Source organism: Pelmatolapia mariae, linkage group LG10_11 (genome assembly GCF_036321145.2).
Source record: "Pelmatolapia mariae isolate MD_Pm_ZW linkage group LG10_11, Pm_UMD_F_2, whole genome shotgun sequence".
Classification (NCBI taxonomy): Eukaryota; Metazoa; Chordata; class Actinopteri; order Cichliformes; family Cichlidae; genus Pelmatolapia; species Pelmatolapia mariae.
The window spans coordinates 22,471,209-22,543,138 of NC_086236.1; the positions used below are offsets into that span (position 1 = coordinate 22,471,209).

At 40.5% G+C, this 71,930-nt stretch overlaps 3 protein-coding genes across 3 annotated transcripts; 2 read left to right on the plus strand and 1 right to left on the minus strand.

The window, feature by feature from the left end:
• Window positions 1-5,572: 5,572 nt before the first annotated feature.
• Window positions 5,573-10,435, plus strand: atf5a (activating transcription factor 5a). The gene is made up of 4 exons (XM_063486934.1): window positions 5,573-5,784; window positions 6,698-6,946; window positions 7,281-8,469; window positions 8,556-10,435. Exons 2-4 carry the CDS (start codon window positions 6,805-6,807, stop codon window positions 8,740-8,742), a joined length of 1,518 nt encoding a protein of 505 aa, XP_063343004.1. The 5' UTR covers window positions 5,573-5,784; window positions 6,698-6,804; the 3' UTR covers window positions 8,743-10,435.
• An 835-nt stretch (window positions 10,436-11,270) lies between these two features.
• On the minus strand, window positions 11,271-17,170 carry stk36 (serine/threonine kinase 36 (fused homolog, Drosophila)). The gene is made up of 20 exons (XM_063486827.1): window positions 16,950-17,170; window positions 16,725-16,865; window positions 16,545-16,622; window positions 16,330-16,460; window positions 16,004-16,253; window positions 15,692-15,785; window positions 15,401-15,588; window positions 15,132-15,304; window positions 14,951-15,056; window positions 14,673-14,804; window positions 14,409-14,585; window positions 14,225-14,316; window positions 14,045-14,108; window positions 13,799-13,909; window positions 13,637-13,711; window positions 13,426-13,543; window positions 13,209-13,335; window positions 12,933-13,113; window positions 11,785-12,711; window positions 11,271-11,458 (listed from the first exon to the last, which is right to left on the minus strand). Exons 1-20 carry the CDS (start codon window positions 17,031-17,033, stop codon window positions 11,339-11,341), a joined length of 3,369 nt encoding a protein of 1,122 aa, XP_063342897.1. The 5' UTR covers window positions 17,034-17,170; the 3' UTR covers window positions 11,271-11,338.
• Window positions 17,171-18,860: 1,690 nt separating this feature from the next.
• Window positions 18,861-30,684, plus strand: LOC134636295 (A disintegrin and metalloproteinase with thrombospondin motifs 15-like). Its single transcript, XM_063486218.1, has 8 exons — window positions 18,861-19,869; window positions 24,580-24,712; window positions 24,840-25,007; window positions 26,761-27,044; window positions 27,145-27,322; window positions 27,422-27,594; window positions 28,284-28,459; window positions 28,605-30,684. The coding sequence occupies exons 1-8, from the start codon at window positions 18,940-18,942 to the stop codon at window positions 29,395-29,397; spliced, it is 2,835 nt and encodes a 944-aa protein (XP_063342288.1). The 5' UTR covers window positions 18,861-18,939; the 3' UTR covers window positions 29,398-30,684.
• The last annotated feature ends 41,246 nt before the right edge of the window (window positions 30,685-71,930 follow it).

Below are 71,930 nucleotides of genomic sequence, written 5' to 3' on the forward strand. Positions count from 1 at the left end.
AAAAATAGGTAAAAAAAATCTTTGTTTTTACATTCATCAGATCCCAATCAGCCCAAATATCAAAGAGAAATTAAGAATGCATGCCGTGGAAGAGTTCGGGTCTTAGGAGGTTAAAACAGGCTCTTTAGTGCTGTTGCAGGTATGAAAAAAATTATTTTTAGAAAGCCAAGCTATTACATCACTCTTCATCAACAGGAAAATATCAGCACATACCTGGAACATGACATAAATTAAATATGCTGCTGCTCCGATTTTTAGATGCAGAATTAAACTCGCTGGTCACTTGTTCTTCTTTAAAGGTTCATTTGCTCAACTAAATGTTAACCCACATATTTAACCAGCCAGTTACATGCAACTCATCGTGGTATGATTATTGATGCCTGATGGGCTGGTGTCAGTATTTCAAAAACTGCTGATTTACTGGAATTTTCCAAAATCTCTCTAACCATCTCTAGGGTTTACAGAGAATCATCTGAAAAAGAGAAAACATCCAGTGAGCCTCAGTTCTCTGGGTAAAAATGACTGGTTGAAGCAAGAAGGCAGAGGAGCATAATCTGACTGCTTCGAGCTATTAGAAAGACAAGAATCACTCAAATAACCACTTGTTACAACTGAGATACGCAGAAGAATATCTCTGAATTAACATGCCAAATCTTGAAGCAAAGGGGCTATAGCAGCAGAAGACCACACCAGGTGTCAGTCAAAAAACTGAAGTTACAATTTGCACTGGTTTGACAAAATCAGACAACAGCAGATTGGAAATGTGTTGCCTGGTCTGAGGAGTCGTAATTTCTGCTGCCACATTTAGAGGGTAGGGTCATAATTTGGTGTAAACAATGTGATAGCATGGATCCATTATGTCCTGTTTCAACAGTTTAAGCTGCCTCTAGTGGTGTAATGAGGAAAACGGTTTCTTGGCACACTTTGGACAACTTAGTACCAAGTAAGCATGATTTAAACTCGACAGCTTACTAGAGGTATTGCTGCTGACCATGGCCATCCTTTTGGGACCACAGCATACCCATCTTCTGATGGATGCTTCGAATGGGAAAACACACCATGAAAAATCTCAAACTGGTTTCTTGGACATGAAAATTAGTTCACTGTACGCAAATGGCCTTCACAGCCACCAGATCTCAGTTCAGTAGAGTGCCTTTGGGACGTGAAGAATAACATTGTGGTTGTGCAGCCTTAAAACTGCTAAACTGTGTGATGCTGTCATGTCAATATGTTTGGAGCACCTTGTGGAATCTATGCCACAAATAATTTAAAAAAATGGGGGTTCCAACCCAGTACTAGCAAAGTGCATCTAATAAAGTGGTCAGTGAGTGTATGCATTTCTTTTGTCTTTATGTTGCTCTAACTTAACACTTTCTTATGCTCCACATCAAAGTAAAGGACTGTTTGCTTGCAAATATACTGTTAAAATAAGTGACTTTGCAGAAAGCAGAGACCCCATGACTAAAATGTACAGTCAAACAATGGAAGATAACATTGTAAACTAGTTTTAACATGCCTTACCAAATTAACAATTAGAATTCAAAGTTCAGCACGAGTTAACTCAGACCTTCCCAAAGTGTGGGGCCCGCCCCCTATGGGGGCCCAGAGCCATTACAGGGGGGGCGCCGTATGAAAAGGGGGGAAAAAAAACAAAACGTTTGGACACTGCTAGCACGGGGCGGCCACAGAAACGCAAAGCAGGAGATGAAGCATCGCTGAATATGTTTCCAAACCAACTTCATTATAAGCCAAAGACTAGAAAATATGGTGAAGCATATCTGCCCTTTGGTTTCACCTGCACAAGTGCCAAGGTAGGTCTCCCCTGCAGAATTAGTTTCCCCTTGGTCGGGAGCACGCGCTGGGCTGTTCAAATCACGGACAAACAGTATCCCACATTCTTGATTTTTAGTTCACAAACACTTGTTGTAATGACTAACTACTCCTGACATTTTGGAGATGTTAGCTCTTTATACAGTAAAGTTACAGTGGGATACAAATAATATCAGGCTGATCCTGCCACGATTTTTCCCCCTGTCTAAATCACGGACAAACAGTATCCCACAGCTGTTTATGTTTTTGAACCCATTTTGCACAGAGAGGCATTTTTTGAAAAATGTATTGATAGCAATGTTGAATATTATTACACAGGAAAAAAAAACAACTACACTACACTACAACATTTTTCTTGTAAAACAAAGGGGGGCCCAGCAAAAAAAGTTTGGGAACCACTGAGTTAATTTAAGCTCTGATGAGTGAACAGTTTAAGTTTTTTCATGAGCACGAAGCATATGGCCTGGATGGTTATCGGCTGTGTAAAACTCATAGGTGACAGACGCTGAGCCTCAGGGGTTTTAAATGTTTCTGCAGCGCAGCATCACACAGCCTGAGTGCTGTAAATGACACAGAGGAACCACTTGGGACCCATTTGCTTAAAGAGCTGAAATTCTGGAGAACACAAGTGATGCACGGACAATAAGTATGAATAAAAAGCTGTGATATGCAACAATTCGTTTACTTTCTTAGTTGTCCTGCTGTTATTGTAGCACTGTTTTCTATTACAGACCTTACACTGTATGCCACGCACGGCTTCATTCAACATGCTTTCAGAAGTTGGAGTTAGGTATGAGTGATCTACTAAAAGCTGTGAGATCCCACAGGAAGACAAAGCAGATGCTGTAGTCCTTTACATCAAACACCTCTAATATACCACGAAGTCCTTGAGGAATAGCAAATAAACAGAACCCTATGACTGACTGGCTCCTATCTGTCACAGCTGAATGCAAATGAAGTTGCTTTAAACATCCGTGAATGAAAAATGATATTATGCTTGTCACTTTCCTGAGACTTGATTACATGTTTTCACGGCAAACCGAAAAACAAATTCAAGTGATCAGCAGGCTGAACACACACAGAAACGTCCACAAATCCCCTCTGAGAGGCTTCCATTCACAAGTCGTAACTGAATTCCATGTTTTCTTCGTATGTTCAAAGAGGGGCAAAAGTTGAGGACAATAAATTCTGAGAGAGATGATGATGAAATGATGGTGTAACCCTTACTAACGTGCCATACATGCACTTGGCATGCAGCATTGACTTTTCTGACTTCTCTGCTCATCCACAATATTCAGACAATGAATTTGAGTATCGAGTGATGGACTTCCAACTCCCGCTATAGAAAAACCGACAATAAATATTTCAAGAGTATCTGAAGTCTAGTTTGATCCAGAGTTGTTTACTTTGGCTCATTTTCCTGTGTTGTTTTAACAAGTCGGAAAGTTTATCTATTCCAGTTTTTGCAAATGGATACTGAGCTTGTTAAGATTTTCCAGAGGAAGGAGGGGGAGACATGAAGGTGTTTTGCTGCGCAAATAACACATTTTACATGTCTTCCTAAATAGTGACAGAGGAAACTGTACTTAATAGTGGAGACTGCAGGGAAATCCAGCCATGCTGTCATAAGGAGCACCTTAGATTTCTCTCATGATGCGCAAACAGGAATCCCTCAGTGGACCAATTAATACAGACAGAGAGAGCAGTCAGCGATTTTCCCGGGAGACCTGCCAACTTCACCAGCTACTAGGATCTCAATCTGGTCTCCATTACGACCACATTTATCTCGATTGCATCAGGCTGCCTTTCTACAAATCTCTCAGAGCTCCACTCCTATGGTAACAACCACATGGTGGGCGTTTTGCTGAATAGCGCCGCTGTAACAGGGCCATCCTTTTAAAGGCATCAGATCGACACAGACGGACAGCGTATATTAGACTTGGGACATTTCACTCAAATTCAATTTCATCTGGTCTTTTTCAAAGAACATGTTTCACTTGGTGTGAAAACAACTTCCCCTGGAGCCATCCTGGATAATGTGATTCTGTGCGATCGATTCGACTTTCAGATGTTCACTCAATGCACAGACAAGCTTCTCTGTGGACAAATCTATTAGAGGCTAAATCCTAGTGCCTAATCAATTTATTAATTCAGCAAAGCTGGAAATAAACCTGTTGGTTTTGGCAAAATGATAGAGTAACAGAAATGCAACTCAGCAAATAGGATGGAGAATGGCTGGGTAGTTAGGAGTGCCAAAACAAAGGTGAGGTAAAAGGAAAACAGTAGGGGGAGAGAGAGAGAGGGAGAGAGAGAGAGAAAGGGAAAGGGAAAAAGAGAGAGATGCAAATCCCATGGCAACAGCAACCAGACAACAAGTCTAAAATAGGGGGCAGTGTCCGCTATTACTATAGCAACAGGAGAACAGCACACTTGCTCAGCTTCGGGATTTGCTGAAAGGAGAAAAACAAAGCTTTATTCCTCACATAAATGTCATTGACAGTCATTACCAGTAACTTCATTTAGTTCCACCAGCTGTGTCTCACCAAATTAGTCACAAAAATAAGGATTCGCAAAGTGTATTAGGCTGACAGCCAACCACAAGGGATGAATAATTTATCTTCCATTATTTACTGACTTAGTGTAATTTTGCACCTGGGAAGCTTTGGGTAGACAGGTGAACAAGTCAACAAAATAAAAGTGAAATGAGACATAATCACAATAGAGTAGTTGCAAGCTAAATTAAAATAAACGAATAAAACAGAGATGTTACATCCACAACGGTGATTAGCAATTATGTAATTCTAAGCAATTTCTAATTTAAATTATGTAATAAATGATATATACTGCATGTTCATTAGTTATCGCGACATAATCGGCCAGATTCAGTCATTACAAGCTGAATGCTGTATCGGCATCAGTGTCTGAGTTTGTTTAAACTGTATCACAAAGTGTCAACGATATTCTCTGCTTTCAAAACTGCAGCACCGACCTCCACGCCCGGTTTGTTGACATGAAACATGTGCACAGTCTGCACTGCAGACAGAGGGAGAGAGAAAAAAAGATGACAACACGGTGGTGCTTTGCCTTGCCTACCACCGACCAATCATATTTCAGAAGTAGCCGTTTTGAGCCAATCACAGAACGACAGTCTGAGCCCGTGCAGCCAATGGTACTGTTCGTGGACCACTGATGCAACGGAGATGCAACAGACTTCTTCTAAACAACAAAGTGTGTTATGAGCCATATAGCGCTTTAAACAAAACAGCGGCACGCCTTATTGTAAAGTACAGTGTCTGAACTGTAGTTTTCTCGAAAGATCGCGTTTGCGTAAACCAAATCCTCTCAGTACGTTATTTAATTTAAAGACGAGGTTATACCCTTTAGAGCTTAAAAATTAGCACAATGTCTAGCTAAAATGCTACTTTTCAGATTCCCTTTTTAAACCAGTTGTTACTTGTATCTTGAATTGCACAGTTTGAATTTAGTATTTTCTTTTTTATTAGTATATTTATTATCTATATATTTATTACTATAAATAATACTATTACTCACCTAGTGGAATGAGCAGCTGTGTTACTTTTACAGAAACAACAACAAAAAAGTAGCTCAATACTTTTATAAAAGTGTGGGCAGCGAGAGTGTGGGACGTCCTTCGGTGAGCCGCGGAGGGAGGGGGCGGAGGGATCTGCACGCGCGGAGGAGCCTGGTTTACCCCGGTGACGCAGTCGGTTGCTAGGTGTGAATGAAGTGATGCTTTGTCACAATTAAGCTGCTCCTCAGTTTACAGGTCGACCACAACAAAGCAGCACCTCTCTCTGTTTGCCTTGTCCAGGATATTCCGAGCTGAAATATGGCTCTTTAATCTTTTGCTAAGTTGTTGGACCCGAAAAGTCATCGTGCTTTGCTTTAGCAACGCACCCCCAAGTGCTCTACAATTTTTTCTGCAAGAATGGAGTAAGTGAAAGTCTCTCTACTGGCTGTACATAGAGCTATTTTGTTGTTGCTGTTGTTGTTGTTATCATTTTGGTGTAAAGTGGCTACATTGGTTTCGTCGCTTTAAATGAACCTTTTTGACAAATTCAAACATCTTTTTTCTTCTTTTTAAATTTTTTTTTAAACTCATGGAGTTTGACTGATTGTGGTTGCTTTGTGGTCAGTTTTAGTTTGATTTTAATTGATTTTTCCTCTACTCTAAATGTATTGCCTTCAGTCTGTGCACTAACTGGAGATACATCACGTCTGTCACTTCCAGCGTTTAATCTTTCAATGTTTAATTTAGCTCTCATTGCTGTAATCGAGTCCAATCTGTTTAAGTGATTAAAAAAAAGAATTGGTAATTAATTTTAAAAGGAACATGCGATTGGAAGCAGCTCATCAGCATTAATCCTCTTTGACCAGCAGGGCAGCTCACCTACAGAGAGGAGAGGTAGCTCTTGTGGTGCTTCTTGTCAACAGTTGGGCCCTTGACAGCGTCACTGGGTCCCACGTGTTTTGAGGACGTCAGGTTAATTTTGCTTTGAGCCAGATTAAAGCCCACAGGACACTGCTCCCACTTTTCTGTCACCCACTGTGTCACATCTGAGGCTTGGTTTTGGGAATAATGTACTTTTCTGCTTTTCAGTATTTGGTATTTACTGTAAAGCCTTTTTGTTTAAAAGATGAAAAAGTGTATTTGTGTGAAAATGAGTTAAGTGAGGACCAGAAAGTGATTTTTTCTTTGTTGCCTATCATTAAAACCATGCAGAGAAACTTGCAGAGGGCAGCATAGACAGACTCCCATCTGATGATCCCCATTAGTCGACTGAGTATGCCGTATCTTTCTCAGACATATCTGATCCCCCTTTTTTTCTTTCTGCTTACCCTCTAGGTTTCATTATGCTCACCCAGACCTGCTCACTGTGGCCCATCTCTCAGACCCTGCTTGCTCTCAGCATATGCTTGGACTTGGACTGAATCAAAGCACCAACAGACAAAATGATGGCAACATCAGCGCCTGTTTGGAAGACTCTTCGTGTCTGCCCGGCAGACCCCCTCGCTCTCTCTCACCCACAGGCTAACCACAGCCAATCACAGGGGTGCAGGGGGGAGGTGTCAGAGGAGAGTCAGCACTTAATTGGTGAGTTGCAGCGTGTACGCTTTTTTATATTTTTCCCCATTTCAGGTGGGCTCGGCACTGCAGCACATTCGTCCTTCTTGAGCAGTAAGTAATAAACTAGCTACGTCTGTTATATTAAAACGCTGCAACTTTATTGGCAAAAAACCCCAATCTGATTGCCTTTATTATTATTATTATAAATCTGATTGTTATTTTGGGAAACTGCTACGTGCACTGGTGGATTTTTTTTTTTTTTGCATGAACGTTATTTTTTTATTTTATTTTTTTTAGCAGCATTATTTCCTTCCGACAAACAGCTTGTAACCGATGCAATTTTTTCCCCCCTCCTCAATAGGTGATGGTAACACTGACTGGATGACGGAAGAAGTGGATTTCTCCTCGTACCTCCCAAACCCTCCTTCCCCTCCCTCCTCTACTAATGCCTCCCTTCCCCCTTCACCCCTTCAGAATGATATCCAGGTGCCCTCTGACTTGGAGGTCATGACCTCTCTGCTGCAAGAGGAACTCGCCCAACTAGAGGACTACTTCCTGTCTGAGCCACTGCCCGAGAAAGGGCCGAGGCTGGGAAAATGCGACAGGGGTCCACTGCCTGCGGGTCCTCCGCCATTCACTCAGCTGCCATACGCATCATACGCTACATCCAACCAATCGGAATCCAGCCCACTTCTTGTTACCTTGGCAACCGGAGAACTGGACCTGCTCAGCATCTGTGGCGGGCCCATTGGGCGCTCCAAAATTCCAAGACACGCCCCATATAGCTGCAGTCGACCCAGTGGGTGTGGTAGGAAAAGAGTTCCTGATGGTTCGAGGTTCAGCGAAGGCTATGACAGCAGTTTGTTGAGTTCCAAAGGAAGTAACTCAGGTAACTCAGCTGTGACCCTTACAGGTAATTATGGCTGTGTAGAGGACGACCAGGTGGTAGGGAAAAGCTACTGCTTGGGTAGTGCGGTTGAGCTCAGACGATGTGCCGTTATACCAAAAGAAGAGAAAAATTGCTGTTTCACTCAAGATGTGATAGGTGGTGGGAAGATTGTTGGTGGTGGATTTGGCTTTGGTGGATCACTGGAGGTCCCCCATAAGAAAGAGGATCTGTTGATGTATAGCATGAGGGAAGTCAGCGGAGGTGCTGGTAACAGTGATGTGCTGAACAGTATCAAAACTAGTGTGGAGGTGACAAAAGCCACTGTTTCTTGGAAAGCCGAGAGCAGCGAAGCTAGTTATCTTCCAACAACAGCACAGTCTGAGGCCTACCATAGCTTCTTGGGCAACATCAACGAGCAGGTGAAAACAGAGAGTCTACAGATAGCTCAGCATGATCTACACTGTAATTTCCTTGAGGATCAGGGCCCAGAGTGTCTTTTAATGGCTAGGGATAGTTTGAACCTGGAATCTTCGGGGCACAGACAAGCATGTCGGCTGAAGGAAGACCACTGTGCAATGAAATACGAAGTGGACATCATTCCAGGCGAAGGTGGGGAGCGCAAACAAAAGAAAAGAGATCAGAACAAAACTGCCGCTCACAGGTGAGATTCTTCTCGATGAAATGTCAATGTTATAAAAATTTCACGAGTTTACATTTTCACAGAGTCTTCGTTTTTGGTCGATGCAGGTATCGCCAGCGAAAAAGGGCGGAGCTCGATTCTTTGGAGGAACAACTGCACTGCCTTGAAGGGAGGAACCGGGAGCTCCGGGACAAAGCAGAGTCCGTAGAACGTGAAATCCAGTACGTTAAAGACCTGCTGATTGAAGTTTACAAGGCCCGTAGCCAAAGGCTTAAGCAGGACACAACAGCGTAACACCAAGCTTCTGCGAGTACACTTAGAGAGAGCGTAACAGGGAGAATCAGCAGCTCTTTCTGTCTTTGAGTTTGTCCTGAATCAAATGTTAATTTTTTCTTTTTTTTCTGTAGCGAGGGGTTAAAAGCATGCTTTGCTAATATGAAATATTTTTTACATTTTAAATCAACACTATCCAATTCTTCCATCGCTTTCGTACTCGAATCACTTGAGCCGGCACTGTGGCATAGCAATGCTTTAAGATGACAATCATTTTCAATAGCTCTCGCACTTCGTGAATCTACTATTGAAATAAGGTAATTTCAGAAGTAATGTAACTCATTATGCAGGTTTTATATTTGTAATAGCCTTACGTTAAAATTGATGTCAGCAATAGAAACTCATGTTTGTTTGGGGTTTTTTTTTCTTTCTTTTTAAATTATTTTCATGCTCAGTCGATGGATCACTAGTTGGTGGTGAAATGCGTTGTTGGGTGTTGACATTTCAGTGTGAACAAATATTTCAAATCAACTGCGTTTATGCAACAGCAAAAACTGTAATTGGCATTAATACTAAAATTATTAGAACTGACCTTGAATATCCTTTGACTTTTACAATTGCAGAAAGAGCGGCTAACGTACAAGAGTCGTGAAACTTTATTGTGTATTTTCTTTGTTTGTTGTTCTGTAAAACATTTGATTTGCTTCCAGTTTATTTCAGTCAATAACAGAATTATTTTATTTGTATGTTTAGAGTATTTTAGCCGGCTTTGTTGGAAACATTACTTTGTCTTCTGTATTTACATTTGTTTAATTTTCATCCCTTTAAATGTAACAAATATAACCTTTGCTATCTTTCTTTTAGCAATGGCTTCAAATAATGTCTGCATTATGCATTCTGTGACCAAAACTTTTTTTTTTCATATTATTTTTAAATGTGTAACATTTTATCATGTGGTGGCAGTAAGATATTCTTCCCTCGCATTTTGCAAAATGTACAATCTGTTTTGCAGCTCAGGATACACGTTAATCCGCCAGTTCTACAAACATCAGTAGATAATCATGGGAGGAGATTACAGACTTGAAGCTTGCAGGTTTTCCTCATGTAAAACTGTTTTTTTTTTCTTTATTTCCCAATGTGTACAAATATTGTAACTAGTATCATTCTAACAGCCTTCCTCTGCATGCCTTTGCATAAATGTACTCTCTGGAATAGAAAATTTAGGGTTTCAGAAATAATTCTCTCTCTAAACTGCTTGTTAAAGCAATAAGTTTTATAGGCCTCTGGCTGATCTGCACTAATTTGTAACAACTTTTGTATGTTCAGGGAGTGGAGTGTGTTAACCTTTTCTTTCTATAAAATTACTGGGAAAAAATCCTAATTTTGTTGTTTCTTAAAGCTTTTGCAGCTTTAGCTTTGGTGTAAGAGGTCTCATTCTTTTTTTTTTCTTCATATAAGCAAATAATCATTGTTACTGTCATTTGCTCCATGCTTATACCAAGGATAGTTTTTTTTTCTATGCATATTTATTTTAAGACAATCTTGAATATAACAGCGAAACTATCGTAATTATTTATGGGGTTTAATTGGTGCTTTTTTTTTTTTGCCCCCTGCGGTGTACTATCAATTCCGATGGTTAAACCAAAAGTGTGTACTAACAGCACATTTAGCGCGTTGTGTTTTTAACGTAATTTAATCATAGATACAAATTAACTTCGTCTGATGTCAATCTTTTTGCTTTTAAAAAAATAAAGTGTATCATCAACTTGGCCCGCTGTGCTTTTTCTTTTTGGTGTTTTTACTGGGATTTATTTTTATTTTTTATCTGCGTTATCCGAAGTACAATCTGCGGCCTGAGCGTGAAAATAAGTCCTTGGTTTTTGGATTTAATAAATCCGCAGGGTTTTCATTTTATTTTTATTTTTTAAGGGAAATCAAAGTAAAGCCCGGTCAGGGCCCGACAGACACTGACAAGCGCTTCTTTTCTCACCCTGCCCCGCTGAGCAGACAGCTGACAGACGGTTATACAGAGAGGACTGAAAACTTTCATGGGTATCGATCTCTTCTGGTTAAGTCGATACAACATTTAACATAAAACAACATAAAAACGCTTTCGACGTCCAGTCCTCGGAAATTCGGCTGCGTTGTTTTCTACTTTATTTAGCCCAAATTCACAGACTTCTAGAAGACCTCGAAGGGCTTTGAAATGCGAAAGCCTCTAAATTCACATGTTGATCTGCATATGGAAAAATGTCGCCTTTAAAATCCATCAATAATATTCGCTACACCTAAACGAAAGCTTTCCAAAAATCGACAGCACGCTGCGGTGCCAGCAGAAATACTCATAACTCAGAAATGCATGAAACTCCTCATTCGCCACTTTTATACAGACTGAATTATTGTTATGACAATTTTATCGATGAAAAAGAAAACCTACTGTGAATTTTAAGAAGTTACATCGTTTCCTTTTTCTCATGAAATCAGGCTTGCTGTCATGAACTGAGACGTTAAACAGTAAAAACAGTTTTATTTTGATTCATAAACGGGGGACTCGGTCGTTCACTAACACATGGCTTCAGACAAATATGTTGCTGTAAAGTTAAACAGGGAGCAGGTTTTAAGCTGCTGACTTTTCTGGTGGAGTCAGCTGTCCAATGAGCCGCTGATAGTCACACTGTGGAGGAGCATGGTCTGAAGCCCGAACAAGCTTCTGACTGGCATCAAGAGACATCAGGACCTTTGAATGAATGCAAAAAAAGAGCAATAATCTAAATAAATCAATAAATGTGTGTTTCAAAGTGTGTTACTAACTTGTGAAAGATTAAACAGTGAACAAAATTTATCTAAAGGACAGAACAAGCTCTGGGCATAAGAGCACAGCTTTAAATTCAATACCAGGAGGTGTGAACTGTTTTCTGCTTTTCTAATTAAAAAGTAAAATTTAACTATTTCAAAAGCACCAAATTCTCCAAACAGAGATTGTTTTATTGTAATCAGAATCAGAATCAGAAAAACTTTTATTGTCACATTTGAGCATGTGCGCTGCTGTGACCTGCTCGTTACCTGACGCATGGCATCCTGCTGGCTGTACAGGTATAAAGATCCTATGGCAGCTTTTCTCACTGCACTATGGGAATCTGTGCATGCAGTTCTTAGAAGTAAGCCGGGCACATTTTCCTCCAGCAACAAGGATATGGCTCCATCAACATTTAGCAGGTTTCCCAGGGCGGCACAGCAGTGACGACGTGTGAGGGCATCAGGATCACAGATTAGAGTTACCAGCATGGCCACTGTCCTCCTGGCTTCATGTGTCCACCTTCTTTCTTCCTCCTCCATTCTCTGCTCTCTTAATGTTTCCAAATCACTTGCTGCCTCAATATCTGAGTACGTCTGTTTATTTTGTTGCTTTTCTATGCACCATCTCCCTCTATATATCCCCTTCTCACTGGGTCTATCCATATGCGGCCCAGCTGCAATATAGCCCAACCAGTTCCCAACTGACCGGCAAGCAACCTGCCGGACAGGCATGCAGGAATCATTAAGACAGTTTATCATGGCTTTGAAAATGTCAGGTTTTAGGGTGTGTTGTGTGAGAGGCCTGAATGGATCCAAATTTCCTAAAAATCTACATGTGGCAGCCCTGATCTGCTCATTCGAGTGAGCTAGTGCATGCTGCAGCACTGAGGCTTCTACATAAAGCTGAAAGGGACAGGAGGGACAACGGGCTATCTGAGACAATAGAGTGAAGAGCTCCACAGCAGCTTCCCACAGAATTTCCAGTTGCAGGAGTTCGGTGAGCAGAGAGCTGGCAGTTCTGGTTGGAGGACTATGACGGCTGGAGGCAGGGAGCTGGTCATCCCAGGATGGCAAGAAAAAGCAAGAAGCTGCTTTTGTGAGGTGGTCAACTGAGCGGGGGGGATCACACAGGAGCATCCGGCTCAGAAGGGAGAGAGGCAGCTCCAGTAGTTGAAGAGGAAAGGTTTGAATTACCTGCCAAAGCACAAAAAAAATCATAAAATCACACAGACAACTCATCATACATCAAACAGGCAACAACAAACAACAACACAGTGCTCTTAAAAAAGTACAGACACATCCAGGTGTACAGTACTGCATGCCAGACACAAAACTAGTGCAAGAGTTATCCTGTGTTGCATCAGAGAATTATGTTTGTCGGCAAGGTCTTGATTGGAGCAAAATAAGGCCCTAACCTGCAGGAGGCTTGTAACAATACCACAGCTGTCGTACAACTGAAGAACTGTGGACATGGTGTGTGGAGGCAGGTCCAGGGCGAATGGAAAACATAACAAGTGGCAGCTCAGTGTGGATAAAGTGTTGTGACTCAGATCCACACTGGGTCTCCCAGGATTGCCCATGGCAAACAAATGAAGACTGTAGGGTATAAAAGATGCTATTGTTAGCTGCAGGCATTGTAGCTGACTTGTAATACAAATTATTTAGTTTAATTAAGACATCTCAACACTAACCACTCGGTGCCCAGCAGGCGGCCAAGAGCGTACACACATTCTGATCCAACATCACAAAACAGAGAAATGCACAAATATGCATCCTTGCAGAAGGCAAACAGCAAAGCAGAGAGAAAGGAATACAGCCCTGTAACACACACACACAAAGAAGCAAGGTTTGCTTTTTTCATTAGAAGTGTTTTCAGACGTCATGGGTTTCATAAGATGAGCATATTACCATTTGCTGAACAGAAGTCAGAGTCTGATGTTGCACTTCTTAGGGAAGCACCGATCTTTTTCCACAGATTCAGAAAGAAAACTTGATTTAAACCCGAAGGCAAAGGGCCATTCTCATGCTGTTTAAACAAGAAAGCACAGACATTTAGTACAGATACGTTGCTAATATCCACTCATTTACATGTTTAACCAAATTTCATCTGCAGTCTGACCTCATTAAGTGCATCTAGGAACAAAGACAGCAGGCCATCACAGAGTCCCCAACCAGAGGGTGGAGAAATGTGGGGCTGATAATGTAGAAAAATAAATGGTTCACACATTTTCAGATCCCTTTAAGCTTTCATATTACTGCCAGGTTTACATGAGCTCAGTACCTCACATGGATCCAAGACCAGAGTTTTCAGCAAGGATGCTAGATGCTCCACATCAACTTTGACATCAACATTATGTTGTGTGAAGAGAGACAAAACACAAGCAGCCAGAGGCTAAAAGACAGATAATCAAGTGTTTCACACAACAGACCAGCTCAATGCATATCAAAAAGGTACAGACACAGAATATTATATGTAAACTATGCTGAACATGGTTGATGCTGTGGAAATATGTCAGTGGGTACTCACGACCAGACGACTGAGATTTGGTTGACTAAGAATTGTTTTGAAGGACTCGGTGAACTCTTCCAGGCTAAAGTATGAGAAGCAGATGGTGAGCTGCTGTAGTTGGAATCACGTGTGTATGCACTGAGTATTTCACAAATGAACAAAGTCAGTTTCAGCGAGGGAAAAAAAGACTTATCAAACCTTTGTTCTTGTTCCACCCAGGCACAGTTCTTCTCCCAGTAAACCAGGACCACTGTGATCATTTCTTGAAGGACGGGGATACTCTGCTGGTGCTGAACAGGTGGCAAAGTACCAAAGTAGAAATGAGAAACATTGTTGCAGGATGAGTTCATTGTGAAACACTGTTTCAATCCAGAGTAGCAACCTTAATGAAATCTGAGCTTTCTACAGTATCCTGGATCAGGCCAAAGAGGACACGGGGTAGTCCAAGTTCACAGCCGACGTCGTTCAACTTCTCAACCTCGGCCATCACTAGCAGATTATGTAGGACCCTCATTGGTTGCTGAATCTGCTGAACTTCTTTTACCACGCCCCCTTTTAGCTGTCCAAACAAAGAAAAAAAAAGAGTAGATGCAAAACTGTTTTGAAGAAGAAAAAATTCACGCCGAGTGAAATGCTGAAACATTACCTGAGCTTTAAATGCCTGGATCTTTGATTTAATTTGAGATATAATTATGCTGTAATCTAATATCTCTCTTGTTTGTCTGCTTGGATCGGATAGTTGGGCCAGATTCTCCCAGTATTCCTTGTTGTTTACATCCTGAAAGAACAAGAAATGACTGAGTGTCAGGTATATATTAATTTAAGAAAGCAAGTTTTTTTTGTGCGTGTTATCAAAGCAGATCCTCTACTGACAGATAATATGTAAATAATTTCTAATGAGTGGAAAAGGCAGCTGTCTCTGACCTGCAATCGCTGTGAGGTGTGGCTTTCCTCCCTGCATCTCCGCACAAGTCGCGGCCCGATCTCTATACAGGGAAATTCCCGTTCGTAGTCTATGCTTATCTGACCCCTGTAGAGAAAGGAACTATAAACACATTTGTTTATGATAGCATAACTCATCGTTACTTTGAACCTTCATTAACACCTGTGCTTTGATGTTGAGCTAGCTTGAATCTTCGGTCCGAGGCTTTGATTAGCAGCCATCATATCCAGCTGACCCGAGGTAACAGAAACATCGCCACAAGAGGGCATGGGGTTGCGCACTCTAGGGGACATTGCTGCTGCCATCGCACCATTTTCCCTTTCATCCTTATTTTTCTGTCAGTGCACACAAAACAGGTTTAGGGCCCTCCGCTGATCTCACCATACAAACGTTTACAAATAATAAAATAATCATAATTACTGATTACTTACTTTGGCACTGTCCTTTCCTGGTGGTTTCCTCTTACTACAGTTTTCTGTTTGTTCCCTGACCTTTCGCAACAATCTGCTTTCTGCAGAAGCTGGTACAGTCTTCTCTGCCACTTGCTGGAGTTTCAACGCCAGCATGTCAGGGCTGGCTGTGACCGTCAAGGGCCTGGACACATTTGTGGCTGGCAAAACTGCAAACACATCACATGGGAATAAAATCATGAATGTCAGACATGAGAATGTGTCATTTACATTTGAAAGCTTTCTACTAAAATCAGGAGTTTTAAGAATCACCTAGAACACCATCAGCAACAAAGGGATGGTACAAGAGGTCTGGCCATGACAACCGTTTCTGGGGGTCTTTGGTCAACAAGCCTTTCAGGAAGCTCTGCAAAGAAATCATTGGATAGTAATAATATAGAAGACTTTGCATTAGGAAACAATTTGTGTTAGATTTGTCTCCAATAAACACTTCAAGGGACTTATAATTGCAACATAATATTTTACAGGCTTAAAAATTTCGAGCTAGCATTGTTAGAATATATTGAAGATGTTGGCTTCAACCTAAATGTAACACAAGGTGAGTAAAGTGTAGCTTTACTGTACCGTGCAAGTGCTGCTCATGGTGTCCGGCCATTTCACTTGGTCTTTCACAATGAGCTGCACTAGCTTAAAGATGGAGTTGGTGTAGAACGGAGGCGCCCCCGTGTGGAGTTCATAAAGGATGCATCCCAAAGACCAGAGATCAGCAGTGTGGTCATATGGTTTCTCCTCCACCAGCTCAGGGGACATGTACAGCGGCGTTCCCTTGATAGAAGTCAGCACTAAGGTGGAGACGCTCATCGCTCTGGCAAACCTACAGCAAGATTGCATCATGTCATTTATTCTTTTAGAAACGATTAAAACTTTTTTCTTTACAACTATCAACATACCCAAAGTCGCAGAGCTTCACCGCACCGCTTTTTTCTAGCAGGATGTTTTGGGGTTTCATGTCACGGTGAAGAATGCGATGGGAATGTAAATAGTACAGAGCAGAGACCAGCTGGCAGGCAATCGCACGGACCTTGAAAGAAGGGAAGACTAGTTTAATAACGTAACATTAAATAAAGCTTCACATCTGGTTCAATTGTGTAAAAACAGTGAAAACCTGGCTCTCTGGTAAGTTTCCATCATCCTCAAGGATCTGGAATAACTGGCCCTCTGCATACTCAGTGACAATCACAACCTGTCATTAACATATATAGGGGGTTATAATGATTATGGGATTATGTAAAGATAATTAGTTGACAGCAACTTATTTGAGAGTTTTGAGAAAATGGGAGAATACCTCAGTTTCAGTCTCAAAACTGTCAAAGAGCTGGACAATATTGGGATGCCGAAGGTCCCTCATAATTTCAATTTCCCTTTTGAGACTTCGTAGCTGGTTTTCAGAGCGACCCAGCTTTGGCATGAACTTAAGAGCCACCACCTCATGGGACAAAGATGAAGATACGATGTGAAGCAATGTCGTTAAACAAACAGGAAACTAAACTGTGCTTCTGTAGATGCTTACCATGCCACTACCCTTTCTCCTTCCCTTGTAAACCCGTCCAAATGAGCCCTCTCCCACCAGCGACAAAACGTGATACGAGTTCATTTCGGCGGCAGCTGGTTCCGTTAGAGGCAAAAAATCCCCGTAACTTTCAAACTGTGACCATTGGTAAATTATTGCTCTTGTTACAATAGACGCTTGGATGTAAAATGTTTCACTTTTTAACTTTATAACTCACAACTTATGACGGGTAGCAGAGGTTACTCTTCAGTAGTGTTATTTTTTTCGGTGTGCAGGGTGTCAACGAATAGCACAGATGCTTGCCAGTTTAGCTGCCGATTCAAAAAAGTGACGCAGAACATATAACAAAGTGTGATAAGTCGTCCGTATACACCCAGTATTCAAATATGTGACTTTTTTTTCGCTTATTTTAACAGCAAACGTGGTTTTCAACTGTTTTTAACGATAGAATGTCAAAATCAAGACCGGCGTCTGTGTGGACAACTTAAAAACAGGGGTCCTCAGTCTAGCAACGGCAGCTGCGTTCATAGCAACCACGTCGCAAACAGAGCTGAACCCTAACCCTTCCCTACAGTATTATTACTATATTTCACCCGTGTTGGGGACATATTAGAAATTGTATACCACAAATTATTATAAATATATTAAAAAATCCTTATGGTTGAGGGAAGTGGCCCAAGTCTGTCTGTGGATGCAAAGCTAATAGTAGACCAAAGTCACAATCGTCATATTTACTACTACAGACGGATGAGATTTCCACAGACTTTTACACGACAACACACAAAACTATTAATGATATTTAAGCTGTTAAATATGTGTATAAAGAGCAGCGTTACTTCTTTTATCTATGTTTGACTAACAAAACTGAATTACATTAACTTTAGCTGCACTGTTTATATTAGAGCTCTGTAAGGTATGTATAATGCATTTAAAATGTATAATAGTACAAAATATGTCTCACATAACAACTTTAATTCAAATGCTGATGCTTTTTGCAAATAAGATTTTAATCCGTAAAGAAATAATAAAGAACTATCATTTAGCAACAGCCCCATCCTCCTGTATAGAAGTACTTTTGCGCAAAATTAGATCAAATTAGGCTGTAGCTGAGTAAAAATAATTAGAGTAGTTACTTTCTAATATTTTCTGTCAGTCTTAAAAGAATACCCTCGGACCGCTGCTATTATTATTATTCTGTCCACAAGATGTCGTATGTGGTTCTCTCAGAAACGGACCTAATCACAACATGGAGAAAAAGTGATGCTGAATCCTTACAACTTATAATCTTCCTCTGAGGAACTTCAGCTGCACTATGATAGAGACTTGTGTCACCCCTTAGTTAATCATGCCTGTTATTTTCCTGCTGCCCGTTGTCTGGTGTTCCGTTAATCATGCAGTATTTGTAGCTCTTATTCGCCTTATGAACTACAAATGAAGTGCAGGGATTTCTGCTGAATATGCATATGACATTAAATATTTTTTATCCACTCCATGTGACCAAAAGCTAAAGATTTGATGGAGTAGTGGATTATGTGCAGGAGTCTGAGTGTAAAGTGCAAGATCCGCTAATTCATCATATTTTGTACGTTGTGACTTATTGATTGGCCTGTTTGATGAGTTTTAAGAGGCGGCAAAAGAAAAAAAAAAAAGGAAGAAGAAGAAGAAAAGGCTGAAGCTCATCCAATGAGCGCCTCGAAAGACTTCCCCCCCAGCAAAGAAAGGTTGTGTTTCCATATTTTTACACATGACCAAATGCATAAGCTCCACACAAGGCAGCAGTCGACTGAGTACACACGTGGAGAATGACCAGGAGGAGTTTTCTCTGAGTGGACTTGTACGACCTGCACTGTTTTAGAATCCTGCGCTTTGGATTATGCTCTTCATCCTCTCGTCGCCGCCACTGAGCTTGTAGATTCTTCAGCAATCTGATTTTCTTTCTTTCCCCCCCCCCCGTTGGTCATTGCAATCTTTGATTAATGCAAACATCGTCATGTTTATCAGATCAACTTTTCTCCTTTACTTTATGGTCTCACTCTTAAAGCTTGCTCGTTGCATGGAGAGTGAACTTTGCTTCCCGATTAGAATGAATAGTGATGAGAGGACGGATTCTGATAACGACGTGGATTTCCTTAATAGAAAATATGTCCTAAAGATTAAAGCTTTCCAGCAGGAATTAGTGATCGATTTACAGCGAGACTCTAATTTCATTGCCCCTTCCATCTCTAACCAAGGCGCACTGTGGCTCTCCGATACCGATGTCACCACTGACCTGACCCGGTGTTTTTATTCTGGATATGTGAACGCTGATCAGTACTCTTATGCCGCTCTCAGCCTCTGCAAAGGTGTGCAAGGTGCATTTGGCTTCCACGGCTGGGAATATTTTATCAGCCCGGTACAAAATGACACCAGAAGCGCAGAGAGCGCGCATATCGTCCGGCGCAGAGCCAGCAACAACCTGAAGCCCAGCTCTACCTCCAGGTGCGCAGTGGACAGCGACATAAGCCTCCAGGCTGCGCAATCCTTGGAGAAATACAAGCGACTGGCAGACCACAGCAATGTGACAGAAACGATGCTGAAGAGGATGGGGAGAGCCAAAAGGTTCGCCTCAATCCCCAGATACGTGGAGACGCTTGTTGTGGCGGACGAGTCCATGGCGAAATTCCACGGAGATGACTTAAAGCACTACCTCTTGACACTGATGGCAGTGGCAGCGAAGCTGTACAAGCATCCCAGCATCCTCAACTCCATCAGCATTACAGTTGTGAAGATCATGATTATATCCGAGGAGGACAAAGGACCCAAGGTGTCCGGGAACGCAGCCATGACGCTGCGGAACTTTTGCACTTGGCAAAAAAAGATGAACAAAAACAACGACAAGCATTCCGAGTACTGGGACACAGCTATTCTTTTCACCAGACAGGTAAAGAAAACTTTTAGTATCGTTTATGTTACACATGTTTGGGGTAAAACCAGAGCGGGATATGTACTGTAAGCGCAATTACGCACAGAAAACGTAAATGTTTGTTTTTCGCACATGTATTGTGTCACCTAAATGAGTGACATACTGTAAAGCAACCTCTGATCTTGAGAAGGAAAATGTGCAATGTACTCTTATAACTTTGTGATAAGTAAAACTCCAGTTGACGCGTTTTTGGTTTGCTCTGAAAACACTGCATGCAGGCAGTCCACCAATAGCATCACAGCTTTGACACCAAGGCTGGGTCACACAGAGCTGAACAGAGCACCAGACTTGATTGCTCGTCATAGATCCTCAGAGGGCAGTTTTATAGACTTGCAAACCACCTCTGACTTCTCCCTGCACTCCCAAATATTTGCAAGATGACACAAGGTCAGAGATGAAGTCATTGCTCACATTCATTGGTCAGTGTGATGTATGCGCTTCCATTACCACTGTGAAAACTTGCAATAAAGCTGACAAGTCAGCCCAACTGATTTAGTTACAGTGAAAGTGTTTAGCTTGCAGTCACAAGGTCATCTTAAAACCTGTGCTATCAGAGTTAAAAGAGCCAATGGTAACATAATAAGGTACTATTCTGTCAGCCTTAGTAGCACATAATGATAAGTGAACTATTGCTTCTTATACCTGCAAATTTACTGAATATAATGAGCGTCAGTGCCCTTGGGGATGTACTGTGTGGATGTGTTATTTTTCTCAGCTGTTCCCATTCTGCTGCAGCTGCCTGCTCCTCATTAAACAGGCCCCTGAAGGGATGGGATGGAGGGACTGAGGGTGGTGGCGGTGGGGTCCTTTGTGAATGTCAGAGTTACATGCCTGCATGTTTTTGACTCACCTGTTCGCTTTATGTCGAAACAAACTCCTCCACATCAGCAGCTGGACTGCATCTCTCCCTGGAAATTCTTCAGTCTGTCACATGCTTCCTCCTCCATTTCTTTTGCCACGGTGGTTCTGCACAAGTTTTTACAGTATGTCCTAGCTGAATAGATCTCGACAGCTTAAGATGGTCAGCATTTTCCATAAAAGTGTTCCAAAAACCAGAATGTTACTGGGTTCTTTACTTAAATGCAAAGCTGATGTTATAAACTCTGCAGCCACTTGACACGACCCAAGTCATCTTTACTGGCTTCTCATGGAGAGTCACAAGGATGTAATTTACTATATAAAGCAAAAAGACAGGCATCAAGCAATCAAAGGTTTGGTGAAGTGTAACAAGTGCAGGGATTCAGAAAAAAGCCTCCTTTTAACACAGCAGGTTGAACAAAGAAATCTCACCTGTAACCATTGTGTGTTGAACAACAGATTTCTGGTGTAATATCACATATAAAGTGGACACAAAACAAAACATTGAGTTTATGAACGAATGCTAACATAGTGTACAAATGAAAAGTCTAAACAGTGGCTTGTGGTGCATAAAACTTTCTTTACAGTACCACCCAATCAAACTCATGCTCAACACCAGGAATCTAGAGGATACAGGCCTTCACTGACCTTTTGCAGTCAGTTTCATATTGAACCTATTAGCATAATCACTGTTTCCTGAAGCAATAAATAAAATTGTGGGGTTTGCAAACATGTACCTAACAAGCTCTAAATATTTCAAGGTCCGGTGTACTGCATGAGAGGCCTTTACTGATCATGAGATTGCAGTTAAACCTGTCAGGCTTTGTTCACTGCAATTAGATTGACATATATTTGTTCCTTTTTTATTTTCTTCTCAGTTTAGGCCTAAACGGTCTCCCCTCTTAAACTCAAGGATTCTGCTGACATGTCTGCTAACAATTCTGCTACATCATGACACAATGACTTTAAGTCTGTCCAATTAATGAGTAGTATTTTCCTTTGTTTACTACAGTTTTTAACAGATATTTCAAAGTCCATTCATTCTCCACTTAACACCAGCCAATTGTGTAATTTTGTAGGTTTTATGAAGACCAACTCTGTGTTGTCCGGAGGCAACTGCGGTTGTCCCGAAACAGTATAGTCAGCGTGATTTTTGTGCAAAGAATGCCGCAAAGTGCGCTCCGGTTCCTTAAGTTGCACAGAATGTTTATTGTAGGAGAGCAGCCAAAAGATAAAATCTGACCATAAATCTGCTAGAATGCAAGTTCCCCCGGGGAGAGAGGAGGTGACTGTACTTTAGCTCACAGCTTGTTTGCCTTTTCTTACATGATAGATAATGGGCTGAGAAAGAAAAGAGCTCACCAAAGAATGTCCAGATGTCATAAACTCGGCCCAGGATACTGCTGCATCAGACCTATAAAACTCTGAGAAGCACCTTTTTCAAAGCTTTTTGAATATTGTTTCCAAAGCACAAACAGGTAACGGGCTGGACGGGATTTAAAAGCAATAAAATCTGTACACAAAACAAAATGGAAATTTTAGTCTGCTGAGGTAAGTATTGTTTTTCTATTCTTTTTTGTTAATTCGCAGGAACACCAAAATTGCAAAGACAGATGACAGATGTGGGAAGTAGGTCATAGCAAACAACAAACTCATTGACTTGGGTGTTTCTTCTCCCCTGTTCATCTTGCAGTTCTTCTATTTTTTTTTTTTACTGAAATGGCCCAAACTTTCAGATGTCCTCCAAGCACATGAGGACATCTGGATTAGATTTGCACTGGTGTACAATTGTGGTTTTGTGGTTTATTCTAGGAATGATTTGTCATAGCACTCGAGGTCTTCACTTGGCCCCGTGTTTAATGGTTACATTAAGCACGGCTGAGGATTGCAGGGGCTGTGGGAGACTCAACTGGTGTTTTATCTGTAATAGCTGACCACCACTGGTTTTCTGTGTTTTTGGGTATGTAGGGACAGTGCTGTTTAGGGAACAGGCAGATGGGTGGTTCTTTGCAGCGGTTACTGCCGAAGTTGTCCTGTGATTAGGAGGTTCAGCTCCAAATGCATACTCGCTAAGACTGGATTTTAAAACCTGTGGTAGAGAAATAGGTCATCTGGAAACTCTGCTCTGGCATGGAAATGTTATGGTTGGGGTTATTTAAATTACCTCATAGGAGAAGGTGTGCTCTAAACACTGTTTCCCACTAAAAAGATTTAAAGACTGGGTGGTGGAAAGCAGTGCTTGACACGACTGAATAATTCCCCAATTTCTTAAAAGAAGATCTTGCTGCGATGACATCAAGACAACATAAAGGATAATTTAATAATTGTACTTTCATAAACTGGACATGATTTCAACCGGCCTAATAGCATCGCACTCAGACAAGTTAATTGCCGACGTCTGGGAACAAGGTGACATCACCACAAAAAAGCCAGACAGGGCAAGAATGAGGATAAGCTGCAGTCCAGTTTCAAACAAACTCCAATCTCTGAGAAAGAAAAATGCAGACCAATAACAGATTCATAACCCAAACTGTCTGAGGTCAAGCTGATCACTTGAAAATAAATGTCTTGGTAAATGGCCTGTATTTGTATAGCGCTTTACTTAGTCCCTATGGACCCCAAAGCGCTTTACACTACTTTCAGTCATTCACCCATTCACACACTGGTGATGGCAAGTTACATTGTAGCCACAGCCGCCCTGGGGCGCACTGACAGAGGCGAGGCTGCCAGACACTGGCGCCACCGGGCCCTCTGACCACCACCAGTAGGCAACGGGTGAAGTGTCTTGCCCAAGGACACAACGACCGAGGCTGTCGGAGCCGGGGCTCGAACCAGCAACCTTCCGATTACAAAACGAACTGCCAACTCTTGAGCCATCTTGTGTCAATAACCTTTATTTAGCTTTGTCACACTTTCCCATAACACTGCAAATAACTCAGTGGGAGCCATTCTGTGATAATCAACAGAAATCATTGTCTAATTTAGCTACAACTGGATTTTATGTTATCTTAAAAATACATCAAATGCCATTATCAAAACAAAGTGGAGAGTCTTAGGCCGCTGTGCTGTTTAAATGTTTGGCACACAGTTGTTACCACTTTGATTTACTGTTAATCCGCTGCAGCCCATTTTGTTTCTCAGCATCACACATCAAAGACCAATAACAAGTGAAACAATTACAATCATGAATCAATAATTTTGAGTAAAATGAAACTGAAATATATAAAACAAAAAGTTTACTTGTTGAAATAATTAGTCATTATGAAAAATGTGCTTCGTACACACTGAATGCATACCAGTCAAGTACATTTCATTTGATCAGAGTCCATTAAATTGAATGTTTTACATTTTACTTATGTAGCAAAATCACATGGAAAAATGACATGTAATTCAATTAGTTAAGGTCAGCATTTTGGGCATCATTTTTTTTCTAGTGTACCGAACAAAGTTGCCAAAAAAGCAGCTAAAAACACAAATATGTTGACCTTAAACAACACTTGCTGTGTAAAATAGGGAGCTAAAGTATACTTATGGGTTTTTAACTCAATGAAAAGGGTGTTAATATGTCAGCGTTAAATGTATAAATAGTACCCACTACCCAGAAGTGACCAAAACGATAAATGAAGACAAATATTGTAACTCTCTTTGTGTCTCTGTGTCATAGACAGACAAACTTAGCTTGGCTAGCCTCGAGCACCATTGTGATTCAGACTTCGGTTAAGCGTAAGGATGGATGCAAGCCCATGTTTGACTTTGCCTTTAGCTGTCATTGTTTCAGATGTAATCATGCTTATGTCTTTTTTCATCCAGGACCTCTGCGGGGCCTCCACCTGTGACACACTTGGCATGGCAGATGTTGGCACCATGTGCGACCCCAAGAGGAGCTGCTCTGTAATCGAAGACGACGGCCTTCCTTCAGCTTTCACCACTGCTCATGAGCTCGGTATGCTCCGTCGACGTCATCCTTCATTCAGTCCACATTAATATCTCAGTGTCCCTGAAAGTGTATATGCATAATCACAGTCTGTGCACTCATGAAAGACATCTGAGATCTCACTCCCTCTCCACAGGGCACGTGTTCAACATGCCACATGACAATGTGAGATCCTGTGAGGACCTGTTCGGAAAAATGCAGGAGAACCACATGATGTCACCCACACTTATTCAGATCAACCGTACCAGCCCCTGGTCCCCCTGCAGTGCCGCAATCATCACTGAATTTCTGGACGGCGGGCATGGTGAGTTCTCTTGACCTCTGACCTCAGTGTTTCCAGCCTGAAAGCAGTCTCATAGCATGCTTGAAAAGGTCGAAAGCCAGAGTTGGATAGATAGTTGTAAACAATCTTGAAGCAGTAATGACTTACAAACATATAGCAAGGCATTGTCCTCACTGTGTTGGTCACATGGTGCTGTCTGTTCACAGCTGTGTTTATTTCAAATGACAACCATGCTTTTGTTTTTGAAGAGCAAGCCCTGATTCCAAACATTACTGAAATCATTTTTTGGATAAATGCAAGCGAGAGAATGGATTCATTTCAATATCCACCTATGCTTGATTTCTCACATCTGCCAAACCTCTCTTATAAAAAAGGCTTGCAATAGCCAAGAAGAAATTCATTCATTTGGATGCAGATTGTTTGCCAAACAGGACAGACCACAGCACTTGGCCTTGGAGCAATTCTAAACTTTTATTTTAAAACTGCCCCCACATCTGTCCCAAATTACAGGCCTTTTTGTCTGGGGAGAGTCACCACAGCGGTTTGGACCACTAAGTGTATCTGCATAATGTTTCCCATGCAGGTTTACTCCAAATAGACATTTTTGTTTGTTGCTTCTCTCTATTCATTTTGGAAATAATCTGTGGACAAAAGTACTAGTTTAGAGGAAGATCTTTGACTTGACAGGGAGTGATTTCTGTGACAGCATCGTAACCTGGTTTCTCCTGGCCATCTGTCATAAATCTAAACTTCAAAAAGCAGTGGGGTGGAAAAAGCATGTTGCCACATGCTTGTGGTAATTTTCATTCAGCGCTGTGTCCAGACCTATTTGTAACCTGTTTAAACACACACACACCACCAGCTATTGTTTCCATGATTGCTCTATGGAGAGAGACCAGGGAGGAAGAGGTTGAGCTTATTTGGCGTAGAGTGATTTGTTTGTACAGCATTGCCTTATCTGATAATCAGTGTGTTTTTCTGCTACATCTGTGGGACTGTTACCACCGCACCGCAGTTCTCTTATAATGTGCTGCGAATTCACCACAACATGAATGGCATACTAAACAGTTCAAGTGGGGGAACCCAGTTTTTCCAAGCACAGATTAATGTGTTTGTATGTGAAAATTCCCCATAAGAGTGCGAAGTTCTGCATGTTTCTGGGGGATAAAAAAACTTCTCCTGGAAACCTTTTTCATCCACTCATGTTGGCCTTTCGTGATTCCATTTTGCACCTACTTGCCAAACTCTTCCTAATATTAGTCTGTTCCCAGAAAGGTATGTATTTGTAGCTTCTGATGCCTTTGACTTTTGCAGCACTATCTAGCTTCATATCCTTTTAATCAATATTCTAGTCTAACTGCAAGTCATGCAACAAGGCTGGGATGGAAAATAAGAGGAGAGGCTTGTGGGCTTTTAGGGGGAGTTTGAGGAAGGGACTGGGGTGGGGATGACTGTGTGTGGTGTGCTCATGCATGTTTCTGTGTGTGTGGCATACATTGCATATACTGCATCAAAGGCCAAATCACAAGGCCAGCGACTGCTTCCTGTGCCCAACCACAATCCCACCCACCACAACACAACATGCAGAAAAAGCACACATTTAATGAAGAGGACCATATAAATATTTGAGAATAAGCATAAACACATTGTTTTTCATTGTGTTTTTCGTGTATTTGTGTATTTTGGTTGCATCTTTTATACCTGTGTGTCATAAAGTCTCCACAGAAGAAGAAGGTCATAGGTTGTGTGGCTTACTGAATCTCCCTCTTCTTAGGTGATTGTTTGCTCGACCAGCCTCAGAAACCGCTAGTCCTACCTGACACGCTGCCAGGATCATCCTACAACCTCGAACGCCAGTGTGAGCTCGCCTTCGGTGAAGGCTCTAAGCCTTGTCCCTTCATGCAGCCGCCATGCAGTCGTTTGTGGTGCACTGGAAAGTCCAGCGGACATTTAGTATGTATGACTCGGCATTTTCCCTGGGCAGATGGCACTCAGTGTGGGGACGGACAGGTCTGCGACCGAGGGGTCTGCACCGACAAGCAGGTTCACAACTTGAAGGTAAGATTCAAGCAGTTCTTTCTGTCAGGACATACCTTTATGAGGATATGAATAATAATAGTATTTATTTGCATTTTTATTTATGCATTCTTATTTTCAGGTGGACGGCCGCTGGGGTAAGTGGGGCCTGTTCAGTACCTGTTCACGCACATGTGGTGGTGGTGTCCAGCTGTCAAAAAGAGAGTGTAACAACCCAGTTCCATCAAATGGGGGTAAATACTGCCAAGGAGTTCGGGTCAAATACCGCTCTTGCAACCTGAACAGCTGCCCTGACACAGGTACAAATCTCTCAACACAGACAAGTATATCCAGTTACGTATTTATGCTAGAGCAATCCCACCGCTCACCTTGTATGTCTTCCCTCCTTCTCTGTGTAGGTAAGACATACCGCGAAGAGCAGTGTGAGAGTAGCGGCCAGAGATTCAGCAGTAACCGTATCAGCCACTCAGTGGTGTGGATACCCAAGTACTCTGGAGTGTCCCTCAGTGACAGGTGCAAACTCATCTGCAGGGCTAATGGTACGGGCTACTTCAACGTCCTGGAATCAAAGGTAAGAATAAGGTGCACTCTAGAGATAGAAAATCTGATTGACGATCAGTCAAAAGTCAAAATACATTAGCGCTTAAAATCCTTTTATTTTTAGAGGCAGCGATAGCAAAGAGAATATATGTCATCCAGCTGCCTCTGGTCTCTGAACAGAGCAGGGGAAAGAATGAAGAAGAGGAGGAGGAGGACAGTTTATCTTTTTCAGATAGCAGGGCGTAGAGTGAGCTTTTGCAGCAGTGAGACAGAGTTCGCACTTCAGTCCATCAAATCAGCTGAGAAGGAGCAGATAGGGAGAACTCAGGGGACACGTAGATCAGCTCAGCACAGGTCAGCTGGATGTTTTAATCACTGACTCACAGCTTTAAAAGTTAGCTGGCAGCAGGCTTTATGTAGAATTTAGTTTAAAAAATGCGCTGAAGTTAATAGTTAAGGATGAAAGAAACTTTTTAAGGTCAGGTAAGGGTAAGGATGAAAAAAACATACTGGAAATAGGGCTGATCTCAAAACATACACTATACTATGACATTCTGGGATCTGTATGTGTAAATAGTACACTTACAGAGTCATGTAGGTAGTTTACCTGATATAACAAATAGTTTATTGTCCCAGTATAAAAGGAACAAGTGAACTCATTTGTAACAGTTTTTCGATGTGAATGCAGAAGCTAACGCTTCGTGTGTTTTTACATCCAAGGTTGTTGATGGGACTCCATGTTCGCCAGATTCCACGGGAGTGTGTGTCCAGGGGAAGTGCATTAAGACTGGCTGTGACAGCAAAATTGGCTCCACTAAAAAGTTTGATAAGTGTGGAATCTGTGGAGGTGACAACAAGGGCTGCAAGAAAGTGTCTGGACTCTTCACAAAGCCTGTGTGAGTATCACTATGTCATCATGGGACAGGCTCTACAAAGCGTTGCTTAGGTCATTCTTTTTCCCCCACTCACTTCAACATAACTTTATCATTTTCGCTCCACTATTACAAGCCCCCACTGACTCTAAAATGTTTTGGCTTGCAGGCATGGCTACAACTTCGTTGTCTTGTTGCCAGTGGGTGCAGCCAATATAGACATCCGCCAGCGAGGCTACAAGGGAATGGTCAGTGATGATAACTACTTGGCCGTGAAGAACAGTGACGGCCATTACCTGCTCAATGGGAACTACATAGTGTCAGCTGGCGAGAAGGACATCTTTGTAAAGGGAAGCTTGCTGCGCTACAGTGGCACAGTTGGCCTCTCGGAGACCATACAGGCCATGAAGCCCTTGGGAGAAGCCCTGACGGTGGAGGTCCTGTGTGCAGGCAAGATGACACCTCCTCGCATCCGCTACTCCTTCTACCTCGCCCGTCAGGTCAAGGAAGACAAGACTCTGAAGAAGAATGAGAGGGTAAACTCTCAAAACAGTGTCCTGGATGAAGATAGTGTCAAGGAGAAAGACACAGATACCCTAAAGATGTCTTACAAAAAGGAGGAGCCCGTTCTAGACAAGTGGGTTACCACAGGCTGGGATGATTGCTCCGTTTCCTGCGGCCGTGGGATCCAGAGGAGGATGGTGCAGTGTTTGAAACCAGACGGGAAGCCAGGGTGGAACTGTGACTCTTCACAAAGACCTCCAGCCACCAGGGTTTGTGAAGGGCCATGTCCTGAGTGGTATATTGGGCAGTGGTCACCGTGCTCCAGAACCTGCGGGAAGGGCTTCAAGAGACGACCACTGCACTGCCAAAGCCAAACTGGGCATCTTCTCACAAGAGATCACTGCACTGGCGTTCGTAAACCACAGGAGCTGGACTTCTGTAACATGACGCCTTGCTAGTAACTTAAACCTATAAATGACACAAGTGTTTTTTTCTGTTTTAAAAGGGTGAATTGATTCCATCTGCAAGTAGCTTTTCTATCTGTCAGACATGGATTTTTCCACTTGGGCTGTTAGAGGATGATGGACACCTGCTTGGAAGATTATCAAAACTCAAACCTGGAAGATGAATGCTGAGAGATATCTTTCACTGCCATTTGTTTAAGCATTATTCAGGAGTACATTTTATGGCAATACAAGATAATCAAGGTCAAATAAAATTTAGTTGAATTCCTTGTACTGTCAGCAGATACAGAATGTCCATTTGCAAGCAATCAATCTAGTTTACCTTTTGAGTCTGGAACCCATTTCATGTCATAATACTTTAACTGTGCAGGGTGCAGATTAGTGAAAGCTGTGGGTAGTTTACAAAACGACTCCAGTCATTTTTCAAATAGCAACTATACCAAGAGTGACATGTATGAATAACAGTTGGACTAAAACATAGTTCCATAACATAGTTAACTCCTGCAGTGGATCAAGACTGCTATTACTGCGACGTTTTAGGAGTAAAAGATGCAATACACACGATTATCATGTAGCCAGGATTTCTTCAAAACATGAACAGAGATCACCTTCATTGTACACATCGTGTTTCACTTTAAGCTTGAATATGAAGTCACACTGACTAAACAACACAGGCCAGGAAACACTGACCTAAGATAGAGGCCTAGCCAGATACTATAAGCATGCAAATACACACAGACTGCATTGAGATCCTCTCTCTCGTGATCATTTCCTTCATTCGACCTCAGCAACATTATTCGTAGTTCATAGTGTTCAGCCAGTCGTGAAGCCTGTTAAGTCATGCCTGTCTGGCACAGTTAGCAGAGCTAATTTATTATCAATAAAACAATAAATCACAGAGAGAATGTGTTTTCCTGGATCCCCATCTTCTTATGGCCTCACAGCCTGAGCCAAGCTGTTCTGTCGACAGACTCGGAATCCTGTAATCCATTATGTTCTGTTTTATTTGAAGGGGTCACATTCACCAGTCCAACATCCGACTACAGGGTAAGTCTCATGTTAGTTGGCTGTTTTTTTGTTTGTTTGTTTTTAAATCTGCTTTTGCACTTTGTACAGCAAAAGAAACCAATGACTTACACGGGCTGTACTGTATACTATGTATACATTTATTCAGCTCTGTGCAAAAAATAATGTAAATACTCTTTTTTTAAATCTTTTTTTACACATGCATTTGTAATGGTCTTTGACACTAGTGTATTTATTCCAAAATAAAGTCATTACTTTACCGTTGTAACTGATTCTTTGTTTTTGTTTTCTCAACTCTGTAGATATATAAGCTGTGTCCAAATTCATGGGCTGCATCCTCCTGAGGACCCGGCCTTCGCGGTCTACGTGGGCCGGGTCCTCAGGAGGTTGGGTAGGCCAGAAGTAAACGGCAGTGAAATTGGACGGTCTAGCCTTCAGATTAGCGTCACCGCTGTCTCGGTGGAGTTTAATAAACTCGACCGTCTGCTCCTTGCTATCTAAAGTATAACAGGACACTGGCGTAAATTCTCGACCATCTCACACTTCTGTTTAATCAGTTTTCTGTTTGACGTTTATTCAGCTGTGTGAAAACCAAGGAGGAACCCTCCCGGAGGATTAATAAAGTTTTATTTTATCTAATCTAATCTAATAACTTTAATTTCAGCCAAACCGATTTACTCACGAACAAATAAAACACTGAAAAAAGACAAACAATAACATTTTTAGGTTGTCTAAGTGACTTGTATATTATGTTTAACCTGAGTAGCGAAAGTCCGCGGTGATCTGAACATGATGTGCCGGGAGTTGTGCTGTTCTCGGTGGCTTCAGTGACCCTCGAGCTCTCTCGGCTAACTATCGAGCTGGTGGGTAACAGACGTCTCCGAAAACGTCGAAGCACTTTTGCAAATATGCGATGTCTTGATAAACCGAGCAGATATTTGAAGTTTACACACCCACATTCTCGCCTGAAAATATGTTAAAAGTTTATTTTGTGACCCAGAAAGATTAGTAAGAGTAATTTTAAAACTTAGTAGCGGCCGCCATTGCCGGAAACTGGAGTTTGGCTGGGCCGCGCTATGAATTCTGGGATATGGTGGGCCAAGAAGGACGCACCCGACCCATCCTTCAAATTCGGGGAAAAGGAGGACGCATTTGTCGGCTGCATTCGGAGGAGTCTACGAATTTGGACAGCCTTCGGCGCGTCTCTGTGACGTAATCGGCCTACAAATGCGGCCTCAGGAGGATGCAGCCCATGAATTTGGACACAGCTATAATGTCAATATCAGTCTTCATTCGGTTGCTGAAAGATGTCCGCTTTTGACAATAGACTGTAAAAAGTTGGACAAAAAGCAAGTCATCTAGCTTTTTTCAGGGAGGTGAATATTAGTCAGCTGCCTCTAGCTTATAAGCAAGCTAGCAAGCTTATTCACAAAGGTGCTTCCACAGATTCTGTGGGTGCATTGCACAGGATACCTGTTAACTAGTGCTGCATGGGGCCTCTCTGTGTGGAGTTCTGTTCTCCCTGCGCCTGCTTCTGGCTTCTTCCCACAGTCCAAAGACATACACGAGATGAGATAATGTGATAATAAACTGGCTGTAGTTGTGAATGTTTGTCTGTCTCTGTGTTAGCCTAGCAACAGATTGGCGACTTGTCCAGGATGTACCGTGCCTCTTGCTGTATAACAGCTGAGATATGCTCCTGCGACCTTGAATTGGACACACAGAAGATGCATGGTAATATCCAAAAAATATACAAAAAAAGTATATATATATATATATTAGGGGTGCAACGATACTCGTATCGATATTGAACTGTTCGATACAGTGCTTTCGGTTCGGTACGCATGTGTATCGAACAATACAAAATTTTTAATTTATTTTATCAACTTTTCTTCTGACGATGCTGTCTGTGTTGAGAGCTCAGTGGATCTGCGTTCGACTACTCCGCCTAGGCTGCACTGTCGAGTGCAGATCCACTGAGCGCAGCGCAAGCTAGCAAGACAGAAGCTTAGCTCGTTGCAACATGGCAAATTGAACCTCCCCCACCCTCATTCAGATCTGGCCTTTGGAACTGTTTTGGTCTTCATGTGAAGTATGACCCTGATGGTAAGCGCGTCATGGACAAAAGTAAAACAGTGTGTCGGATGTGCCACGCAATGCTCAATTACATGGGTGGGAACTAGTGCTTAGCGCAGTTTGCTCGTTAACGTGTTGACGCTGTCCAGCCCCACGCACGGGGCGATCCGCGGTAGCTCGTTAACGGAGATTTGCCGTGTTGTGGCATTAATGTCATTTCAGATTAACGCTGACAGCACTAGTGGGAACACAACGAATATGACTGCACATTTACTCCGACATCATCCTAGTGCAAAGACAAGTGGAAGCAGACAAAAACAACAAGCACGCATGCTACAAACTTTACCCGTGTCATTTAGACAGCCGTTAGCACATGATTCTCCTTATGGGGACCTGATATGTTTAATATGCTGCTGAGAGTATACCCCAGAAGAAGCGTATAGTATAGCTTTTATTTTGGAAAGAGCCATTTCTCTGTAATAAACTCTCTTTTCCAAAGATGAGGGATTTCTCCATGAGATATTTATGTTTTTATTACTTTGTCGTTTCAGCAACATTAAATTTAAAAACTGTACTTTTGAGTTAAAATATATATTTATAATTTTAATAAATGACAAATTAAAAAAGCATGACATTTTTTGTATCGAAAAAATATCGAACCGTGACACCAAAGTATCGAACCGAACCGTGAATTTTGTGTATCGTTGCACCCCTAATATATATATATATATATATATATATATATACTTTTTTTGGATATATATAAAAGGCTAGGCTAGGCTGATAGCAGGCTATCAGCCTAGCCTAGCCCTTAAAGCTAGCTCTGAATGATACCTGAATGATAACTTTATTCCATAACAGAATTTAAATAAGTGACTTATAAAGCAACCTAAATACAGTTGTTAGCTAGAAAAGACTAAAACTATTATTTGTACCAAAGTGTAAATGTTTTTATATCTGTGGTAAATCTGAGCACTTTAAAATGTGAGTCTATGAGCAGTGACTTGCTTTTGGCTTCATTCTCTTTTTTTTTTCTTTTTTTATACCCTTGAGGTTTTCACTTGCTGTTCAAAGTATTTTTATAGATGACTTTTCTTAAACCTGCCATGATATTTACAATGTGCACATTATAAAAAAAATCTATCAATGCTTTAATCACTGGCACTTAGGTTCTCAAATAAAAATTGCAGGCTGTAATTAGTTCCTCACAGAAATGTCAGTGTGAATGAATGGAGACAAAACTTACAATGGTAAACATATTTTGAGGTCAGCATTCAAAGAGACTGAGGAGAAGGAGCAGCTGGAGTGTGGCCTAGAAAGATGAACAATAGCCTACATTTATTCTCTGCTTCCTTTTTGCTAAAATCTCTGCATTAAAGCCTTTCTCTTATGTCTGCAGCTGCAGTAATTGTAAAGATGAGGTATTTGCGGCCATGTAGCATTTCAGTGTAGTCTATAAACTACTTTCTCATGCATTTGTTTTGCATTTAGCATTTCAGACATGCAACTATGAATACTTTCCACTGGTCGTGCACTGATGCGAACCTGTTCACATTCTCTGTGACCGGTCCAAGAATGCAGCTGTGTTGCGAGGTGGAAATTTTGAATTGTGTGATTTTGGCAAGATGACTTATGCACAGCTAGCTGTCTGACTAGTCTAGAAAAAGGTCTGTGGGCGGTCTTGATTCAGATGTTTTTTCCCCCCCCTTTCCTTTTTTTTTACTTACTGAGAAAGAAGTGATAAGTCAAAGAAAAAAAAAGTAGAGAAGTCTGACCTACATATGAACAGATAGAGGAATGGCTGTCGGAGAGCCAATGGAAATATTTATTTCTTTCCCCAGCTGCCTCTTGCCTGGGTTTATAGTAATATCTAGTTGGAGTTTTCATGACTTTAATTGATTCAGACTCCTTATCAAACGGCTGTTTGGTTGTAAAAGTTTCTACCAAATTAAGCTTTTTATTTGGAAAAATCTATCTTAGAATTTGTGAGGCCTGTGTTATATTACAATTTAACACCATGGATTAATGGACTCAGTCCTTAAAGCAGTTTATATGGTACAAACTCCGTGATGTTCACTTTTGTGGAAGAACAGAAACTTCCACAACAGGAATTCTGAGGTGATTAGATGAAGGGCATATTGTCACATGACTTACATTCACAAGTTGCGTCCAAACCACTGGTCCTTATACGACCACTTCCTTTTGTCTTGGCTCTCATCCCTAGTTAACATAGTGCAACTTAGTTGTGGGTTAATTGCCGTTATATGTTATAGTATAAGGTCAGATCTAAAAGGGAAAACAAAAGTAACAGTATATACATACAGTTTTCTTGTATTTGAGTAAGCTGATAGATAGACCTCTACAAGAGATAAATCAGGAAATTTGGAAAGAACAACATTTTTTGGAAAGACGTGGAAAGACATGGGCTACACTTCAAAATAAGGCAGTTAAGTTACTTTACCTTTATTGTGTTAATTGCTTTACATTAAAGTTCCATTTTTTCAACTAAATGTTACCATAGACTTTCAAAACTATCAATTTTCTTAAACATCTATTTGATTTGGGATTGTGGGAGGGCAAGGACCTCCCACTTCTCATGGGGCAAGAAGTCGAGTACACCTGAACAGGCTGCCAGACCATCACATTGAGACAACCATACCCTGAGGCCAATTTAGAATCAACAGTAGTTTAGAATAACAATTATGTCTTTGGATAGATGGAGTATAGATAAAAGCCACACAGGCACAGAGAAAACATACAAATTGGACATGCAGGGGCACCAGCAAACCTGGGGGATCATACCAGGAACCGTGTTGCTATCTGTCTGTCTGTCTGTCTGTCTGTCTGTCTGTTTATCTGTCTATCTATCTATAAATTACCACTCACCCATGCATGCCGTCTTTACCCTTCAAGTTCAGGTCCTCTACAGAGATCTTCTTCCTGGAATCTGCTGGAGCCACGTGCCCAGTTTAGGGGTCACTGTTCCAAGTTCTCAAATAGTATCGGGACCACTGTTGCCTTCACCCTCCACATGTCGAGCTCCTCTCTCTGCCCTTAGTATTTCTCTAGCTTCTTGTGTTCCTTCTCTCTGATGTTGCTATTACTTGGTATACAAATATTATATTTGCCAAGTTTACCAGTTCCTGCTAATATACTTTGTTTTATTTCTGCAAACAATTATTTCTTATTTCTGCTTCAGTCGCCACTGCTGCAAGACCTTGACGCTGAGCCACTAACTTTACTAGCTGTTACTTTATGTTCCTTTGTTTTCTTTTTGTAATTCACCAAAGAAGGGTTAACCCTCGATCTGTGAAAAAAATGTAAACTGGTAAAGGGCTCAGCGTCTCTGTAAGTAATTAGGGTGAAGAGCCCATTGGCTTTTTTTTATGTGGCGTCTTTTGTCTGATCAGCAGCATATTTTTTTGTTTTTGCAGCAAGTGCTGAGTCAGATGGATAGCACACCACAAGCATTTTTAAAGAAGTCTCAGAGAAGTGCTTTGTACACAATCTGAATGTACACATTGAATGTGAATGGGTACAAGGAAAGGCCCAACGAGCCTCATTAATGCTCATCTCTGAGGAGGTCTGCTGACTGCAGCAGAAAGCGGATCAGTGTGCAAACAATAGTGATGACAGAGCCACAGCTGACCTCTGCTCATGGAAAACTATTTGAATGATTCAGCTAAGTGTGGCTGAGTTAAACTACATGCCACGTTTGTGACACAGTCATGTTGATGATGTGGGTGCAGCATCATTAGCCAAAACTCACTGTCAAAGTAGTTATGTGAAAATATCATTCAGTCTTTGCTGCCCCGCTGAACTAAATCTGAACTACACACCCACCAAAAAGTTAAAGCTAGCTTTCTGAAATGCAGTTATTGAACCACGTTTTACTTCCTTGTCTATGGTACAATGGATCACGCTAGCAAAGCTGCCGGAAATATTCCCTCTGCATGTGCTTTGTAGAAAAGGGTTCTTGTCCATGAGTCCATGAGTGATGGCAGACAGGATCAGTGGGCTCACCGGTGGATTGAGGATGTGTTTGCAGTGATTTGGATGCCCTAAAACTCTGCCGTGGTGAAGATGGAGGTGAGTGTAGAGAACCCACACAGGTACAGGAAATGCAATGTTCACACAGGAAAAACCCCAACTGGCCTGCAGGTTCAAATCTTGTTGCTGTGAAGTGACAGCACTAACCAATGAGCCACTGTGCCTCATTTAAAAGAATACCATCGGGTTACCTCTATAGGGTCCCAGTGGTTGGAAACCAGTACTTGCAGTGAAGATATGTCATATTCTTTGAGATCCTTCCAGAAGGAGCTGGAGGAAGTGTCTGTGAATCAGCACACCTAGGCTACTTTGAATAAAAGTCTGCCTCTGTGACTGAGTTCCAGATAATAGACAAAAGCTGTGTCCCAAAACTTAGGCTGCATCCTTCGGAGGACCCGGCCTTCGCAGTCTATGTGGGCCGGGTCCTTCGAAGACTGGAAGTGCGAGGCTGTGAAATGGGACAGTCTAGCCTTCAGATTTGCGTCACCGCTGTCTCGGTGGAGTTTAATAAACTCAGCCGTCTGCTCCTTGCTATCTAAAATATAACAGGACACTGGCGTAAATTCTTGACCGTCTCACACTTCTGTTTAATCAGTTTTCTGTTTGATGTTTATTCAGCTGTGTGAAAATCCCGGAGGAACCCACCCGATGGATTAATAAAGTTTTATTTAATCTAATCTAATCTAATAACTTCGATCTCAGGCAAACCGGAACAAATAAAACACAGAAAAAAGTGACTTATATATCATGTTTAACCTGAGTAGCGAAAGACAGCGGGGGTCTGAAAACGATGAAGCCGGGAGTCCGCTGCTCTCGCCGACTCGAGTGAACATTGAACCCCCCGGCTAGCTATCGAGCGGGTGGGTAACAGACGTCTCCGATAAAACGTCGGAGCACTTTTGCAAATATGCGATGTCTTGATAAACCAAGCAGATATTTGAAGTTTACACGACTACTTTCTCGCCTGAAAATATGTTAAAAGTTTATTTTGTGACCCAGAAAGATTAATAAGAGTAATATTAAAACTTAGCAGCGGCCGCCATTGTTGGAAACTGGAATTGGCTGGGCTGCGAATTCTGGGGTATGGTGGGCCACGAAGGACACACCTGACCCATCCTTCAAATTCGGGGAAATGAAGGACACATTTGTCGGCCGCATGTGAAGAAGTCGATGAATTGGGACAGCCTTCGTTGCCTGGCTGTGACGTAATCGGCCTTGAAATGCGGCCTCCGAAGGATGCAGCCTACGTATTGACCCAGATGTGAAAGCATATTTTCCTTCCATGTTTTTTTCAATTCTTTAACCATACCATAGGATAAACGCTCCAGCTGGAGATCAGTTAGTTGGATGCCTTGTAGCTAACGGTATGATTTGTGTTCTCAAACTTGTAGAGACATTGCAGGAAAGTTTTGTGCACAACACGAGCTTACTCTGATAATCCACTGTTATTGCAACACTGCTGTTGAGCTCCTTGCCTTACAAGGATGTTTTGGTCACCTGCTGCTGTACCTTCACCTTTGACCTTGCTTGAGGGGAAACACGCACGCTGATAAATAGGAAAGGTAAGACGGTAACATACACGGGAGTATTCTGGAGATCTGTAAGGAGTTAAACCCGTGACCCCAGTGTGACCTTGTTAGCTCGGCACGCCTATGTGTGAACATCTCTTTGAGGACATTTCTTTGGCCAGAACCTAATGTTTACTAAAATCTCAACACACTGAAGAAGAATAATGATCACTTTATGAACTCGACATTTAGGGTCAGTTTACACAATTCACACATTTTATACCAAATGTGATAAATGTTCACAGGATTTGTCCAGTAAAAATATAGAAATCATACACCAAAATATGTTTGAGATAAAAATAAATGGAAGCTTCTTCTTTAATATTATTAATAAGACAGTAAGCACTTCTTTTGTTTGCCACAAGTTATGGAATCTACCAGGAAAATTTGTCTAAAGTGCACAATAAAAAACAGGAAGAGTATAATTATTAGGAGTGTTATTATCATATTTTATTAGTATTTCACAATTAAAATCATTCCAGAGGGAACAATTTAGTCCATGCACGCAAAGACTTTTATTATGAAAGAGCTGAAAGCCTGTTTGGAGACCTGATAATGGTGCGATATAATGCCAAGGCAAAACTACCACACTTGTTTATACTGCATTAAAATTTATCAGCTCCTTATTGGAACTTAAGCTATTCAAAAATATACAGTAAAATTTTGCATTTTAGCTTCGCTGGGAAGCATTGCTCTGAATGAATTCAGTTTATTTTTATCTGATCAAGCAGTGGATGGAATCGAGTTATTTGTGTGATTAAAAATGTTGGATTTTCAATGAGCGAAAAATGTTTTGAAGCCAGTTCGAATACAACTGTGTGATAAATTATTTAACATTTCATTTGGGTTGCTCTTCAAAAGGCACACCATCAAACATATTCCATTTACTCTAATCAAGAGGCTTTTCAGGTCCCAGAATGAAGAGAGAGATTAAGTAGAACCATGTGTGTGTTTATGAGAGGGGGTATGGTAAAGCACCCCAGAGTTGGAGGCTTGTTTTAGAGTTCTGGCATTTATCCCTCACACTGTAATTTTGATTACAAAGACAAACCCAGGTAAATTAAAAATGTGGCATCAATCAAGAGTCTCTACACAACAGCGAAGGCGCAGAACATAAACTGGCTGCTTTGGCCAACTATACTGTTACTCATGACTGTTTTGGGTGGTCTGGCTGTGTTGGGTCCTTTGTTTAACTCAAGCTCAAAGCAAGCTTGACTTTGTTATAAAGTGGCCAGGAATTGTCCAGTGGGTAGCTGGCCAGATAATGACAATGACTCACGTTTTTGCAAATTCATTCAATATGGGATTCAGTGTAAGTCAGGTGAATGTTTCATTTCCAGCAACGTGGAGAAAACTATTTCTGCTTCTCTACAGCACCCCTGTATGTTTCTAGCCTTCTGGTTTCAATAGGGAATTCTAATCACGTTAGAAAGCCATTTTAGGGCAACAAAACGGCAACTTTCCCTTCTAATATGACAAGTTCCTGGCAAAGACGAATAATCTGCTGAATTTGAAAACATCAAGTAGGCCTTTAACCTTGGCTCGTAGGAGAATTAAAGTCTTGCCGCCTGTGGTTAGTATGCATTTGGAGTTTGGCCACATCTGTCTGGCGCTGTCAGTCCCTAAAGACTGAGCTCAGTGCACACTGGTTGAGCCTCTTGAGTGGAGAAGCAAGGGCATGAAGTCATACGCTGATGCTGTAAACCTGTAAAACTGGCTATTTAACACGAGTAAGGCCACTTTAGTCCATTGGATCTTCAGTCAATTAAAATATTAGACAACAGTGTGAAAAAGCCTACGTGGCATTGTAAAAAATTATTTGCCCAACCTCAAGTTTTTAATTCCCCAAAAAGCAGTCGAGGGCTCTAATTAGAAAATATGATTTATGAACAAGAGGAATTAGGACCAAGAGTGCACTAATTCAGGCCTGCTGTTGGCAAACACCCTAAAATGTGCCTGGATAATGCATCGGCTCTGCTCAGGAGACACACAGTAAAGTCAAATGTAGAAAGAATAATACTCATGTAAGTGGATGCATGCACAAAGTCATGTTCTGGTTAGTGAGACCATATGCTGGAAGGGATTCATGTTTGCTTAAAACTGATACACCTCAAATATTTCATTTAGGCTAACGCCAAACTACAAAAACATGAGGTTCAGGTCAAGATGGCACGCAGATGCGTGAGTGGATGTTTTATCGTCAAACATATCTTAAAGCCTGTGAATACAGAAAAAAAAGAAGTGAAGAAGCACAGAGAAAAAAAAAATTGGGAGACTTTCCAGAAGTTATCTTTTTCATGTCAGCATGGGGGTCACCTGGAATGCGTATCAGAAAAGCTGTGCAAATTACTCATTAATCATGGCAAAGGGAAATGTCACTGCCGGTCTATCGTTTTGCCAAGATGTGTGGCAATTTTTATGGTGTTTCTAATCTTATTCCTTCATTTCTGTCTTAAATTAGCTCCAGAAATTCAGGAAAGAATTAAAGCTTTCAAGGCCTCCTAGTATGAGTTGAAGAAGGGGGGATTATGAAGGAATAAAAAGTATATTTGAAAAGATTTTCCAGCTGAAATGTGCAAAGACTTTTCAAAGAGTGCAAAGCAGGTCCCGAGTTTGATGAATTATTCTCAGGTGCACCTTTTTTCGTGCCTCAGTCTGTGCTTCTGCTTCTGATATAACGACCAGCCACACATCATCATCCTGCAGCTGTGAAACTCAGAGATCGACATGAGCAATGACGGAGATTATCATAATGAATGTCTTCTTTTCTTTCTAAGAATCCCCCTGAACTCATGAAGACCAGTAACTGCACCGTGACTGCGTGCCAGAATGCTCAGAGGCAGGTTGAAAATGACCTGTGAATTTTCATTTCCAGTGGGACCGAGAGTAAATTAGGAGAAATTAAGATTATTTTCAGTGCCTGTAGGATACTTTTGAGGAAAATGGGATTTTCCAGGGTCAGCAAAATGCAAATTCGTATAGGCTATTTGCCAGTGAATGAAAGTTTTTCAACATACAACTTAGGAAAGCCTTGTAATATGACTTAAAAATAGCATAACAGTGCCAATTATCCCAGAGAAACACCGAGTAATGTGGTCAAGTGCCAAAATTATGTGGATCTTTTCTTTTTGAAATGGATAGGTTTGAACCAATCATTTTTATCTAAACATTTCTACCATGATGCTAGATTGTGAAAGGCTTTACTTTGGGCCGCACACGTGAGACGGGACTCTTCATCTAGTCATCCACTCAAATTTGAAATGATTTTAGATTTTGCATTGCTGTTTGATCTTGCATTTGTATTTTTCAGAAAGTTCCATGTAATTCTCCCCAAGTATTTACATACACTTTATATACTTAGTTTGTATTTTGTCTCGTCTCCCCACGCTCTCGTGCTTTCCTCTTTGCCTTCCCACCCGAGCAGATGGCTGCCCCTCCCTGGGCCTGGTTCTGCTGGAGATTTCTTCCTATAAATTTTGATTAAGGGACTTTTTCCTCTCCGTGGGCTTGCTCATATGGGGCCGCTTGACTGTTGGGGTTTTCTCCTGAATCCTTAAAGGTCTTTAACTTACAGCAAAGTGCATTGAGATGGCTGTTGTTGTGATTTTGAGCTATATAAATAAAACTGAATTGAATTCATTTGAAAATGTGCTCTGAGTAAGTCCCTGTTGTCACATTTGCTGGCGCTGGACTCTGAATTGTGTAATTAAACAAGTGGGTTTATTTACAACACTGATGATATGTATATACAGTGAGGATGGGAGAAGAGGGGTCCAGGGATTCCAAGGGCAGGTCCAGGGCTGGGGAAAAGGGGAACACATGCTCACACTCCACTATGTACAGTCCAAATCCAGATTCCACACCGTCCACTCCAACACTGTGCTCACTCTCACTCACGCTCAACTGGGAAGGGTCCAGGGAAGACAGGTCCGGGTCCAGGAAGGTCTATACAAGGGAGATGGAGAAAGACGTCAGAGAAACTCTCAGGAACACAGGGAGATCAACAAAAGACTAAGCCGAGCTACACTAACCCTAGTGAGTACAACGCTCCAGCGAGGAACACCACTCCAGCCAGGCCTTAAGTATGGTTGGTGTTATTCAGCCGTGATGAGGCACATGTGCGTGTGCGTGAAGATCAGTTGACCACTGGAAGGCAGGCACCGCACCCTAGGACAGCCACTTGTGGATCGTGACACCTGTGGTATGTAGGGATGGGTACCCATATACGTTCTGACGTAAAGGACCCGGAGTTAGCAACATCCCCCAAGAACCCGAAGAGTAGAGTCCTGGCCCTAGCCCTGCCAGTGTAGCAGTAGCCGTTCTTCTCTGCGTGAGCAGCTTAATGTTGTTCATGTGTAATTTACGTTGAGTAGGCTAAACACATTATTAAATTAATGCATGTAAGGTGAACTAGCAAACACCGTTGTAGTTACATGCGGCTGTCTTCTTGTTTGATAGAGTGATACCATATATGCCCTATAGCTGCAGAAAAGGCTAAAATTGTTATCTTTTTACAAAAAAACAGCTAAACATGAGAGGTTTTAGGACAAAGTTTGTGTTTACCATTCTTTAAGCAGCGGTTCAAGCACCGTTTAAGCACCGGCACCATTTCAAACGTACCGGTTTGGCACCGGTATCGGATAAAACCTAAACGATACCCATCCCTAGTGGTATGTATTGCACACTGATGCATTCTTGGCGAATATGTATTTTCAGTACAAACCGCTAATAACTTTGGCTTTAAGCCACAAAAAAATTAACAAATGTGTATCTGGTTTATGTGTTGTTTTGGAAATGACAAAAAGACAAAATAGGAAAAGAAGGAGTTCATTTTATTACTGCACTCAGCACATTTGACTGAACAATGATTTACACATCAGTTCCTTGTAAATGAGTACAAACACAGTATAGATTATAAGATAATTGTTAAATTTCATGTGAATCCTGAAATTCTGAGGGAATCTGACAATTTGTTTTTGCCAGCTTGGCAGATCAAAACCAACTTTGCACTTATTTCCTTTAGATGTTGTTCTGATGTTTTGTTCAAACACTGATTAAGAAAAGAAAAGAAATTCTGTTACGATGGTCACGTTGACAATGTTTCTATTATTCTGTTATTTTCTGGCCAAATGATCACAGAGCTATGTTCGTTTGTCAGTCACAACCACATGCTGATTAAACCATGCTGAATGATGCCAACTGAACATGGGCCCAAATATTATACTGTGCTTTATGAACCTATTGATCAAAGAGTGAATAATTGCTGGAGCACAGAAGAATCCGATAGCATTCCTCATGTTTTACATCTGTTGCGTGCTCAGCATTATAATTGAGAAACCTGAAGTGATTTTGTGGTTTTGGATATAACAGGTGGATATATGTCGCTCTGATTGTTTTTAGGGGAATATTGTTTTATGGGGTCTTATGCTTTGAAGCAAGAAATTCCTATAAACTAGACAAAGTATGATATAGAAGTTTGAACCATTGCAACAGGAGAGATTTGGTTCATTCACACTGATCACAGACATGGAAAACAATACAGAATAGTGCAAGCAAACAGAACTCAGCAGCCTATTGTAACTGCTAACGTTGATGCCATATATTGAACACAATGAAGCCAAGTGTCAGTTGGCAGGGCTGAGGTTGTGAGTCAGAGCTCCCTGGGCCTCAGTGGGACCATCCAGAGGCTAAAGAGATGCTATTCATTTGTTATGAAGTCTTCAGAGGTCTTCTGGCATTATGGGTCTCCTAATGGCAGCCGTTCCTTTGAGGCTCTCGTCTGCTTTCTGTTACTAAACAAGGACCAGCTTGCACAAAGTCATGAACTGCATGTAAGGCAAGCAGCAGCTTTATGCAAAAAGATGGCACTCATTAAATCAGCTATGGTAATGGCTGTGGGAGGCTGTACATGCTAGTTACAATCAGTGGTTTCCAAAATTTTTTGTGCCCATTTCAAGGCACACCTCCATTTATATCTACATAAGATAGCCTCAGTGTCATCTGACCAGAGTTTTGAACGCTGGACCTACTGTGATACCTGCAAATGTATCTCTACTCCAGCTGCATAGAACGTCACAACATCACTTTATGGAGTGATGGAAAAAAGCCAAGTTTTCCTTAGACAATAATTTGCTTTCTGAGGGGTTTGCAGTATTAGCATTAGCCATAATATATTAAACGTTTTGGCTGCAGGCTGTTGACTTAAAATAGGGAGCATTTGTGACAGCAGCTTTTCTCTTTTCTTTATATAGTGGATTGTCCGCACTGGTGGCCAACTGTCTTGCTCCACCACAATAAACACATTGGTTTACCCTTGTTAACCTCCTCACTGTCAGTTAGGGTCTCTCTTAAGGTCCTTTATACAGAAACATTTTAACAGATTCTTTTAGGGGAAGCGAGTGCAAACTACTGATAAAGAAATCATTAAAAAGGTTTTTGTTCATAAGTCACCGCACCTTGTGGAAACCACTGGGCATAGCACACGCCAACATGCTGATAATGAAAGTGCTACAGGTTTAATAACTGACTCCAGGCACTTAAACTTGGCATTTTTGCATTGCTGGTCAGTTAACAATGTCAACAAGCATAGATGACAGCACAGAGACTTCCAGTGTTGACAATGTTTGTGCCAAATGTGCAGAAATTCTGAACCTATTTAGTAGAGATTGAATACAGAAATTCAGGAACTGCTCTTCCCATAAATATTATATTTTTCTTTCAGCTAGAAAATAGTAACTCTAACAGATCCAAAGATGTTCGTCTTAGTTTACAGTGGTTTTGTGTGACCTTATTTTCTGTCTCCCTGGGGCTCCATCTTGACCGAGATCTTGACTGATGAATAATTTTTTCATGTTTGCCGGAAACTAAATCCCCCTGCTGACACAAATCATCTTTGGTGACTCAGCTGGGAAAGAACTGGTCTCTAAACATTTATTTAAAAAAAAAATGCTGAACTGGCGAAATCAAAAAGTCAGTATTTGGGGTAAGGGGTATGTACTCTTCCATTTAGCCAGTACTAATTTATGACTATGTTTTGAGGATCCCGTTATTAGGTAGTGTCCAGGCTCAGGGGTTTTTATTCTTTACGACATTACTAAAATCTGCCCGACTGAGAAAAGCCCTTTTGTGATCCCTGCTCAGAAAGGTGAGGGTAGCTTGGTTTAGAAATTGTTTTGGTGGTTGAAAGTTACGCTTGATTAACTTCTGATTTGATTCAAGAGTGCCAGCCAGCTGTCATTTCCTAATATTTCAATATTTCCATCTCTTTAAGTTAACTAGATTAATGTTTTATGTATTTTATTAATAAAACACAGTAAAGAAATTATTACAGTGCACTTAAACTGCATTCCTCAGACTATACAGTTTGCTCACTACTGATGCAGATGACACAGAGCAGAGCTCAGCTGTGTCTATTTTGGGTGGATACCGATAAAGATAAAGCTCTATGAGAAAGTGCAAAGACTATTGCACTGACAGTATTTTTTTAACCTCAATCCCAAAGCCAATTTTTAGGCAGTGTAGCCAAGCTATTACTGTTGGACATAAATATCAAACATATGCTCTGTTTAGTGTCGAGAAATCTCCTGACCCATGCGTGTCTTAATGCGAGTCTTGCCTAAAGTAGAGGAGTAACAACATGGTCCAAAACTTGCCTGGTTTAATCTTACGAGTCAGAAAGATTTATGTTAATTATTGTGTGTCATTCCAATCGACGATTGAAAACATCACAGACAGATCTTTTTCAGTCTTCTAATCTTATCTAAATTGCAAGTAATAAAACCTCCATTACCCCTGGATAATTAAATTTAAAGTCAAATGATGCGTCTAAACATGAAATATAAATTAAGATTTGATATTTATTACTAAAGCAATATTGTATGTGAGTGTTGGTGGGAACTTTTCAGCCACATGAAAAAATATTTAGGCTATATTGTGGTTTGGAGCTTTGCCCTGGTTGGCAAGTGTCCCATTTCTCGCTGATAAATGTCCCTGGAGAGGTAGGTGGTCCAGTGGTTGGAAAACCCACAACTTTAGCCAGAGTTCCTTCAACCCGTGACGCGTTTTTTTTTTTTTTTTTTTTTTAAATTATGATTGATGTGCTTTAGCTGGGAACCTGGGAATAGTCCCTGGAGTCAAGGTCATGACTTGGTGCGCTTGGAAACAGTTTTGGGAAATGAATTTAAGTGAAGACTTTGAATTCCAATAAACAGCATTCCAGCTACATGGTGTGGCTTGCCACAAAGACCAGCAGGCTCACCAGTAAGTGAACAAAAGTTTAAAGACTATCAAAAACAGAGTTTCTAAACCTTAAACTTTTAAACAAACTTCAAAATTGGGAATTGTGTTTTTGTACTTAAAAAATACACTTTTTTCTAAAGAATTTCATTTCACTCATTTATTATAAAGCACTTTTTGGCTGACCGATTTTAAAGCCAGTTGCCTTTCCAAAGAAATCACCTACTGTCAGCATGATTTCTGTTTAGAATTTATTAATCACAGACAGGATTTGCTGCCAATGACAACAATCAGTTTTGTTTCCTTTCGAAACAACCCAGCCTCCTCATTGTGGAGACGACACATCTGTTTTAAAAGAATTTGAAAACGTCTAGAGGTGGGTGAACAGTTCACATTCAACCCTGATACTACAAAAAAGATCGAAAGCTAGAATTCACAGAATTATTACTTTTTAATTTATGTTGTTATGTCAGTGCACACCAGTCATTTATTTGTTTCATGGAGCTGGCTGGGCTTTGATTTGTTTTAATTGCACGTGTTCTATTTGAGAGAGGTTGTGGCTTGAAAATATTATATAACTTTATGAGCTATGGGAGTTTTTCCATAGTACAATTATGGTTTTATTGACATGAGAGAAAAAAATATAACCATTCAATAATATTTTGATGTTAAAGACATTATGTACAGAAACAAAGGAAGAGAAAGGACTATATAGTATATACTCAGAAGACTAGGTGAAGACAGTTAGCAAGACAAGAAGTAAAAACTGAAACAAAACACATTAGAAAAACCATCCCTGACGGTCGATGTAACACTACTTTCAGCTGCTCATTTATTCACAAGGGGCCACTAAAGCAGGTACATAATATTGCTGAAGGTTTTACTCACCCATCCAAATCACTGAATTCATCAGTTCCGATAAATTCTATGACCACAAGTGTATAAAAACAAGCACCTAGGCATGGAGACTGCTTTAACAAGTATTTGTGGAAGAATGGGTCGCTCTCAGGAGCTCAGTGAAGTCCAGTGTGGGCCCGTGATAGGATGCCACCTATACCACCGTGATGTGATGCTCCTTCCTGATCCAGCATGACCTCATACCAGTGCACAAGGTCCATAAAGATATGGATGAATGAGTTTGGTGTGGAAGAACTTGACTGGCCTGCACAGAGTCCTGACCTCAGCCCGACAGAAGACCTTTGGGAGGAATTAGAGTGGAGACTGCGAGTGAGGCCTTCTCGTCCAACATCAGTGTATGACCTCAGAAATGTACTTATGGAAGAATGGTCAAACATTCCCATAAACCCACTCCTAAACATTGGAAAGAAGAATTAAAGCTATTATAGCTGAAAAGGGTGGGCCGAGATCGTATTAAACCCCATGGATTAAGAATGCGATGTCGTTCAAGTTCATGTGCGTGTGAAGGCAGACGAGTGGCAATATCGTGTAGCTCTGCATGTTTGATTTGGCTGACTTTTTTACACAGGATGTTCTTCCTGACACAACCCTAAAGGGATTTGTGTTTCCGCTTGTTCTCAAACCCAGGGCTTTTCACCTGTTAGGCAAATATGTAAATCATCACACTACTGAAAGCCAACTGTTAGACAAACGGGAAATAACCAACAACAAATACTAAACAGAGACAAGAAGACTCACATTAAACTAATAACAGAAAGAGGGGAATGGACACAAACAGATGATATAGACTGGGACATACTGGGAAGAATAATATAACAACAGAACTCATGACAAAGAGGTAAAAACGAGAAAACAGAACGGAAAGATATCTGAAGCTTAACATGACTGGAATAAAAACACAAATAAAATTTAGCAACAATGAACAAAAAATCTAAATCAGACAAAACAGTGGGACATATACTTTCTGTTGTTCAGGCTTTCTGTCGAGAATTTTAATGAATTGTTATTATGTATTTATTAGTAAATTACCTGTTTTTATTGTGTCTTTTTATTGTCTCTTATGGCATCTAATTTTCTTATTTACTTTACTTGTTTGTGTAATGAATACACTTTGCTTACTTACAAGATAATTTTAGTAACTGCTAAAATTTTGTTGCATCTGCCTGATAAAGCTTGAATAGACGTGTTTATTGAGCCTGGAAAAAAAATTATGATTTTTTTTAATGTAATACTGATTTTCCTAAATCTTGCCTGTGACATATGCCCTCCAGAGGCAGAGCCAAAGGGTGGTAAACTTAACAGCTTCATATTTAGTCGCCCTTCTGGCCACCCTGTATCAGCAGTGGTAAAGAGTCTTACACATGCTCATATAAGAAAATACAACAATACAACGATTGTTGACTTTTTTGTTGTTGCCTGCAGCGATTTTCCACACGAGACTTTGTGTCCCACCCTAATGTAAGTAATAGTATCAGACAGGATATTAATATGAAAGCAAACTGCTGTAAAAAAAATATGTGGCTCCTCAACTGAACCCCACATGAACATGTAACAGACAACAAAACGTTTCATTGTAGCTACCCTGTTAAACCTTTCTACACAAATACAGTGTGCTGAAAAGCCACTTCTGTCATATACCAGTGGGGAGAAAAAAGAGAACTAAGAAATGAAATGAAGCATTGTAATGTAGGACTGAATCCGGGAGGGAGCTTTGGCTCTGTCTTTTATCAAAGCCAGGATGCCCGATTCACAATGATTAATGTCTTCTTGCTCATGAAGCCATGCAAAAATGGAACTTGGATACTACGAGTTGCTGCTCAAATGGTCAAAAAAGCTTTATGTTCTTCATTAGTTTTTATGACATTAACTGACCATTTAAAGGAAAACAAGTGTTTAATTATTTTATTAAAAGTGTAGAAGCAGATGAATACTTCCATACTGAGTAAATTACAGACGAGGGCAAACGTATCTGCAGGATATTCCTCTCCATTGTGTCCTTCACTCAACACCACTGCAGTGCCTACACCCACAGGCTCTGTTTGGCTAGCTGCCAGAGGTGTCAGTCACAGAGACTCAAGTTCATCCAGAACGGATGTGGATGTCTTCATTACGGCTGTCACAGCAGCTCAGAGACCTTTCAGCACACAGACATTTTTGTCTTCATGCAGGTGTGATTTTCACTCTGGTGCTGTGTGCCAGATAAGGGGATGACATCAGTGCATGAGTTCATGTCAACACAGGAAACAGCAGCGAATCTCCGTCTATAGTGACGTCTTATGACTTATTTCCTCTGATGGGATTCCTCTGAGAGCCTGATATTCTTTGATCTAAGCTCTGTTTTCTTCTTTTAATGATATATGTAGACTAGGTATATGTCAGGTTTTTAAAAGTAGAATAAATAAATACCACATATATATGTTTGAACACAAAAATTGCTACCATATTTTTCAGACCATAAGGCGCACCGGATTATAAGGCGCACTGTCGATGAACAGGTCTGTTTTCATACATAAGGCGCACCGGATTATAAGGCGCAGTAAGCAAAACAAAACAGTCAGATAAATCAAACTTTACTCAACTCATTCTTCTTGCTTCCTCCACTTCCGTTCCATTGATTCTTTAATGTTGAATTCTCTCGCAGCTGCTCTATTGTGTTGTTGCAGTATATTAATGACTAACCTCCTATTGTGGATAAATTATCTCAGTTCATCTACTGACTGAAGTTTGGTCCGTTTACAGCATCCTGCCATGCATTGCATTTGCCCCTAACCATCTGGAACCCTCACGTTAAATTTTATTTAGTGGAAAAAAGTTAGCGTTGATCCTCCAGCTTCACTGTGTTTGTTATGCTAACATAGCTGTGTTGCTAGCGATCACATAGCACATCATTATATACCAGCTAGCCCAACTTCAGTAACCCTACAAACATCACTGCTGTTTAGTTTTCTGTCTTCATTTATGTTGGAAGTGATAGCAGAGCTGTACATTTTAATTTTTCAGAAATCTCTCAGTCAGAACATGCTATATCATGTTTAGGTGGAAACTAGCAAGCTAACTTCCAGCTAACTTCTAACTTCATTAAATTTAAGAAATTCTGTTTTCATGGATGCCTGGATGTCAAACTTAATTGTTACACCTGTTAAACAGGCAACTTAAAGATGAAAGAATTTAGACAGTTTTTACCTTTCAGTGATGCCGCAGTGATCATTTGACTTTGGGACCTGAAGTAGACGGAGTTTTGGACCCAGATTACTCCCGAGTCCGCGAGGCTCCTGTAGTGTAATGCTTCAACAATCCATCAAGCGATGCGGCTTCGTAGCTTACCGAAATCATACTAAAACATTTTTAAAAGTTTTGTGCGCCGCGTACCACATAAAATCGGTTCGAGGTCAGTCAGCACAACCAGAATTCATACATAAGGCGCACCGGATTATAAGGTGCACTGTCGATTTTTGAGAAAATTAAAGGATTTTAAGTGCTCCTTATAGTGTGGAAAATACGGTAATAAATACATTTAATGTGTTCCAAATGATTACAAATATATGAAGACTTACAAAACTGTGCAAAACTATCACCCATCTCTCTCTTCTTTATATTTGGCCTCCAATGAGCCAAACTGTCTTTTAATTATTTTTTTTTAAGTGGCCTTGAGCCTTCTTAGGAAACTGGCTGCTTTTCATTCTAGTCCATGTACCTGACCAAGTTTAGAGGAATGTTTGCTTTTGGTTGGTTTTTAAGCCACAAACCAATGATTCATTCAAACATATAAAAGGCACCAAACTCAAGGACTGAACCAGTGTTGTGTCTACACATAACAGCCAACGTGGAATCATAATAGGATGAGATCCTGACCCGCTTCAGTCATGGTTTAAAGAGAAGAATTTTTTTGACTAGAAATATTGCCTTCTATTGTAATTGAACGGAAAGAAAAAGGCTACCATGATCTCCTGACCTTAGCAGCATGGGTAGCAGTGTAACATAAACATCAGTTCCAGTGATACTGGCAAAGTCAAATTAAGTATGTAACCATATGGACCTGCAAGTACAGTGGGTAACAGAGTTATGGAAGACTTTCCTTTAATGCAACACATGGAACATATTTGTACTTTTTGCTCATGTTTTCATATTGAATAATAATCTAGAGCAGCGTATAAATTACAAAAGCAACTTTTCACCTTTATAGAAATGTACTGACTTTGGCACATGATTAAGCAGTTAAGAACATGAATTTACAGTAATTTGCATGAGTGTGGAGGTTGTCTGTCTCTCCGTGTTAGCCCGGCAATAGATTGGTGACCTGTCTAAGGTGCACCCGGCCTCTTAACCCATGACCGCTGGGATATTCAGCTGAACAGCAACCATGAAATGGAAAAGAAAAAACAATTGAATGGCAGTTATACATTAATTCATTTTAGCATAAATGTAAGTTATTTTTGTGTGAAACAAATCCACACCATGTGGTAGTGTTGAAGATGCTACATTTGTGCAAAGTGGAGTATGGTTAAGTAGAAAACCAGATACATTTTAACAGCAGGTCCTTGGATGCACATTTTGAAAAACTGTACTGACAGTTGGTTGCTTTTCTCTGTTAAATAGATATTTTAGTAAAAAATTAGTTGTAAGAGGGTTAAAAAAAAGCTTAAGCACTGAGATAAAGAAGAAAAAGGTCAATGCAGACTACTGCTGGAGTTACAGGAATTAGGAAAGAGAGTAGCAGTGGAATTTAAGAGCAACTGTGAGACAGAGATTAAGGTGTCATCAGACTTCCTGTCAAAGTTGACACGAGGATTTGGGCAAAATGAGCAGAGGAAAGCGGTTAGAGTGGTTAGAGGCTGAAAACCAATTTCTTGTGGGTAGAAACAAAATGTTCCTGGTTGTTTTACAAAGTTCACACCACACTCAAAAAGAAGTGGGTCAGTTGAGAAGTGACTCATAGGCTGGAGTTGCTGTATAGGACTTCAAAATGAAATATCCATTCAAGCTCTCAATAGGATAAAAAAGTGGATATTGTAACTATTTTGTTTTGGCAGTGTCTCTATGCCTACAGCATGCAGTTATATCCTGGAGGATATCCTGCTTTTGCTGTCTTCCTTTTATTCACTAGTAGCTTGAAAAGTGGCACAGACAAATGAACAAAGCATTTAGTGCTACCAGTATGTGGTGCTTGGATGTGTTTGAAATTGCTCAGTGGTTTGCTTTTATGCCATCAGTCATTTTTGGATTAGCTGATTTCAACATAACTATAATAGCTGCAGAAAAAGAAAAGATTTCAACGTCACCACATTACTCCACAAGAGGTTTATGAAATGCAGCTGTCTTAATGACCTGTTTCCACTGATTTGATTTCTCTACTGCTGAAATGTGGGGCAGCTAATGTTGCCGTAAAAGGTTGCTTCATATTTTCAGTGAAAGTGACAGGTGTGTATCAGCCAGGGCGACATCTGTAAAACTGGCTATGATTCTCCAGAAAATGACCAGGTAGTTTTATTTTTTAAATTGTCAACATCATCAGTATTTGTGTTTTAAAATAAAATCTGTGCAACTAAACAAATACAGTTTTGCAGTTACCTTACACTTACACCCACACCACACACACGATGATTTATTCTGGAACTTCCTAACACATCAACCATCTGGTCGGCCATTTCTTAGCCAGCTGACTTCAAGCAACAGCTGGACATGAATTTCATTCAAATAGAGTAAAAATTGTAGCAGAATAGAAAAATGCTTTCTTTGATCACTTCAAGGTGGAGTTAAAATGACCTTTTGGAATGAATATGCTTTATTTTGACAGAGAAAAAAGTATGGATGACAATAGTATAGAGTTAACAGCTTGGCTTTGTGTGCTTCTTGTGATGATGTGGTTCCACAGAGTTTAACCTTTTTATATACAGCATGTCATGGTAACTGGGCCTGTGACCCGGGGTTTTGAGTGTTGGGAATGTTTAGGAGTTTTCTAGTTTGTTATCCTTATATTTTAGTTCTATATTTTGTATTTATTGTTATTCAGGATTTTCTTTTTACGTGGTTAAGTTAGTGGTCGCCATCCTCTAGTGTCTGGTTTTCTGTGTTAGTTATTTGTCTGTCTGTGAGGTCAGTCGTGTCTCGTGTTAATTTGTCTGTTCCCCAACTCTTGTCTGGTTCCTCTGTTCTCTCTCTTTCCCTCGCTCTCTTGCCCTCGTTCCGTGTCTTCCTAGTCTTGTCTCCTCCCTCCGTTCCCTGTGTTTACTCAGTCTGAGTCTGTGTGTGTGTTTAACATGTTTTCCTGCAGCTGGCCTCTGTCTGTTTCCTGTTTTATTCTGATAGTCATTTGTCCTGTGTGCGTCATGTTCAGTTTTGCTTCCCCTGTCTCGTCAGTTAGATTATGTCCAGTCTTGTTCGACGGGTGTTACCTCTTTGCACTGATACATTGTGTATATAAATAGTCTGCATTTCCCTCTGTTCCATGTCGCAATCTCCTGCATCCTCTGGTTTTGTGTTCTGCCTGCTTAGTCTATCTCGGTTTAAGTTCCTTGTGACATCATTGGTTACGGCAATGTATTCGGTAATTCAGCAATGAAGCTGCATTTAAGTTTAGTTTTGGATGTGAGTCCTGCACCTTTAAGTCTATTCCTGCTTGCTTACACTGCACAATGACACAAAAAAATATCCAGTAATGAGTAACTGTATAAATAGTAATACTTGGGTGCAAGAGCTAGAATAGAATAGAATAGAATAGAATAGAATAATCCTTTAATTGTCCCACAAGGGGAAATTTGGTTGTATCAGCAGCAAAAACACACATATACAAACAGAGCAGGACACAGAACAGAAGCACAATTTTTACATATTTACATCATGGACAATAGTTACCAGAGCAGAGTACTGTACAGTTGTTTAAATTAGCGTACACATAGTGTGCAAACGGAGCAGGATACTGAAAGATGTTTAAATAGTTAAGAATATTTAGAATAATTAGAAAAGTACAGATTGTTTATTGTACCTGTGCATTAAAAAGTAGACATGTAACTTACAATAAGTTGTATATATAAGCTGAGAAAAGTAATGTGCAAGTTATAACAGTAGAAGTTGTTACAGCGCTGATGTTGACATCTGTGTTTGTTGGGAACAGTTCTGATTGTACAGTCTGACAGCTGCAGGGAGGAGCTCAGGCTTAAGACTGTTTTAAGCACTTAGCTTCAAAAAAATGTTTTCTTCTTATCTCTGCATGTCAAAGAGAGAGGGGAAGCAAGGCTAACGGTGCTTGCCCAGTAAACCTAAAAATAGGCATTGTCTCTGTTATATTTCTATTACCACATGACACTAATCCGCACTATGCTATTATCAAGCAGACAGTTCTAGCGGTGAGCTCAGAAGCCCCACCCACCTGGTGTTCAAACCTTTCATTTATGAGGAGGAACCAATCAAAAGAAACATGTCTTAAAACAAAATGCATCTTGGTCTTAGTAACAGCAGATGAAAAGAGTGGCTGCATAAAGGCTCAATATGAGATAAATAAGGATTATTGTAAAATATAAACTATGCAGTGCTAGTTAAGTAGCATCCAAGACTAAATATACGGACCAGAAATAAGCACAAAAAGTCAGATACTGTCACGGTCTGTGTTGGCAGACCGTGGGGATGTGGGGAAACAGGACCCAAACGCCGGACTCTTCAGTGCAACAGTGTTTATTTACAGGGTGGTGAAGTAAGCAACAATAAATCCCCCAGTGTCCCAGACTCCCGTGTTGTGTCTTCTTCCCAAAAAGTCCCAGTGTAGTGCTCTCTGCTCCAGTGTCTCTGCACTCCCCGTGCTCACTGCTCCTCCTCGTCCCACATTCCTCCTGAGGGAAAACAATAGAGGCAGCCGTTACACACTTTATCCCAGCAGGCATACACTCACAGACTTTCAGACTATGCTAGAAGACTGACGTGAAGTCAAAAGCGTCGGTGGAAGCTCCATCGCTCTTCTAAATAGCTCCCCCGACGAGCCCAGATGAGGAGCAGGTGTGTGGCAAGGACTTTAGGTGTGGCCAGTCCTCAAGCCAGGCCACGCCCCTCAGGCCTGAAGGTGCCTGTAACTTGGCCACAGAAAACAGCAACACACACACACATACACACACATACCTGCCTACATACGTAGGTGGACAGAGATAAGAGGCAGTGCAGACGACACACGAAATGATAATAATAATGACAATAATAATAATAATAATAACAACAACCGTCATAGTCCCCAATGCCCACGGAGCCGGGTCCGTGACAGATACAGATTATATGAAAAGAAGGACATAAGTGTACCGAGAATTTGCTAAGCTTACCACTTTTATTGGACTTTTACTCACATTTTTACTCAACACGTGTCAGTTGCTTGATGCACCAAGATGAAAAACCAAACTCTTACATCCTCATTTGCAAAAGAGCTCACAGTGAGGCGTGACCCTGGACTGAGGACAACAGTCCACTCAGCAAACACAAGAAATAAGCAAAGGAAAGTTTATTTAAATTCTTTGAGAGTGTGTATTAAGTTGCTGTGCATGCACGTGTTATTGTGTATTTATGCTCAGAACAACAGCATAGGTCCAGAAGGCCCTACTGATCCTCGTGGTGCCCCGGTATCCCCACCCTCCACCCCCAACAAACAGACATACACACACTTTCTCTCTCTCTTTTTCTCTTGCACGCTCTTGCTCTCTCTCAGCTATGAAGACTAGGCGGACATCACCCCACCCTTCACCCAGTGACTCACTCACAGAATATTCCATTTTCCTCTTCTTATTTCTTTTTTCTCTCCCCAAGGCTGAAGCTAGTCTTTTTTTTTTTTTTTTGCAATTGCTTTCAAACAGCTGTGGTGTAACCCATTTCTATTCTGCAGAAAAATTACATCAGCAGTTCTGAAAATACAGCATGTAACACACTGTACGTTATATTCCCACTGTATTCAGCTTTGTCTCCTTCATATTTCTAACAGAATTCAGTGAAAAGTAATCCAGTTTGGATTGAAATGAAAACATCACACCACACATTTAAGTTACGCTTCAATTGCTGCTTCAATTTAGAGATCACTCGATAATAAAAAACATAATCAAAGGTAAACATGTAACCTAATACATTTGTGCCCTCAGTAACAATGAGGGCAACAGTAACCTAGCCTTGCCAAACTGCAGTATCGGCTCTCTGTTTCCAACTACAGTGTAGCACGCAACAACTTCAGCCACCTGTGAAACTCATTAGCTAGCAGCAAATTGGTTCCACATGTAGAGATGCACTCCCACAAATGGTGTGTCACATAAAATGGAAATCTTGGCATGAAATCATGTAAAGGAAAAAAAAAAACATCTACAAACTGTGTGAGAAACACAGTTGGACAGCAGCTCATGAAAGAAGCGAGCTTGGATTTTGTTCCTTCTCTAAGAAGATTTCCTGAAAGTCAGAACAGAGATAGAAAACAGGGTAACATAATCTACACCAGTCCTCTGCACTAAATTTCATTCATATCATCAACATCAGTGGATAAACAACCTGCAAACAGTAAAAAACAGCTTAATGTTTCTCTCTTTTTTTGCACACAGTGCAGGTGCACAAGCTACAGTGTGTTATACTTAAAGCAGCTGTCCTTTAATTTTTTTTTTTTTTTTTTTAGAGAAACCCTCAATTAACCCACCAAAGAAATTCTATAGGCCTTTCTTAAACCTTTCATCTTCACTCTATGCGGGAGGTTTATCTTATTCAAGATCAAAGACCTTCATTATAGTGACACACTTCCAAGCTGCTGACAGACTCTGGATCTAGGGAAAGTTTCACCTCCACGATCTTTTTATCTGCAGGTGTGAAACTGCCATCAGGTCCTACAAGTCCTGCATTTAAAATAATGCCCCACATTTGAGTTATCAGCAAGCATAGCCTCAAGCTGCAGCTGGAGCGAGCAGCAGAAGTCTGCTACAAACAATCAGACTTTGTTGAGTAAAATCACAGTTCCACACTAAACTATCCTAAGTTTGTGTTCTTCTTCTGCAGCGCGAGTATTGAGTCATGTTCCTCTCCTCCTCTTTGTTAGGACATATTGTATTATTTTCCACCCTGACACTTGTTCAGCCCACAGTAACTGTTGACATGCAGCAATATTTACTCTCCAACTAATGAACGTTTGGCAGAACTCTGCACTCTCCACAGTTGACGTTAGTAAGATTACGGTACGGTCTACGGTAACTGCTCTTAGTCAGGATGTGACACATCAGCACAGATAAATAACAAAATATTTAAGGGTCGGAAAGAAAACTTTATTCCAACAGCTGCAGTGGATTCCCCACTTTATGCAAGGATGAACAGTTCAAATGACTCAGATTAATAAAACAGATTAATAAAAATAGGAGTAGATCATGGTGTGTTTTTGATGTGTTTATTTCATGTTCTTGTAAAACTTGAGGAAATTGCAGTTTTTTCACCTCCATTTGCATCAGATGTGCAAGCAAGCATTATGTATTTGAGATGTCCAAAATATCTCTTGAAGCCTCTTGAATGTGACCTTTAAACTTAAAAATTCAACTGTCAAGGTCATAGGTCAACAAATATGCCATAGTGGAAGGTTTTTATTCAGTGACTGGGGTCAGGTGTTCAAAATGCATTTTCAGTGATAACTCTCACACCTAACTCCGCAGTTTCACACTATTGGCTGATTAGATGAAATGAAGAGGTCCAATTTTACATCCAGAAGGTCAGAGGTCAAGTTCACTATTACATCATGCTCTTGAAAAATGGTTTTCTGGTTGTTATTCAGCATCAAAGCTCAGGAATAGAACCATTCGTGCTTACATTCACACCTACGGCCAATATAGGATCACAAATCAACCTAACATGCTTGTCTTTGGACTGTGGGAGGATGCTGGGGTACCTGGACAGCACAGGAAGAACATGCAAGGCTCCACACAGACAGGGCCCAGCTAGCCACTGAAGTTTAACCTAGGAGCTTTTCGCTGAGGGTCCAAGGCTAACCACTGCACTGCTGTTCTACCTGAATTATTCACATTTGCTTATGTTAATCGTGTTTAGTCATGTTTTGATTGTACTTAATCTACATAATCTGCATTTTATGGCTACGTCTTCAATGGTAGCTGTGCAATTACTATAAATAACCTATGAAAATGTGGTTTATAAATAAAGTTTTGGTTGCTTTTGTGGATTTTTTGATTATCTTTTAGTGAGAAGATACTTTATGTCTCCTGACTCACACTGTATTATGTAAGTTTGTTTGGGGAGGGGGCAGTAAGTTTAAATTTTATGGAAATGACTGTTAGCAGCAGGGAAGACTCTACTAAATGTAACACAGTGGGGCTTTAAAAATTTTAAATTACAGTGAGTTTGGTGGAAAAAGCCCATTCTACACCTCTTGAAATCTGTTAATGTTGGAAGTTAACATTTTTATTTTGCTGCAAGGTTTCCATGCGTAAACGGAAAGCATTTGATCTTTAAATATTACCATCCGTAATTTAATTCAGTTTTGGCTTTGTCCCACAATGCTGCACTAAGAACACATAGGATCTACTTTTTTCCTGCCAGACACTGCAGTATAATAAAGTTGTAGTAAACATGCACATGGCTGAATTCGGACAGATAAAAAAACGTACCATCATCTCTAGAAGGATGGCAGCAATATTGGATTCACTCTCATTTCCATTAATCCATTAATAACTACATTAAGAAAAAAAGAGCTGACAGTTAGCTGGCAGCTGGTGCTTCTCCCTTGAAGGAGACGTCTTCATTTCTCTTACTTTGTGGTTCCATACAGATCAGAGCTGAGATGATAATTGAACTCCTTCCCATTGCTCTCAACTTCCACATCTGAATGCGACTCTAGATGGTGGTGACACTGACCACAGCAGTAATGAGAACAGCTGTGCCGAACAGACCTCTTTCTCACAGAAATTCTTTCACCGAAGTAAAACCATATGGATGCTCTGGATATGAGAAACATGGTAATGTCAGATGCAAAGGAGGCCTGAAATCATCGCCGTCATCGGTAATCAGTCAGCGTTAAAGGGGAATGGTCTTCTGGTTGCTTTGCTGGAAAACAGCATACAGGGATGTGTGGAACTACAGATGGCGATGACTTCTTCTGCCATAATGTATGATTAAAACCTTATGATGTGCAAATGTACACAAAATGTCCAGGGTTTCTATTCTGCTGCTCTGCAGTTCAGCAGATTTCTTTGAGCACTTTTTCTTGCTTTATCAGTCCATAATGCAGTCTTACACTCCCTGCAAGCAGCACAATCTGGAGAGCTGGCAGAAAATAATGGATGTGGAGCTCTTCCAAGAATTTCTGCTCTGATATATCCCAGAGTAATGGTTAAACCAGGGAGCGGGTTTTACAATATGAAGCATAGCTGCAAGGCACGATGAAGGAGGCAACAATATATGCTAAATCCAAGACCATGAAGTGAGGCAGGAAACAGTCAATGTAAGATATACTGGTGCTGGGATAGACTTATGCTGCTTTCATACATTTATTACAAACAACATTTTGATGAGCTTAACGTAAATCCATCAACTTACTAATAAGCATGTACCCTGTTTGTGCTTATGTAGGGCTATATATAGCAAAAAAAAAAACCTCTAAATGTAATATGTAAAATGTAGTAATTATAGTTGCACATCATGTTCTATCCACATTATTTCCCTCCGGCTCATAACCTTCACATATTTTTTCATTTCCAATTATGTGTAGGAAGCTAGTATATATATTCCCTTAGTTATAGGTGTAGGCTGCTGGGGGATTCCCATGATGCATTCAGTCACCTTTCTCACTCTCTATGTGCTAATACACCTCCCTGCATTGAATCATACTTGTTATTAATCTCTGGCTTTCTTCAACAGCATGTCTTTTGTCTTGTCTTCCTTCTCTCACCCCAACTGGTCGCAGCAGATGGCCCCGCCCCTCCCTCAGCCTGGTTCTGCTGGAGGCTTCTTCCTGTAAATAGGGAGTTTTTCCTTCCCACTATCGCCAAAGTGCTTATTCATAGGGGGTCATATAAGTGTCGGGTTTTTCTCTGCATATATTATTGTAGGTTTTACCTTACAATATAAAGCGCCTTGAGGCAACTTTTGTTGTGATTTGGTGCTATATAAATAAAATTAAATTGAATTCAAATGTTTCAAAAGTTCCGCATTTGTCCCTTCAGTCTACAGAATATTTTCCCAGATGTCTTAGGAATCATCAAGATGTTTTTTGGCAAATATGAGACGAGTCTTTGTGATCTTTTTGGTCAGCAGTGGTTTTCTCTTTGAACTCTCTCATGGATGCCATTGTTGCCCAATCTCTGTGTTATTGTTGAATCATGAATTCTGACCTTAACTGACACATGTGAAGCCTGCGGTTCTTTAATGTTGTTCTGGGATCTTTTGTGACCTCCTGAATGGGTCGTCGATATGCTAATTTTGGTAGGCTGCTCACTCCTTGGAAGTTTCACCACTGTTCCAAGTTTTCTCCATCTGTGTATAATGGCTCTCACCGCGGTTCACGGGAGTCTCTCAGAAGCCTTAGAAATGGCTTTGTAACCCTTTCCAGAAAGACGTCAATGACTTTGATGTTGCTTGGTGTTTCTTTAGATCGTGGTATGATGTTGCTTTTTGAGATCTTTTAGCCTGTTTCACCTTTTATCTAAGTGATTTCTTGATGTAACAGGTCTGACAGTAATCAGGCCTGAGTGTGTTTAGTGAAACTAAACTCAGCTTTCCAAAAACTGTGGTTAATCACAGTTTTATGATTTAACAAGAAGTTAAAGAATTAATAATAAAATAAGAAAAAAACTCTGTTAGTCTCTTATTGTTGTAACGAGTATGGTATAAAAGCAATATTTTTTGGCATTTTAATCTCTTAGTTAACCACATTTACTTCCTGCTTATTTACCACATCTATGAATACAAAACACAAGACATATTTTTACAAAGCACAATCACATCTGTTCTGGCCGCTCCCTCTTTAATTTGGTTGCTCAGAGTGTTGCTCTGCATCTAAACTATGTTGTGATTTTGTCTGGGGATACTTTTATGGTTATGTTTACAGAAAACTGGCTTTGTAATTAAATCACAATAACAATTATGGTAAATTTGTATATATATATTTCCTTGGCAGATGCGGTTTCCGTATGACCCCGTGGTACCAAAGAAGTGGGAGGATTTACAGATCGGAAGTCTTTGTGTCAAAAACAGCTGGTTTTAGGGTAAATATTCACACAGAGACAAACAACAGACTGCATGCCTCGAGGTCAGTGGCTCCACGATGCATGAAATAGCCAAGTTACAATACAGATAATGAAGCTGAAACTTTTGTAGGCATACAAACAAAGATAAAACTGATGGACATGAGTGCTGCTTGGCTCAACAACGTCTGTAAGGAGCAGTATTTGGTGCTTGAACTATTTGGGCTCTTTATGGTATGCTCCAGATACTCACAGATACAAACACTGCTGTAAAAGTTTCCTTATAAAAAGTTGTTTTTATTTATTTATTTTTTTTTTTTATAAATAGCTGAAGATGTGGTCCAAAAGAGATGTACTGCCCCAATCAGGCTAATGAAACCTGACACAGAGAAGTCTGATTACTAGCATCATGGAAAGCACATCTGAGCCAACAGAGAGCACTAAAACTACCCCTGAGCTCTGGAACAATAAAATGTCCTTAAGCTGTGGAAATAAAAATATGCTTGGACAAGAAGCACAGAAATATCTGAGGTTACTTTTCAGAATAAGCCTGGAGTTAAGTCACGTCAAATGATCCCTGCCAAGACTTCCCAAAGACCTTCTCGAGGTCTTCGTCTCACTTCTGAGGGACTCACTCTTTTTTCAGTTTTACTTTTCTCTGGAATATTAAGTCATGAGGCCATAAAGCTGACTTCACATGCTCTAGGTGTCAATAAAACTGCACATATCACGATTAATGTTAGTAATTTAACTCATATTCAGTTTATCTCATTCTACGCTTTTAAAAAACTGATAAAAAGACAAGTCGTGTCTGCTTCTGTAGAGTTTTGGCAAGACATTTTTTGTTTTTGTTTTTATAGAACGTTCGTACAAAAACACAAGATTCTTCATCTTGGCTCATAAACACAATGCAATGAATCACATATCCCTCATATTTATAGAGGATTAGATTTGGCAGCAGCACCCCTGACAGGACCATGAATCTTCGCTCTCCTCTGCATACTTCTGACACAAGGGATTAGGAATAATAATCAACAGCAATACATGTGTGACAGACAACAAAAAGTAGGGGATTAGAGACACAGGGCTACTTCCCGCTTTGCATCACAAGCTGAAGGTTAACGTGATGGACATGCTTAGCAGTATTTGATTATTTGTCCAGTTCATCACGGTTTGTGTCTGCTGATAAACTCAGTACCGCAAAGACAGAAGAAGCAACCTTGTTGTTTGAAACATGCATATTTTTTTTTATTAGATCCTTTAAACGAGAATGTGTTCTTTTCCAATTCTGAGAAATACGGTCTGGTATCAAGATGCCGTTTCAAAACAACGTGGAACAGAGATTAGAACACTTTGTCACATGGTGAAGCAGAGGAACAATTTAGGGCTCTTGTTTTTGGAAAATTGGGTAATAGGCATTTAAGGGAGAGAGATTATTTTATCTTAATTATGTGTTGATGTGTGGATGGGAAAGAGATAAAACTCTGCCAATCTAAGGAGTGAAATTCCATTCACCTCTGTGACAAACTGAGAAGCTTGCCCAGGAATAGCGACCACCGGCATGTCGTAAGTGGAAACACCTGATGTTATTTGCTCAGATTAAAAAGAGAGATGGGGGATTGTTTAAAGAGGAAGCGATGTAGAGGTGTAAACAAACAGACACTATAAGTGTCTTAGGTCACCGCATATTTGCGCAATAACCCTGTGTGATGCAGTGTGGCAACGCTTAGTCATATACCAGCCGTAGCCTGTAAATATGAAAAAGACAGTGTGCAAACATCTATTGTTTTCCTGTCAATGCTTTTGATTTATTCCAGACCGATTATTCATGCTACTGTAAACCTATAACCTTTTCATTTAAAGCATATAAAGATATTAAGCCGTCAGTGATTTCAAAAGTCCAAAGAAGCTTTGACATAAATGTCCGTCCTGAGGGGAGAGTGTGGCTTTAATTAGAGCCAAAAGGCTTGAAAGCTGCCAGTGTTGTAAAGCTCTGGCTTGCCAAACCTTGGCGCCTGTCAGCTCAGCACAGCCTGCAATTTGTATTTCATGTGCGCCATCAGAGCGAAATGAAAAACATTAGTTCAGGCATGTCGCATGAATAAAATCTAGAAGTTGGCTAGCAAGAAAAGGCTGTACTTGAAAGCATCAAAATGTTGCTGTAATGATTAAACCGAGTTACAAAGTACATTAAGTAGAGTAAAAAGCATGCAATTAATCTAACAAATGAAGCACAGATCTTTTTTCTGGACATAATGCAAATGCACGAGGACCGTGCCCTTAGCAGCAAAAGCATGTTAAACACAAAATGATGAGGAAACTGATCAAAGAACTGCATGCGCAAGAGCCATGAGACTTGTAAGGGTTTATAGCAGCGAGCGAGTAAAACAAATGCCTTATATGGTTGCTGATGACTTATATTCCAAAACCTGACAAATGAATGTATTCATATTCACACTAACAAACAAGCTCCTCACGCTGATCTGGATAATAGTGTGTAAATCAAATAAAATCAACAGCAGAGTGAAGGTTATGATACAATACAGACAGAACACAGGCATTAGCATGTCTTTATTGGCAAATAACCATGTTTTCACAGGGGACTTCTTCTTGAATAAATTATGAAACTAGCAGGTTATTTCAGAACTTTAGACAGATGCACGAGTGCTGCTCTTAACTTCATTTGTTGTTGTAAACCCTGACAGACATGCAAAATATTCTACATGATGATATAAGAGATCGACCTGAGAAACGTGCATCTATGCAATCTTCAGTATGTTCTGCAGGCGCTGACCCCCCAACCTGTGTGCTGCTTCTTGCTCTGTAAAGGGCAGCCCCACACACGTCTGAGTTGGGTTTACTATTTACTTATTATTTGACAGGAAACCCTTCAGGTGATGCTCTGTGGGTGACCTGAAGAAGCCAGTGAAAATTTACAGCTCTGTGTTGATGTGCAGACTTGTTGCTGACTGTTAGCCTGTTTGGGTTTTGTTTGTTTGTTTGTTTTTTAAATTAATGATGGATATGCTAAGCAGGATTCTTTACTCTTAAAAAGAATCTTATTTGCCACTGGAACATACAGAGAAATACAAAAACAGGCTATGCTTCTTGTAACTATTCTTTGAGTTAGTTATAGACAAAAAAAAGACAAAAGAAAAGGACAAATTATACAGCGTGATTCTACGAATAAATTAAAGTTTTGGTTATAAATGTTTTTGTTACAGTAATCTTATATTCAAATGAACTGATATCAGTAAACATAACTGGTAACACAGATTGTGTGTTATGTGGTGTTACGCTCTTATGCTTTATGACGTGTTATTTAACAAGGGGCTTAACTTAAAAGCTGAACTAACGTTAGTTTCATGTAGTACACTATGTATTGAGTCTATTTGGACAGGGCATGGTTATTATCCTATTAAAAATAGTGTAAGGCTTTCTTTTAGGGTTAAAGAACAAAGACAAAGCTTAAAATCAGCCCAATAAGCAGTTCACAAGGTAGAAATGAAGGCTACAATGCTATAAGAATTTTTATTTTTGTTCCTGCTAAAGCTCAGGTTCTGACTGCTAGGCTGGGCTAAACACTCAGCTTTAATGTCACTCTTGGAATAAATAAGAAAACATGTGATCTGACACACTGAACTTATCAGGGAAACTTTGCTCAGTTGTATAAGTGTTCCTTATGGTTTGTAAAGAAAGTCCTTTGCAAATATAGAATTTTATAATATAATAAAACCAATAATTGATGAAAATGTACATTTATCTATGGAAATATTATAATTTACAGCAGTGGTCAGACGTTTACATGTACTCATTGTGCCATGAATTTGATGGTAACTTTGAGCTTTTTGTGATTTCTGTTGTTTTTCCAGGGTGGAGCGTGGAATGATTGTACAGCATAAATCTTTCATGACTTTCAAAAAAGAAGAATTGACTGGAAAATTTTACATGTTTTTGATTTTATCTAATCTACATAGGGTCAAAAGCATAAATACAGGCTCAAATATATACATATACTCAGTTATATTTTTTTTTATGTCCATTAGCAAATTGCACCTTGACCAGGACACTTTTGGTAGTCATCAAGAACTTTCTGGTATAATTGTGGGTGGATATTTGACTGCTCTTCTTGGCAATATTGGTAGGGTTCGTTTAAATTGGTTGGTTTCCTGGCACAGACTCCACTTTTAAGTGTAGTACACAGTTTTTCAATAGGGTTGACGTCAGGGCTTTGGGAAGGCCATTCAGTCAGCTTAATGTTAGCTTCCTTTATCCATGCCAAACCCAGTTTTGAAGTGTGTTGATTGTTCAGCTGTCTGTTAATTTGAAGGGAAGTTGAAGACCTTGCAGTTAGTCTTTATTTGTCATTATTCCATCCACTTTGTTGCAATAAAGTGGATGCAAGATGTTACTGTCACCACGTTTGACAGCTGGTACCGTGCTCTGAGGTTTTAAAGCCTCACCTTACTTCTCCAAACATACCTCCTGTCATTCTGTCCAAATAGCTCAATTTGCGTGTCTTCTCACCATAAAACTTTTCTCTGGAAAACATTCAGCTTGTCCATGCGAGCAGCTGCAGATTATAGGCAAGCCTGACCGTTTCTTTTTTTTGAGCAGCAGTTTCTTTCTTGGTCGGCACGGTCTCAGTCCATGAATAAAATTCACTTCACTGTGGACGGTGACAATGCTGTTCCTGCAGTTTCCAGTTGCAGCCTTGGTGGTTCCTGGGTTGTTCCTGAACATCCTAACCATTTTCCTCACATCTGACAATGACGGTTTGGGTCTTCCTCTAGACCTTGGCAAAGTGGTGACACATCAGAAAAACGTCTTCTTCTGTACTCTTGTTTGAACTGATCACAGGTTTTAACAATCTGCAGTTGTTTAGAAATGGTTTCAACAGAGCTTCTTCTCAGTTCTTCTTCTTAGATCTTCAATGAGTTCAATGTACGCTCCTCTTATTCCGAGTATTGGTCAATCCATTGGGTGCTGTCAAGAAGTCCTTTTCACGATGGCATAAAGAAACCACCAGCTGTAGTCAATTACTAACAAGAGGACCTAACAATGCCTTGGCCTTGTCAAGTTACAAGATATTGTAAACCAATATATTTGAGCATGCACTGTATATATACTTCTTACATTGTGTGGATTAGAGAAAATCCAAAATAAATTCAAACCTATGCATCCAATTCTTGTTCTTTAAAGTCATAAAAGATGTAGACGTAGAATCATTCCACCCTGGAAAAAAGACCCAGTTAAAAATAAATCATACAAAGCCTCAAATTACCATGACATTCATGCCATGATGGATGCATATAAATTTCTCACCACAACTGTATGTTTTATGTGAATCTTGCCACAGTGAGAAGTGATAAATGCTTAAATCCTAAGTATGTTTCCAAACAAACAACAAAGCTGCACTCTGACATCTAACAGTAATACGTAAGTGTAGAGCACCAGGAAAAAGCCCAAACCCTGCACAGTAGTACTGCTGCCAGTTTTAATCCCAAAGACAGCCACCACCCTGCAGGCCACTTCCTGAATTACCGTGGTAACTGTGTTGAGCGTGTAAAATCTATTGCCAAACTCAGGCACTTACTGATCTCTTACAGTCAGCAAGAAGCAAAACCCAGCAAGTCATCTGCAAGGCCCTACATGCTCAGAAACCAGCACTGCCACTACTTCACAGCAACATCTAGGTCACTTCATGACACAGTTTAGAATTCCTCTTAACAGCCGTTGAACTGGAAATGAATACAGCTCGTGTTTTTTTGGCTGCAGTTCATTCATTTACAGGTATAACTTGAGCAATGGAAAACATACATGCCTGCATGACCCACATCCTTTTCCTCCTACACGTCCTGTGAGAAAAGGAGAGTGAGCAGCCGGACTCAGCTGCAGGAGGAAAGTGAATACTCTCACAGGTGTTGACAGAACTTTATGTGGGGATAATATGAGACAGAAAAAACAAAGCACTCCTTACTTCAAATCCTCTACATTGCAAAGTTAGCCGTGTTTTAGTTCATGAAAGAAGAGTAAACAGTGCTTGAGCTCTCATATTTATGTGATGCTAAGAGGATCTAACTTTTAAGGTTTCGTATTTGAGACGAGATAGCCAAGGATGAGAAGAGAGTTATTTCATTATTGGCGTCAAGGGTGTTGTGGAGGTTACTGAGCCCAGAAATTACAAGAGCAGGAAATGGGAGGCCTAACAAAAGATGATGGTAAAAATGATAAAGAGGATGGAAGGTGTGAGCATAATACTAGAATCCTCAATGGACATCCTCCTTAGGATCAGGATGTAGGCCAAAATAGTGGCTCCCAATCCTACTCTAACTCAGTTTTCAGTGTCTAAACAACATTAATGGCATAGAGAGAGAATTACAAAGGACAAAAGAAACCCCCTCACCATTATTGTCTGTAAGGAAATGGCTATAAAAGTCCGTCAATTTTAAATCAATGACTATCATACCTTTGTATACAGGATGTCCACATCCCAGATAATGGATATCCTGTTTAAAACGTCCTCTTACATCTCCCACTCATTGTTTAGGAATGCAGATACATTTAAAAAAGCTAATTAAAACTTTTAAAATTGTTGTGGGCTGATAGCTTAGAGCTTGTAGTTTTCCACTGCAGTGTTTTGCCTGTACACAATCTAAAGCCTGCTCAGACATGATTGTTCAACAGACGCTGGAGTATAAACGGATTATAAATGGACCGTAAACCATAAATCTTTCTGTATCAAAATCCGTGTCCTTTTCCAGCGGATTTATCTCTAATTATATGCAGATATCTGTTGATCCTTTTCATAGCGTTAAAATACTTCCCTGACTCCCTGGGTGTTTTTCAGTGTGCTTCTTTTTCTAGTTAGTTATCTGTTTTATTTTAAAGGATTTCTTCCATTTTACGGCTTTCCTTAAAACAAGTGCTTTTTTTCCTGCTGTGGAGAGAGGCAGTCGATCTGTACATGAAGTGTACGTCTCTGGTCCACTGAAAAATTTTGGTTTGGACCTCTTAAGAATGACAAGTTAATTTATAACACACATTTTGCCAAGCTTTCAAATGGCCCCCAGCCCCTGTTACTCCAGCTGCAGCACCCGCTGAAGCATATTGATTTCTTTCACAACACATATGATTATATATGAATTCAAACAATCATTCAATGTCACCACATTTGTCTGGTTACTGCCCTTTAGTCTCACATTACACTTCAAAACTACATTTTCCCCTTTTGTTTGTCAAACAACATCTGACCAGCATATCAAGATCCTATAGTGGCTCACGCAATGTAAAGAGTGAATGACTTTAGACTAATGGTCACAATGCAATTGAAAAAAGTAACTTAAATTGAACAAATAGGCTTTGAGAACAAAGAAGAGATTCAATCTGAAAATAACATCCAGTGTTTCGCTGTAGTTCATGGGTCACGCAACATGTTTCCTCCAAGTGGTGTGAAACAGTGTGCAATTGGCTTTCAGATGTGTTTTCTCACCTTTAGTGGTGTGTCAGAGGTATCACAGTGTCAGGGGTGATGCGTATATATAAAATTCAAATAAGGACACATGTCATTATTTATATGACCAAAACTAAACCAAAATGAAGAAGCATTGTGTGAAAAACTAATAACAGCCTGTGATCCAATAACTTGTAGAACCACCTTTAGCAATAGTTTTCTGTATGACTTAATTAGTGTTTCACATCATTGTGGAGGAATTTTGGCCCACTCTTCTTCACAGCGTTGCTTCAGTCCACTCCTGAGGTCCCACCACAGCGTTTCAGCCAGTTGCGTTCTGGACTTTGACTGAGTCATTGCAACACCTTCTGTTGCAGATTTTCTGCTTTGCTTGGGATAATTTTACTATTGCATGACCCAGTTTTAAATAAATAACGACGCTATAAAACATGCTGTAATATGTCACGTCTTGTTGTCCATCTGTGGTTGTATTTATCTTATTTGAACACCAGCTAAGGACAAGATGATCGTTTATTATGTTTTGATATGGCAACCATTAATTAATTGAAAGAGGATCTACTTTCTTTTTTTATTTTTTACATGATTGTATAAGACTATTTCTGCACAACTGCACTTTACTCTGACCTAATCAGCTACCCTTGGGTTTCCTTGTCTGGGTGCAGTATGTTCTGTTCTTGTACCTGGAAGCTTGACATGATTTTATTGGAGGATTTCATGTTTCATGTAATATATCTGAGTTGGTTTTCCCCTCAGTTTGCTCACTCTCACGCTTCATGTTAAGCCTTTCTCTCCATGTTTCTATCATGAAGCATCACAGTGGGTTTAAAGTCATTCTGAATGAAACTTCCCCACAAATGCAAAGGGAACAGGTCACTTCACAGAGGAATTTTAGAAACATCACTTTGTAATGATTAATTTTGGGTACTGCTCATCTCCTCATGAAAGTACCACCACTGACACTCAAAACTCCAATTTAAAAACATTTTTGTGTGCGATTCATTTCCCTGCAGAGTTCTCACACAAGGCTAATGGAAACATCTGTTTGCCTCTGTGCTATTTGCCGATGATGTCGTCCTTTGGGCCACATCTGCAATCTCTGGTGTACACTTAAGAAGTTTACTGCTGTGTGTGAAGTCAGAGTCACATTCACATAATCCGCTGTAACTATTATTGCCACAGTGAGGTAAAGAATAAACAAAGGCGGCAGCTGTGACCCGTTTGTTATTAGTTTGCGGCAGGAGTTCATCATCTTCAGTTTGACATGTGGCTTTCCTCTGGCTGTCTTGGCTAACAACAGATTTTTAACGTATTTTATGTAAAATCATAAACTGTTGGAGCTTATTGGCTCTTACATTATAGCACTGATGTGCCAGGCCAAGTTGAAGTGCTTCAGGGGCTCTGCTTAGCCCTGACATAAAGCTGAAGCAAAATGCCCCGTCATGTTTCTGAGGTGCAGCACGTTTGGCGGCTGATCCACAGTGTGCACTGGCTTTCTAATTCAGCACTTGTTTTGTAGACGTATCAGTGCAATCACGCAGTCGACTGAGAAAAAAGCCATTTGGAGTTTCACATTTTTTAGGACTCATGGTGATTGAAGCGTTTGTATTCAGAGCGCTATATGTACTCACATCAAACCGGTATATTTAAAAAAAAAAACACACACACACAAAAACAAATCTCAATGTTGAGGTTTTTCAATCTGTGGAAAATTACAGAGATATTTATGTCCATGTAATGAGAATGTTTTGTGTAGTCATCGTTTGAGTCACTGAATCATTCCCTAATCTACTTTTTTTAAATTTCAAGCAGTTACAGTTATTACAAGTGATTAAACTGTTTATTAGCTGTAATCTGCAACTTCGAAACCTGTTCGACAGATGGGCTTTTAAGCAGCAAGTATCTATAAATCTCCATCACATAAACGTGATGGTTTTGTCTTAGAAAGGATTTGTTTTCATTTGTTTATGAGAGAAGTAAACCAAATTTCTAATGCCAACCTTATAAAGTCTGCGGTCGGGTAGTGTTTCATTATTTTTTCCTCTTTCAGCTCAGACTGTGAGGCAGGCACTGAGAAAAAATATTTATCTGTGTAGGCTCTAAGATAAAGTTTGATTTGCCAATTAAACAAATAAGCCAGGACCTATAAATTCTGAATACTGCTGATGAAAAATCCATTTTACTTTGCTATTCTGGCAGAAAATAAATAGTTTGATGGCAGTTTTTAAGCTCTGCAGAGAACCATGTAAGGATATTTCGGTCTGAGAGGAACTGATTGGAAGCACCTGGTGGTAAGTGTATCAGACAGGCAGGTTGTTAGACTGTTCTGTTCTCATGGATGGACATGCCTTTTCTGAATAAATGCAACATGTGTATGTTATTCCATGAAAGTATCAGAGCTCCAGCTTGGGTCTCATTTCTAATGTCTCTGGACAAAGCCTCAGTCACACAGGCCCAGAGAAAGGAGGTCCCCAGTCATTAGAGAACAACATGTATTCCCCAACCGCCTGGCGAGTGGTTGCTGGCTGTCACTCAGTGAAATCAGCAATAATTAGGGTGCTACATCAACTGCAATTAAATTTATATAGCACATTTCATTACATGTAAACTCAATGTGCTTCCCACAGATGCTAAAAGCATAAAAACCTGCGTAGGTTACCTTACTGCTTTATGGCAGTGAACAGCACTGGTTAGCAGTTGTTGTTGTTTCAAAGAACAGGACCCCAATAACTGAAAGCACACTCACAACACTTAATCTATTTCTGGGAACATTTAAAAGATCTGCGCCTGATGGCCTGAGAGGTTGAACTGGTTGTAGATAATGAGTCAGAGATGTACTTGTGAACATTCAACACTTGCCATTTGCTCTCCGAGTTGCAGCGGAACTTGAAAAAGTGCAACACAAACTGGAAACAGAGAATGTTGGCCTTCAAAATAAAAGATTTTCCCTTAACGATAACAACTTTTAACAGTCTGTATTTTCGGTTTGTGCCCTACTTTTCACAG

What these genes read in the sequence shown, in the direction of transcription:
- atf5a (XM_063486934.1), top strand. Translation starts at nt 6,805, where the DNA reads ATGATGGCAACATCAGCGCCTGTTTGGAAGACTCTTCGTGTCTGCCCG. An exon ending in GGAGAGTCAGCACTTAATTG is followed by an intron (nt 6,947 to 7,280) that starts GTGAGTTGCAGC and finishes CCTCCTCAATAG; the next exon opens with GTGATGGTAACACTGACTGG. An exon ending in AACAAAACTGCCGCTCACAG is followed by an intron (nt 8,470 to 8,555) that starts GTGAGATTCTTC and finishes TGGTCGATGCAG; the next exon opens with GTATCGCCAGCGAAAAAGGG.
- stk36 (XM_063486827.1), bottom strand. Translation starts at nt 17,033, where the DNA reads ATGAACTCGTATCACGTTTTGTCGCTGGTGGGAGAGGGCTCATTTGGA. An exon ending in CCATGAGCAGCACTTGCACG is followed by an intron (nt 15,786 to 16,003) that starts GTACAGTAAAGC and finishes ATTTCTTTGCAG; the next exon opens with AGCTTCCTGAAAGGCTTGTT. An exon ending in TGGTCTTGGATCCATGTGAG is followed by an intron (nt 13,712 to 13,798) that starts GTACTGAGCTCA and finishes CTACATTATCAG; the next exon opens with CCCCACATTTCTCCACCCTC.
- LOC134636295 (XM_063486218.1), top strand. Translation starts at nt 18,940, where the DNA reads ATGTTTATCAGATCAACTTTTCTCCTTTACTTTATGGTCTCACTCTTA. An exon ending in CTATTCTTTTCACCAGACAG is followed by an intron (nt 19,870 to 24,579) that starts GTAAAGAAAACT and finishes TTTTTCATCCAG; the next exon opens with GACCTCTGCGGGGCCTCCAC. An exon ending in CACCACTGCTCATGAGCTCG is followed by an intron (nt 24,713 to 24,839) that starts GTATGCTCCGTC and finishes CCCTCTCCACAG; the next exon opens with GGCACGTGTTCAACATGCCA.